The sequence below is a fragment of the Symphalangus syndactylus genome, chromosome 1, assembly GCF_028878055.3.
Source record: "Symphalangus syndactylus isolate Jambi chromosome 1, NHGRI_mSymSyn1-v2.1_pri, whole genome shotgun sequence".
NCBI lineage: Eukaryota > Metazoa > Chordata > Mammalia > Primates > Hylobatidae > Symphalangus > Symphalangus syndactylus.
In genome coordinates, this window is record NC_072423.2 from 4,311,659 (window position 1) to 4,383,747 (window position 72,089).

Consider the following 72,089-nt stretch of genomic DNA (forward strand, 5'->3'; position numbering starts at 1 on the left):
TAACTCTGTTAGCTTAATGAACATATCAGGAATAAGTTTCACACAATGCTTCTGTGTAGTTTTTATTTGTAGATATTATTTTTCCCAATAGAGGCCTCTTAGCGCTCAGAATGTCCAATTGCAGTTTCTACAGAAAGAGTGTTTCAGAAAGGCTCAATCAAAAGTAAGGTTCAACTCTGTTAGTTGAATGCACAGAACAGAAAGAAGTTTCATACAATGCTTCTGTGTAGTTTATATTTGAACATATTCTTTTTTCCACTATTACCCACTTAGCGCTACGAATGTCCAGTTGCATTTTCTTCAGACAGAGTGTTTCAAAACTGCTCAATCAAAAGTATGGTTTAACTCTGTTAGCTGAATGCTCAGATCAGAAAGAAGTTTCACAGAATGCTTCTGTGTAGTTTATATTTGAATATATTCCTTTTTCCACTACTACTCTCTTAGCGCTCCAAATGTCCAGTTGCATTTTCTACAGAAAGAGTGTTCAGATCTGCTCAATCAAAAGTATGGTTTAACTCTGTTAGCTGAATGCACAGATCAGAAAGAAGTTTCACAGAATGATTCTGTGTAGTTTATATTTGGAGACATTCCTTTTTCCACTATTACCCTCTTAGCGCTCCGAATCTCCACTTGCATTTTCTACAGAAAGAGTGTTTCAGAACGGCTCAATCAAAACTAAGGTTCAACTCTTTTAGTTGAATAAACAGATCAGAAATAAGTTTCACAGAATGCATCTGTGTAGTGTTTATTTGAAGATATTCTTTTTCCCAATGTAGGCCTCTTAGCGCTTAGCATGTCCAATTGCAGTTTCTACAGAAAGAGTGTTTCAGAACGGCTCAATCAAAAGTAAGGTTCAACTCTGTTAGTTGAATGCACAGAACAGAAAGAAGTTTCATACAATGCTTCTGTGTAGTTTATATTTGAACATATTCTTTTTTCCACTATTACCCACTTAGCGCTACGAATGTCCAGTTGCATTTTCTACAGACAGAGTGTTTCAAAACTGCTCAATCAAAAGTATGGTTTAACTCTGTCAGCTGAATGCTCAGATCAGAAAGAAGTTTCACAGAATGCTTCTGTGTAGTTTATATTTGAATATATTCCTTTTTCCACTACTACGCTCTTAGCGCTCCAAATGTCCAGTTGCATTTTCTACAGAAAGAATGTTCAGATCTGCTCAATCAAAAGTATGGTTTAACTCTGTTAGCTGAATGCACAGATCAGAAAGAAGTTTCACAGAATGATTCTGTGTAGTTTATATTTGGAGACATTCCTTTTTCCACTATTACCCTCTTAGCGCTCCGAATCTCCACTTGCATTTTCTACAGAAAGAGTGTTTCAGAACGGCTCAATCAAAACTAAGGTTCAACTCTTTTAGTTGAACAAACAGATCAGAAATAAGTTTCACAGAATGCATCTGTGTAGTTTTTATTTGAAGATATTCTTTTTCCCAATGTAGGACTCTTAGCGCTTAGCATGTCCATTTGCAGTTTCTACAGAAAGAGTGTTTCAGAACGAATCAATCAAAAGTAAGGTTCAACTCTGTTAGTTGAATGCACAGACAGAAAGAAGTTTCATAAAATGCTTCTGTGTAGTTTATATTTGAACATATTCTTTTTTCCACTATTACCCACTTAGCGCTACGAATGTCCAGTTGCATTTTCTACAGACAGAGTATTTCAAAACTGCTCAATCAAAAGTATGGTTTAACTCTGTTAGCTGAATGCTCAGATCAGAAAGAAGTTTCACAGAAAGCTTCTGTGTAGTTTATATTTGAATATATTCCTTTTTCCACTACTACGCTCTTAGCGCTCCAAATGTCCAGTTGCATTTTCTACAGAAAGAGTGTTCAGATCTGCTCAATCAAAAGTATGGTTTAACTCTTTTAGCTGAATGCACAGATCAGAAAGAAGTTTCACCGAATGATTCTGTGTAGTTTATATTTGAAGACATTCCTTTTTCCACTATTACCCTCTTAGCGCTCCGAATCTCCACTTGCATTTTCTACAAAAAGAGTGTTTCATAACTGCTCAATCAAAAATATGTTTTATCTCTGTTAACTGAATTTACAGATCAGAAATAAGTTTCACAGAATGCATCTGTGTAGTTTTTATTTGAAGATAGTCTTTTTCCCAATGTAGGCCTCTTAGCGCTTAGCATGTCCAATTGCAGTTTCTACAGAAAGAGTGTTTCAGAACGGCTCAATCAAAAGTAAGGTTCAACTCTGTTAGTTGAATGCACAGAACAGAAAGAATTTTCACAGAATGCTACTGTGTAGTTTATATTCGAATATATTCCTTTTTCCACTATTACCCTCTTAGCGCTCCGAATGTCCACTTGCATTTTCTACAGAAAGAGTGTTCAGAACTGCGCAATCAAAAGTATGGTTTAACTCTGTTAGCTTAATGAACATATCAGGAATAAGTTTCACACAATGCTTCTGTGTAGTTTTTATTTGAAGATATTATTTTTCCCAATAGAGGCCTCTTAGCGCTCAGAATGTCCAATTGCAGTTTCTACAGAAAGAGTGTTTCAGAAAGGCTCAATAAAAAGTAAGGTTCAACTCTGTTAGTTGAATGCACAGAACAGAAAGAAGTTTCATACAATGCTTCTGTGTAGTTTATATTTGAACATATTCTTTTTTCCACTATTACCCACTTAGCGCTACGAATGTCCAGTTGCATTTTCTACAGACAGAGTGTTTCAAAACTGCTCAATCAAAAGTATGGTTTAACTCTGTTAGCTGAATGCTCAGATCAGAAAGAAGTTTCACAGAATGCTTCTGTGTAGTTTATATATGAATATATTCCTTTTTCCACTACTACGCTCTTAGCGCTCCAAATGTCCAGTTGCATTTTCTACAGAAAGAGTGTTCAGATCTGCTCAATCAAAAGTATGGTTTAACTCTGTTAGCTGAATGCACAGATCAGAAAGAAGTTTCACAGAATGATTCTGTGTAGTTTATATTTGGAGACATTCCTTTTTCCACTATTACCCTTTTAGCGCTCCGAATCTCCACTTGCATTTTCTACAGAAAGAGTGTTTCAGAACGGCTCAATCAAAACTAAGGTTCAACTCTTTTAGTTGAACAAACAGATCAGAAATAAGTTTCGCAGAATGCATCTGTGTAGTTTTTATTTGAAGATATTCTTTTTCCCAATGTAGGCCTCTTAGCGCTTAGCATGTCCAATTGCAGTTTCTACAGAAAGAGTGTTTCAGAACGGCTCAATCAAAAGTAAGGTTCAACTCTGTTAGTTGAATGCACAGAACAGAAAGAAGTTTCATAGAATGCTTCTGTGTAGTTCATATTTGAACATATTCTTTTTTCCACTATTACCCACTTAGCGCTACGAATGTCCAGTTGCATTTTCTACAGACAGAGGGTTTCAAAACTGCTCAATCAAAAGTATGGTTTAACTCTGTTAGCTGAATGCTCAGATCAGAAAGAAGTTTCACAGAATGCTTCTGTGTAGTTTATATTTGAATATATTCCTTTTTCTACTACTACGCTCTTAGCGCTCCAAATGTCCAGTTGCATTTTATACAGAAAGAGTGTTCAGATCTGCTCAATCGAAAGTATGGTTTAACTCTGTTAGCTGAATGCACAGATCAGAAAGAAGTTTCACCGAATGATTCTGTGTAGTTTATATTTGAAGACATTCCTTTTTCCACTATTACCTTCTTAGCGCTCCGAAACTCCACTTGCATTTTCTACAAAAAGAGTGTTTCATAACTGCTCAATCAAAAATATGTTTTATCTCTGTTAACTGAATTTACAGATCAGAAATAAGTTTCACAGAATGCATCTGTGTATTTTTTATTTGAAGATATTCTTTTTCCCAATGTAGGCCTCTTAGCGCTTAGCATGTCCAATTGCAGTTTCTACAGAAAGAGTGTTTCAGAACGGCTCAATCAAAAGTAAGGTTCAACTCTGCTGGTTGAATGCACAGAACAGAAAGAATTTTCACAGAATGCAACTGTGTAGTTTATATTTGAATATATTCCTTTTTCCACTATTACCCTCTTAGCGCTCCGAATGTCCACTTGCATTTTCTACAGAAAGAGTGTTCAGAACTGCGCAATCAAAAGTATGGTTTAACTCTGTTAGCTTAATGAACATATCAGAAATAAGTTTCACACAATGCTTCTGTGTAGTTTTTATTTGAAGATATTATTTTTCCCAATAGAGGCCTCTTAGCGCTCAGAATGTCCAATTGCAGTTTCTACAGAAAGAGTGTTTCAGAAAGGCTCAATCAAAAGTAAGGTTCAACTCTGTTAGTTGAATGCACAGAACAGAAAGAAGTTTCATACAATGCTTCTGTGTAGTTTATATTTGAACATATTCTTTTTTCCACTATTACCCACTTAGCGCTACGAATGTCCAGTTGCATTTTCTACAGACAGAGTGTTTCAAAACTGCTCAATCAAAAGTATCGTGTAATTCTCTTAGCTGAATGCTCAGATCAGAAATAAGTTTCACAGAATGCTTCTGTGTGGTTTATATTTGAATATATTCCTTTTTCCACTACTACTCTCTTAGCGCTCCAAATGTCCAGTTGCATTTTCTACAGAAAGAGTGTTCAGATCTGCTCAATCAAAAGTATGGTTTAACTCTGTTAGCTGAATGCAGAGATCAGAAAGAAGTTTCACAGAATGATTCTGTGTAGTTTATATTTGGAGACATTCCTTTTTCCACTATTACCCTCTTAGCGCTCCGAATCTCCACTTGCATTTTCTACAGAAAGAGTGTTTCAGAACGGCTCAATCAAAACTAAGGTTCAACTCTTTTAGTTGAACAAACAGAACAGAAAGAAGTTTCACAGAATGCATCTGTGTAGTTTTTATTTGAAGATATTCTTTTTCCCAATATAGGCCTCTTAGCGCTTAGCATGTCCGATTGCAGTTTCTACAGAAAGAGTGTTTCAGAAAGGCTCAATCAAAAGTAAGGTTCAACTCTGTTAGTTGAATGCACAGAACAGAAGGAAGTTTCATACAATGCTTCTGTGTAGTTTATATTTGAACATATTCTTTTTTCCACTATTACCCACTTAGCGCTACGAATGTCCAGTTGCATTTTCTACAGACAGAGTGTTTCAAAACTGCTCAATCAAAAGTATGGTTTAACTCTGTTAGCTGAATGCTCAGATCAGAAAGAAGTTTCACAGAATGCTTCTGTGTAGTTTATATTTGAATATATTCCTTTTTCCACTACTACGCTCTTAGCGCTCCAAATGTCCAGTTGCATTTTCTACAGAAAGAGTGTTCAGATCTGCTCAATCAAAAGTATGGTTTAACTCTGTTAGCTGAATGCACAGATCAGAAACAAGTTTCACAGAATGATTCTGTGTAGTTTATATTTGGAGACATTCCTTTTTCCACTATTACCCCCTTAGCGCTCCGAATCTCCACTTGCATTTTCTACAGAAAGAGTGTTTCAGAACGGCTCAATCAAAACTAAGGTTCAACTCTTTTAGTTGAACAAACAGAACAGAAAGAAGTTTCACACAATTCTTCTGTGTAGTTTTTATTTGTAGACATTCTTTTTCCCAATATATTCCTCTTAGCGCTCAGAATGTCCAATTGCAGTTTCTACAGAAAGAGTGTTTCAGAACGGCTCAATCAAAAGTAAGGTTCAACTCTGTTAGTTGAATGCACAGAACAGAAAGAAGTTTCATACAATGCTTCTGTGTAGTTTATATTTGAACATATTCTTTTTTCCACTATTACCCACTTAGCGCTACGAATGTCCAGTTGCATTTTCTACAGACAGAGTGTTTCAAAACTGCTCAATCAAAAGTATGGTTTAACTCTGTTAGCTGAATGCTCAGATCAGAAAGAAGTTTCACAGAATGCTTCTGTGTAGTTTATATTTGAATATATTCCTTTTTCCACTACTACGCTCTTAGCGCTCCAAATGTCCAGTTGCATTTTCTACAGAAAGAGTGTTCAGATCTTCTCAATCAAAAGTATGGTTTAACTCTGTGAGCTGAATGCACAGATCAGAAAGAAGTTTCACCGAATGATTCTGTGTAGTTTATATTTGAAGACATTCCTTTTTCCACTATTACCCTCTTAGCGCTCCGAATCTCCACTTGCATTTTCTACAAAAAGAGTGTTTCATAACTGCTCAATCAAAACTCAGGTTCAACTCTTTTAGTTGAACTAACAGAACAGAAAGAAGTTTCACACAATTCTTCTGTGTAGTTTTTATTTGTAGACATTCGATTTCCCAATATAGGCCTCTTTGCGCTCAGAATGTCCAATTGCAGTTTCTCCAGAAAGAGTGTCTCAGAACGGCTCAATCAAAAGTAAGGTTCAACTCTGTTAGTTGAATGCACAGAACAGAAAGAAGTTTCATACAATGTTTCTGTGTAGTTTATATTTGAACATATTCTTTTTTCCACTATTACCCACTTAGCGCTACGAATGTCCAGTTGCATTTTCTACAGAGTGTTTCAAAACTGCTCAATCAAAAGTATGGTTTAACTCTGTTAGCTGAATGCTCAGATCAGAAAGAAGTTTCACAGAATGCTTCTGTGTAGTTTATATTTGAATATATTCCTTTTTCCACTACTACGCTCTTAGCGCTCCAAATGTCCAGTTGCATTTTCTACAGAAAGAGTGTTCAGATCTGCTCAATCAAAAGTATGGTTTAACTCTGTTAGCTGAATGCACAGATCAGAAAGAATTTTCACAGAATGATTCTGTGTAGTTTATATTTGAAGACATTCCTTTTTCCACTATTACCCTCTTAGCGCTCCGAATCTCCACTTGCATTTTCTACAAAAAGAGTGTTTCATAACTGCTCAATCAAAACTCAGGTTCAACTCTTTTAGTTGAACTAACAGAACAGAAAGAAGTTTCACTCATTTCTTCTGTGTAGTTTTTATTTGTAGACATTCGATTTCCCAATATAGGCCTCTTAGCGCTCAGAATGTCCAATTGCAGTTTCTACAGAAAGAGTGTCTCAGAACGGCTCAATCAAAAGTAAGGTTCAACTCTGTTAGTTGAATGCACAGAACAGAAAGAAGTTTCATACAATGTTTCTGTGTAGTTTATATTTGAACATATTCTTTTTTCCACTATTACCCACTTAGCGCTACGAATGTCCAGTTGCATTTTCTACAGACAGAGTGTTTCAAAACTGCTCAATCAAAAGTATGGTTTAAATCTGTTAACTGAATGCTCAGATCAGAAAGAAGTTTCACAGAATGCTTCTGTGTAGTTTATATTTGAATATATTCCTTTTTCCACTACTACGCTCTTAGCGCTCCAAATGTCCAGTTGCATTTTCTACAGAAAGAGTGTTCAGATCTGCTCAATCAAAAGTATGGTTTAACTCTGTTAGCTGAATGCACAGATCAGAAAGAAGTTTCACCGAATGATTCTGTGTAGTTTATATTTGAAGACATTCCTTTTTCCACTATTACCCTCTTAGCGCTCCGAATCTCCACTTGCATTTTCTACAAAAAGAGTGTTTCATAACTGCTCAATCAAAAATATGTTTGCATTTTCTACAGAAAGAGTGTTCAGAACTGCGCAATCAAAAGTATGGTTTAACTCTGTTAGCTTAATGAACATATCAGAAATAAGTTTCACACAATGCTTCTGTGTAGTTTTTATTTGAAGATATTATTTTTCCCAATATAGGCCTCTTAGCGCTCAGAATGTCCAATTGCAGTTTCTACAGAAAGAGTGTTTCAGAAAGGCTCAATCAAAAGTAAGGTTCAACTCTGTTAGTTGAATGCACAGAACAGAAAGAAGTTGCATACAATGTTTCTGTGTAGTTTATATTTGGACATATTATTTTTCCACTATTACCCACTTAGCGCTACGAATGTCCAGTTGCATTTTCTACAGACAGAGTGTTTCAAAACTGCTCAATCAAAAGTATGGTTTAACTCTGTTAGCTGAATGCTCAGATCAGAAAGAAGTTTCACAGAATGCTTCTGTTTAGTTTATATTTGAATATATTCCTTTTTCCACTACTACACTCTTAGCGCTCCAAATGTCCAGTTGCATTTTCTACAGAAAGAGTGTTCAGATCTGCTCAATCGAAAGTATGGTTTAACTCTGTTAGCTGAATGCACAGATCGGAAAGAAGTTTCACCGAATGATTCTGTGTAGTTTATATTTGAAGACTTTCCTTTTTCCAATATTACCCTCTTAGCGCTCCGAATCTCCACTTGCATTTTCTACAAAAAGAGTGTTTCATAACTGCTCAATCGAAAATATGTTTTATCTCTGTTAACTGAATTTACAGATCAGAAATAAGTTTCACAGAATGCATCTGTGTAGTTTATATTTGAAGATATTCTTTTTCCCAATGTAGGCCTCTTAGCGCTTAGCATGTCCAATTGCAGTTTCTACAGAAAGAGTGTTTCAGAACGGCTCAATCAAAAGTAAGGTTCAACTCTGTTAGTTGAATGCACAGAACAGAAAGAATTTTCACAGAATGCTACTGTGTAGTTTATATTTGAATATATTCCTTTTTCCACTATTACCCTCTTAGCGCTCCGAATGTCCACTTGCATTTTCTACAGAAAGAGTGTTCAGAACTGCGCAATCAAAAGTATGGTTTAACTCTGTTAGCTTAATGAACATATCAGAAATAAGATTCACACAATGCTTCTGTGTAGTTTTTATTTGAAGATATTATTTTTCCCAATAGAGGCCTCTTAGCGCTCAGAATGTCCAATTGCAGTTTCTACAGAAAGAGTGTTTCAGAAAGGCTCAATCAAAAGTAAGGTTCAACTCTGTTTGTTGAATGCACAGAACAGAAAGAAGTTTCATACAATGCTTCTGTGTAGTTTATATTTGAACATATTCTTTTTTCCACCATTACCCACTTAGCGCTACGAATGTCCAGTTGCATTTTCTACCGACAGAGTGTTTCAAAACTGCTCAATCAAAAGTATGGTTTAACTCTGTTAGCTGAATGCTCAGATCAGAAAGAAGTTTCACAGAATGCTTCTGTGTAGTTTATATTTGAATATATTCCTTTTTCCACTACTACTCTCTTAGCGCTCCAAATGTCCAGTTGCATTTTCTACAGAAAGAGTGTTCAGATCTGCTCAATCAAAAGTATGGTTTAACTCTGTTAGCTGAATGCACAGATCAGAAAGAAGTTTCACAGAATGATTCTGTGTAGTTTATATTTGGAGACATTCCTTTTTCCACTATTACCCTCTTAGCGCTCCGAATCTCCACTTGCATTTTCTACAGAAAGAGTGTTTCAGAACGGCTCAATCAAAACTAAGGTTCAACTCTTTTAGTTGAACAAACAGAACAGAAAGAAGTTTCACAGAATGCATCTGTGTAGTTTTTATTTGAAGATATTCTTTTTCCCAATATAGGCCTCTTAGCGCTTAGCATGTCCAATTGCAGTTTCTACAGAAAGAGTGTTTCAGAAAGGCTCAATCAAAAGTAAGGTTCAACTCTGTTAGTTGAATGCACAGAACAGAAAGAAGTTTCATACAATGCTTCTGTGTTGTTTATATTTGAACATATTCTTTTTTCCACTATTACCCACTTAGCGCTACGAATGTCCAGTTGCATTTTCTACAGACAGAGTGTTTCAAAACTGCTCAATCAAAAGTATGGTTTAACTCTGTTAGCTGAATGCTCAGATCAGAAAGAAGTTTCACAGAATGCTTCTGTGTAGTTTATATTTGAATATATTCCTTTTTCCACTACTACGCTCTTAGCGCTCCAAATGTCCAGTTGCATTTTCTACAGAAAGAGTGTTCAGATCTGCTCAATCAAAAGTATGGTTTAACTCTGTTAGCTGAATGCACAGATCAGAAACAAGTTTCACAGAATGATTCTGTGTAGTTTATATTTGGAGACATTCCTTTTTCCACTATTACCCTCTTAGCGCTCCGAATCTCCACTTGCATTTTCTACAGAAAGAGTGTTTCAGAACGGCTCAATCAAAACTAAGGTTCAACTCTTTTAGTTGAACAAACAGAACAGAAAGAAGTGTCACACAATTCTTCTGTGTAGTTTTTATTTGTAGACATTCTTTTTCCCAATATAGGCCTCTTAGCGCTCAGAATGTCCAATTGCAGTTTCTACAGAAAGAGTGTTTCAGAACGGCTCAATCAAAAGTAAGGTTCAACTCTGTTAGTTGAATGCACAGAACAGAAAGAAGTTTCATACAATGCTTCTGTGTAGTTTATATTTGAACATATTCTTTTTTCCACTATTACCCACTTAGCGCTACGAATGTCCAGTTGCATTTTCTACAGACAGAGTGTTTCAAAACTGCTCAATCAAAAGTATGGTTTAACTCTGTTAGCTGAATGCTCAGATCAGAAAGAAGTTTCACAGAATGCTTCTGTGTAGTTTATATTTGAATATATTCCTTTTTCCACTACTACGCTCTTTGCGCTCCAAATGTCCAGTTGCATTTTCTACAGAAAGAGTGTTCAGATCTGCTCAATCAAAAGTATGGTTTAACTCTGTTAGCTGAATGCACAGATCAGAAAGAAGTTTCACCAAATGATTCTGTGTAGTTTATATTTGAAGACATTCCTTTTTCCACTATTACCCTCTTAGCGCTCCGAATCTCCACTTGCATTTTCTACAAAAAGAGTGTTTCATAACTGCTCAATCAAAAATATGTTTTATCTCTGTTAACTGAATTTACAGATCAGAAATAAGTTTCACAGAATGCATCTGTGTAGTTTTTATTTGAAGATATTCTTTTTCCCAATGTAGGCCTCTTAGCGCTTAGCAGGTCCAATTGCAGTTTCTACAGAAAGAGTGTTTCAGAACGGCTCAATCAAAAGTAAGGTTCAACTCTGTTAGTTGAATGCACAGAACAGAAAGAATTTTCACAGAATGCTACTGTGTAGTTTATATTTGAATATATTCCTTTTTCCACTATTACCCTCTTAGCGCTCCGAATGTCCACTTGCATTTTCTACAGAAAGAGTGTTCAGAACTGCGCAATCAAAAGTATGGTTTAACTCTGTTAGCTTAATGAACATATCAGAAATAAGTTTCACACAATGCTTCTGTGTAGTTTTTATTTGAAGATATTATTTTTCCCAATAGAGGCCTCTTAGCGCTCAGAATGTCCAATTGCAGTTTCTACAGAAAGAGTGTTTCAGAAAGGCTCAATCAAAAGTAAGGTTCAACTCTGTTAGTTGAACGCACAGAACAGAAAGAAGTTTCATACAATGCTTCTGTGTAGTTTATATTTGAACATATTCTTTTTTCCACTATTACCCACTTAGCGCTACGAATGTCCAGTTGCATTTTCTACAGACAGAGTGTTTCAAAACTGCTCAATCAAAAGTATTTTTTAACTCTGTTAGCTGAATGCTCAGATCAGAAAGAAGTTTCACAGAATGCTTCTGTGTAGTTTATATTTGAATATATTCCTTTTTCCACTACTACTCTCTTAGCGCTCCAAATGTCCAGTTGCATTTTCTACAGAAAGAGTGTTCAGATCTGCTCAATCAAAAGTATGGTTTAACTCTGTTAGCTGAATGCACAGATCAGAAAGAAGTTTCACAGAATGATTCTGTGTAGTTTATATTTGGAGACATTCCTTTTTCCACTATTACCCTCTTAGCGCTCCGAATCTCCACTTGCATTTTCTACAGAAAGAGTGTTTCAGAACGGCTCAATCAAAACTAAGGTTCAACTCTTTTAGTTGAACAAACAGAACAGAAAGAAGTTTCACAGAATGCATCTGTGTAGTTTTTATTTGAAGATATTCTTTTTCCCAATATAGGCCTCTTAGCGCTTAGCATGTCCAATTGCAGTTTCTACAGAAAGAGTGTTTCAGAACGGCTCAATCAAAAGTAAGGTTCAACTCTGTTAGTTGAATGCACAGAACAGAAAGAAGTTTCATACAATGCTTCTGTGTAGTTTATATTTGAACATATTCTTTTATCCACTATTACCCACTTAGCGCTACGAATGTCCAGTTGCATTTTCTACAGACAGAGTGTTTCAAAACTGCTCAATCAAAAGTATGGTTTAACTCTGTTAGCTGAATGCTCAGATCAGAAAGAAGTTTCACAGAATGCTTCTGTGTAGTTTATATTTGAATATATTCCTTTTTCCACTACTACGCTCTTAGCGCTCCAAATGTCCAGTTGCATTTTCTACAGAAAGAGTGTTCAGATCTTCTCAATCAAAAGTATGGTTTAACTCTGTGAGCTGAATGCACAGATCAGAAAGAAGTTTCACCGAATGATTCTGTGTAGTTTATATTTGAAGACATTCCTTTTTCCACTATTACCCTCTTAGCGCTCCGAATCTCCACTTGCATTTTCTACAAAAAGAGTGTTTCATAACTGCTCAATCAAAACTCAGGTTCAACTCTTTTATTTGAACTAACAGAACAGAAAGAAGTTTCACACAATTCTTCTGTGTAGTTTTTATTTGTAGACATTCGATTTCCCAATATAGGCCTCTTTGCGCTCAGAATGTCCAATTGCAGTTTCTCCAGAAAGAGTGTCTCAGAACGGCTCAATCAAAAGTAAGGTTCAACTCTGTTAGTTGAATGCACAGAACAGAAAGAAGTTTCATACAATGTTTCTGTGTAGTTTTTATTTGAACATATTCTTTTTTCCACTATTACCCACTTAGCGCTACGAATGTCCAGTTGCATTTTCTACAGAGTGTTTCAAAACTGCTCAATCAAAAGTATGGTTTAACTCTGTTAGCTGAATGCTCAGATCAGAAAGAAGTTTCACAGAATGCTTCTGTGTAGTTTATATTTGAATATATTCCTTTTTCCACTACTACGCTCTTAGCGCTCCAAATGTCCAGTTGCATTTTCTACAGAAAGAGTGTTCAGATCTGCTCAATCAAAAGTATGGTTTAACTCTGTTAGCTGAATGCACAGATCAGAAAGAATTTTCACAGAATGATTCTGTGTAGTTTATATTTGAAGACATTCCTTTTTCCACTATTACCCTCTTAGCGCTCCGAATCTCCACTTGCATTTTCTACAAAAAGAGTGTTTCATAACTGCTCAATCAAAACTCAGGTTCAACTCTTTTAGTTGAACTAACAGAACAGAAAGAAGTTTCACTCATTTCTTCTGTGTAGTTTTTATTTGTAGACATTCGATTTCCCAATATAGGCCTCTTAGCGCTCAGAATGTCCAATTGCAGTTTCTACAGAAAGAGTGTCTCAGAACGGCTCAATCAAAAGTAAGGTTCAACTCTGTTAGTTGAATGCACAGAACAGAAAGAAGTTTCATACAATGTTTCTGTGTAGTTTATATTTGAACATATTATTTTTTCCACTATTACCCACTTAGCGCTACGAATGTCCAGTTGCATTTTCTACAGACAGAGTGTTTCAAAACTGCTCAATCAAAAGTATGGTTTAACTCTGTTAACTGAATGCTCAGATCAGAAAGAAGTTTCACAGAATGCTTCTGTGTAGTTTATATTTGAATATATTCCTTTTTCCACTACTACGCTCTTAGCGCTCCAAATGTCCAGTTGCATTTTCTACAGAAAGAGTGTTCAGATCTGCTCAATCAAAAGTATGGTTTAACTCTGTTAGCTGAATGCACAGATCAGAAAGAAGTTTCACCGAAGGATTCTGTGTAGTTTATATTTGAAGACATTCCTTTTTCCACTATTACCCTCTTAGCGCTCCGAATCTCCACTTGCATTTTCTACAAAAAGAGTGTTTCATAACTGCTCAATCAAAAATATGTTTGCATTTTCTACAGAAAGAGTGTTCAGAACTGCGCAATCAAAAGTATGGTTTAACTCTGTTAGCTTAATGAACATATCAGAAATAAGTTTCACACAATGCTTCTGTGTAGTTTTTATTTGAAGATATTATTTTTCCCAATACAGGCCTCTTAGCGCTCAGAATGTCCAATTGCAGTTTCTACAGAAAGAGTGTTTCAGAAAGGCTCAATCAAAAGTAAGGTTCAACTCTGTTAGTTGAATGCACAGAACAGAAAGAAGTTGCATACAATGTTTCTGTGTAGTTTATATTTGAACATATTCTTTTTTCCACTATTACCCACTTAGCGCTACGAATGTCCAGTTGCATTTTCTACAGACAGAGTGTTTCAAAACTGCTCAATCAAAAGTATGGTTTAACTCTGTTAGCTGAATGCTCAGATCAGAAAGAAGTTTCACAGAATGCTTCTGTTTAGTTTATATTTGAATATATTCCTTTTTCCACTACTACACTCTTAGCGCTCCAAATGTCCAGTTGCATTTTCTACAGAAAGAGTGTTCAGATCTGCTCAATCGAAAGTATGGTTTAACTCTGTTAGCTGAATGCACAGATCGGAAAGAAGTTTCACCGAATGATTCTGTGTAGTTTATATTTGAAGACTTTCCTTTTTCCAATATTACCCTCTTAGCGCTCCGAATCTCCACTTGCATTTTCTACAAAAAGAGTGTTTCATAACTGCTCAATCGAAAATATGTTTTATCTCTGTTAACTGAATTTACAGATCAGAAATAAGTTTCACAGAATGCATCTGTGTAGTTTATATTTGAAGATATTCTTTTTCCCAATGTAGGCCTCTTAGCGCTTAGCATGTCCAATTGCAGTTTCTACAGAAAGAGTGTTTCAGAACGGCTCAATCAAAAGTAAGGTTCAACTCTGTTAGTTGAATGCACAGAACAGAAAGAATTTTCACAGAATGCTACTGTGTAGTTTATATTTGAATATATTCCTTTTTCCACTATTACCCTCTTAGCGCTCCGAATGTCCACTTGCATTTTCTACAGAAAGAGTGTTCAGAACTGCGCAATCAAAAGTATGGTTTAACTCTGTTAGCTTAATGAACATATCAGAAATAAGATTCACACAATGCTTCTGTGTAGTTTTTATTTGAAGATATTTTTTTTCCCAATAGAGGCCTCTTAGCGCTCAGAATGTCCAATTGCAGTTTCTACAGAAAGAGTGTTTCAGAAAGGCTCAATCAAAAGTAAGGTTCAACTCTGTTAGTTGAATGCACAGAACAGAAAGAAGTTTCATACAATGCTTCTGTGTAGTTTATATTTGAACATATTCTTTTTTCCACCATTACCCACTTAGCGCTACGAATGTCCAGTTGCATTTTCTACCGACAGAGTGTTTCAAAACTGCTCAATCAAAAGTATGGTTTAACTCTGTTAGCTGAATGCTCAGATCAGAAAGAAGTTTCACAGAATGCTTCTGTGTAGTTTATATTTGAATATATTCCTTTTTCCACTACTACTCTCTTAGCGCTCCAAATGTCCAGTTGCATTTTCTACAGAAAGAGTGTTCAGATCTGCTCAATCAAAAGTATGGTTTAACTCTGTTAGCTGAATGCACAGATCAGAAAGAAGTTTCACAGAATGATTCTGTGTAGTTTATATTTGGAGACATTCCTTTTTCCACTATTACCCTCTTAGCGCTCCGAATCTCCACTTGCATTTTCTACAGAAAGAGTGTTTCAGAACGGCTCAATCAAAACTAAAGTTCAACTCTTTTAGTTGAACAAACAGAACAGAAAGAAGTTTCACAGAATGCATCTGTGTAGTTTTTATTTGAAGATATTCTTTTTCCCAATATAGGCCTCTTAGCGCTTAGCATGTCCAATTGCAGTTTCTACAGAAAGAGTGTTTCAGAAAGGCTCAATCAAAAGTAAGGTTCAACTCTGTTAGTTGAATGCACAGAACACAAAGAATTTTCACAGAATGCTACTGTGTAGTTTATATTTGAATATATTCCTTTTTCCACTATTACCCTCTTAGCACTCCGAATGTCCACTTTCATTTTCTACAGAAAGAGTGTTCAGAACTGCTTAATCCAAAGTATGGTTTAACTCTGTTAGCTTAATGAACATATCAGAAATAAGTTTCACAAAATGCTTCTGTGTAGTTTTTATTTGAAGATATTATTTTTCCCAATAGAGGCCTCTTAGCGCTCAGAATGTCCAATTGCAGTTTCTACAGAAAGAGTGTTTCAGAAAGGCTCAATCAATAGTAAGGTTCAACTCTGTTAGTTGAATGCACAGAACAGAAAGAAGTTTCATACAATGCTTCTGTGTAGTTTATATTTGAACATATTCTTTTTTCCACTATTACCAACTTAGCGCTACGAATGTCCAGTTGCATTTTCTACAGACAGAGTGTTTAAAAACTGCTCAATCAAAAGTATGGTTTAACTCTGTTAGCTGAATGCTCAGATCAGATAGAAGTTTCACAGAATGCTTCTGTGTAGTTCATATTTGAATATATTCCTTCTTCCACTACTACGCTCTTAGCGCTCCAAATGTCCAGTTGCATTTTCTACAGAAAGAGTGTTCAGATCTGCTCAATCAAAAGTATGGTTTAACTCTGTTAGCTGAATGCTCAGATCAGAAAGAAGTTTCGCAGAATGCTTCTGTGTAGTTTATATTTGAATATATTCCTTTTTCCACTACTACTCTCTTAGAGCTCCAAATGTCCAGTTGCATTTTCTACAGAAAGAGTGTTCAGATCTGCTCAATCAAAAGTATGGTTTAACTCTGTTAGATGAATGCACAGATGAGAAAGAAGTTTCACCGAATGATTCTGTGTAGTTTATATTTGAAGACATTCCTTTTTCCACTATTACCCTCTTAGCGCTCCGAATCTCCACTTGCATTTTCTACAAAAAGAGTGTTTCATAACTGCTCAATCAAAAATATGTTTTATCTCTGTTAACTGAATTTACAGATCAGAAATAAGTTTCACAGAATGCATCTGTGTAGTTTTTATTTGAAGATATTCTTTTTCCCAATGTAGGCCTCTTAGCGCTTAGCATGTCCAATTGCAGTTTCTACAGAAAGAGTGTTTCATAACGGCTCAATCAAAAGTAAGGTTCAACTCTGTTAGTTGAATGCACAGAACAGAAAGAATTTTCACAGAATGCTACTGTGTAGTTTATATTTGAAGACATTCCTTTTTCCACTATTACCCACTTAGCACTCCGAATCTCCACTTGCATTTTCTACAAAAAGAGTGTTTCATAACTGCTCAATCAAAAATATGTTTTATCTCTGTTAACTGAATTTACAGATCAGAAATAAGTTTCACAGAATGCATCTGTGTAGTTTTTATTTGAAGATATTCTTTTTCCCAATGTAGGCCTCTTAGCGCTTAGCATGTCCAATTGCAGTTTCTACAGAAAGAGTGTTTTAGAACGGCTCAATCAAAAGTAAGGTTCAACTCTGTTAGTTGAATGCACAGAACAGAAAGAAGTTTCATTCAATGCTTCTGTGTAGTTTATATTTGAACGTATTCTTTTTTCCAGTATTACCCACTTAGCGCTACGAATGTCCAGTTGCATTTCCTACAGACAGAGTTTTTCAAAACTGCTCAATCAAACGTATGGATTAACCCTGTTAGCTGAATGCTCAGATCAGAAAGAAGTTTCACAGAATGCTTCTGTGTAGTTTATATTTGAATATATTCCTTTTTCCACTACTACTCTCTTAGCACTCCAAATGTCCAGTTGCATTTTCTACAGAAAGAGTGTTCAGATCTGCTCAATCAAAAGTATGGTTTAACTCTGTTAGCTGAATGCACAGATCAGAAAGAAGTTTCACAGAATGATTCTGTGTAGTTTATATTTGGAGACATTCCTTTTTCCACTATTACCCTCTTAGGGCTCCGAATCTCCACTTGCATTTTCTACAGAAAGAGTGTTTCAGAACGGCTCAATCAAAACTAAGGTTCAACTCTTTTAGTTGAACAAACAGAACAGAAAGAAGTTTCACACAATTCGTCTGTGTAGTTTTTATTTGTAGACATTCTTTTTCCCAATATAGGCCTCTTAGCACTCAGAATGTCCAGTTGTAGTTTCTACAGAAAGAGTGTTTCAGAACGGCTCAATCAAAAGTAAGGTTCAACTCTGTTAGTTGAATGCACAGAACAGAAAGAAGTTTCATACAATGCTTCTGTGTAGTTTATATTTGAACATATTCTTTTTTCCACTATTACCCACTTAGCGCTACGAATGTCCAGTTGCATTTTCTACAGACAGAGTGTTTCAAAACTGCTCAATCAAAAGTATGGTTTAACTCTGTTATCTGAATGCTCAGATCAGAAAGAAGTTTCACAGAATGCTTCTGTGTAGTTTATATTTGAATATATTCCTTTTTCCACTACTACGCTCTTAACGCTCCAAATGTCCAGTTGCATTTTCTACAGAAAGAGTGTTCAGATCTGCTCAATCAAAAGTATGGTTTAACTCTGTTAGCTGAATGCACAGATCAGAAAGAAGTTTCACCGAATGATTCTGTGTAGTTTATATCTGAAAACATTCCTTTTTCCACTATTACCCTCTTAGCGCTCCGAATCTCCACTTGCATTTTCTACAAAAAGAGTGTTTCATAACTGCTCAATCAAAAATATGTTTTATCTCTGTTAACTGAATTTACAGATCAGAAATAAGTTTCACAGAATGCATCTGTGTAGTTTTTATTTGAAGATATTCTTTTTCCCAATGTAGGCCTCTTAGCGCTTAGCATGTCCAATTGCAGTTTCTACAGAAAGAGTGTTTCAGAACGGCTCAATCAAAAGTAAGGTTCAACACTGTTAGTTGAATGCACAGAACAGTAAGTATTTTCACAGAATGCTACTGTGTAGTTTATATTTGAATATATTCCTTTTTCCACCATTACCCTCTTAGCGCTCCGAATGTCCACTTGCATTTTCTACAGAAAGAGTGTTCAGAACTGCGCAATCAAAAGTATGGTTTAACTCTGTTAGCTTAATGAACATATCAGAAATAAGTTTCACACAATGCTTCTGTGTAGTTTTTATTTGAAGTTATTATTTTTCCCAATAGAGGCCTCTTAGCGCTCAGAATGTCCAATTGCAGTTTCTACAGAAAGAGTGTTTCAGAAAGGCTCAATCAAAAGTAAGGTTCAACTCTGTTAGTTGAATGCACAGAACAGAAAGAAGTTTCATACAATGCTTCTGTGTAGTTTATCTTTGAACATATTCTTTTTTCCACTATTACCCACTTAGCGCTACGAATGTCCAGTTGCATTTTCTACAGACAGAGTGTTTCAAAACTGCTCAATCAAAAGTATGGTTTAACTCTGTTAGCTGAATGCTCAGATCAGAAAGAAGTTTCACAGAATGCTTCTGTGTAGTTTATATTTGAATATATTCCTTTTTCCACTAGTACTCTCTTAGCGCTCCAAATGTCCAGTTGCATTTTCTACAGAAAGAGTGTTCAGATCTGCTCAATCAAAAGTATGGTTTAACTCTGTTAGCTGAATGCACAGATCAGAAAGAAGTTTCACAGAATGATTCTGTGTAGTTTATATTTGGAGACATTCCTTTTTCCACTATTACCCTCTTAGCGCTCCGAATCTCCACTTGCATTTTCTACAGAAAGAGTGTTTCAGAACGGCTCAATCAAAACTAAGGTTCAACACTTTTAGTTGGACAAACAGAACAGAAAGAAGTTTCACACAATTCTTCTGTGTAGTTTTTATTTGTAGACATTCTTTTTCCCAATATAGGCCTCTTAGCGCTCAGAATGTCCAATTGCAGTTTCTACAGAAAGAGTGTTTCAGAACGGCTCAATCAAAAGTAAGGTTCAACTCTGTTAGTTGAATGCACAGAACAGAAAGAAGTTTCATACAATGCTTCTGTGTAGTTTATATTTGAACATATTCTTTTTTCCACTATTACCCACTTAGCGCTACGAATGTCCAGTTGCATTTTCTACAGACAGAGTGTTTCAAAACTGCTCAATCAAAAGTATGGTTTAACTCTGTTAGCTGAATGCTCAGATCAGAAAGAAGTTTCACAGAATGCTTCTGTGTAGTTTATATTTGAATATATTCCTTTTTCCACTACTACGCAATTAGCGCTCCAAATGTCCAGTTGCATTTTCTACAGAAAAAGTGTTCAGATCTGCTCAATCAAAAGTATGGTTTAACTCTGTTTGCTGAATGCACAGATCAGAAAGAAGTTTCACCGAATGATTCTGTGTAGTTTATATTTGAAGACATTCCTTTTTCCACTATTACCCTCTTAGCGCTCCGAATCTCCACTTGCATTTTCTACAAAAAGAGTGTTTCATAACTGCTCAATCAAAAATATGTTTTATCTCTGTTAACTGAATTTACAGATCAGAAATAAGTTTCACAGAATGCATCTGTGTAGTTTTTATTTGAAGATATTCTTTTCCCAATGTAGGCCTCTTAGCGCTTAGCATGTCCAATTGCAGTTTCTACAGAAAGAGTGTTTCAGAACGGCTCAATCAAAAGTAAGGTTCAACTCTGTTAGTTGAATGCACAGAACAGAAAGAATTTTCACAGAGTGCTACTGTGTAGTTTATATTTGAATATATTCCTTTTTCCACTATTACCCTCTTAGGGCTCCGAATGTCCACTTGCATTTTCTACAGAAAGAGTGTTCAGAACTGCGCAATCAAAAGTATGGTTTAACTCCGTTAGCTTAATGAACATATCAGAAATAAGTTTCACACAATGCTTCTGTGTAGTTTTTATTTGAAGATATTATTTTTCCCAATATAGGCCTCTTAGCGCTCAGAATGTCCAATTGCAGTTTCTACAGAAAGAGTGTTTCAGAAAGGCTCAATCAAAAGTAAGGTTCAACTCTGTTAGTTGAATGCACAGAACAGAAAGAAGTTTCATACAATGCTTCTGTGTAGTTTATATTTGAACATATTTTTTTTTCCACTATTACCCACTTAGCGCTACGAATGTCCAGTTGCATTTTCTACAGACAGTGTGTTTCAAAACTGCTCAATCAAAAGTATGGTTCAACTCTGTTAGCTGAATGCTCAGATCAGAAAGAAGTTTCACAGAATGCTTCTGTGTAGTTTATATTTGAATATATTCCTTTTTCCACTACTACTCTCTTAGCGCTCGAAATGTCCAGTTGCATTTTCTACAGAAAGAGTGTTCAGATCTGCTCAATCAAAAGTATGGTTTAACTCTGTTAGCTGAATGCACAGATCAGAAAGAAGTTTCACCGAATGATTCTGTGTAGTTTATATTTGGAGACATTCCTTTTTCCACTATTACCCTCTTAGCGCTCGGAATCTCCACTTGCATTTTCTGCAGAAAGAGTGTTTCAGAACGGCTCAATCAAAACTAAGGTTCAACTCTTTTAGTTGAACAAACAGAACAGAAAGAAGTTTCACACAATTCTTCTGTGTAGTTTTTATTTGTAGACATTCTTTTTCCCAATATATGCCTCTTAGCGCTCAGAATGTCCAATTGCAGTTTCTACAGAAAGAGTGTTTCAGAACGGCTCAATCAAAAGTAAGGTTCAACTCTGTTAGTTGAATGCACAGAACAGAAAGAAGTTTCATACAATGCTTCTGTGTAGTTTATATTTGAACATATTCTTTTTTCCACTATTACCCACTTAGCGCTACGAATGTCCAGTTGCATTTACAACAGACAGAGTGTTTCAAAACTGCTCAATCCAAAGTATGGTTTAACTCTGTTAGCTGAATGCTCAGATCAGAAAGAAGTTTCACAGAATGCTTCTGTGTAGTTTATATCTGAATATATTCCTTTTTCCACTACTACGCTCTTAGCGCTCCAAATGTCCAGTTGCATTTTCTACAGAAAGAGTGTTCAGATCTGCTCAATCAAAAGTATGGTTTAACTCTGTTAGCTGAATGCACAGATCAGAAAGAAGTTTCACCGAATGATTCTGTGTAGTTTATATTTGAAGACATTCCTTTTTCCACAATTACCCTCTTAGCGCTCCGAATCTCCACTTGCATTTTCTACAAAAAGTGTGTTTCATAACTGCTCAATCAAAAATATGTTTTATCTCTGTTAACTGAATTTACAGATCAGAAATAAGTTTCACAGAATGCATCTGTGTAGTTTTTATTTGAAGATATTCTTTTTCCCAATGTAGGCCTCTTAGCGCTTAGCATGTCCAATTGCAGTTTCTACAGAAAGAGTGTTTCAGAACTGCTCAATCAAAAGTAAGGTTCAACTCTGTTAGTTGAATGCACAGAACAGAAAGAATTTTCACAGAGTGCTACTGTGTAGTTTATATTTGAATATATTCCTTTTTCCACTATTACCCTCTTAGCGCTCCGAATGTCCACTTGCATTTTCTACAGAAAGAGTGTTCAGAACTGCGCAATCAAAAGTATGGTTTAACTCCGTTAGCTTAATGAACATATCAGAAATAAGTTTCACACAATGCTTCTGTGTAGTTTTTATTTGAAGATATTATTTTTCCCAATAGAGGCCTCTTAGCGCTCAGAATGTCCAATTGCAGTTTCTACAGAAAGAGTGTTTCAGAAAGGCTCAATCAAAAGTAAGGTTCAACTCTGTTAGTTGAATGCACAGAACAGAAAGAAGTTTCATACAATGCTTCTGTGTAGTTTATATTTGAACATATTCTTTTTTCCACTATTACCCACTTAGCGCTACGAATGTCCAGTTGCATTTTCTACAGACAGAGTGTTTCAAAACTGCTCAATCAAAAGTATGGTTTAACTCTGTTAGCTGAATGCTCAGATCAGAAAGAAGTTTCACAGAATGCTTCTGTGTAGTTTATATTTGAATATATTCCTTTTTCCACTACTACTCTCTTAGCGCTCCAAATGTCCAGTTGCATTTTCTACAGAAAGAGTGTTCAGATCTGCTCAATCAAAAGTATGGTTTAAATCTGTTAGCTGAAAGCACAGATCAGAAAAAAGTTTCACAGAATGATTCTGTGTAGTTTATATTTGGAGACATTCCTTTTTCCACTATTACCCTCTTAGCGCTCCGAATCTCCACTTGCATTTTCTGCAGAAAGGGTGTTTCAGAACGGCTCAATCAAAACTAAGGTTCAACACTTTTAGTTGAACAAACAGAACAGAAAGAAGTTTCACACAATTCTTCTGTGTAGTTTTTATTTGTAGACATTCTTTTTCCCAATATATGCCTCTTAGCGCTCAGAATGTCCAATTGCAGTTTCTACAGAAAGAGTGTTTCAGAACGGCTCAATCAAAAGTAAGGTTCAACTCTGTTAGTTGAATGCACAGAACAGAAAGAAGTTTCATACAATGCTTCTGTGTAGTTTATATTTGAATATATTCTTTTTTCCACTATTACCCACTTAGCGCTACGAATGTCCAGTTGCATTTTCTACAGACAGAGTGTTTCAAAACTGCTCAATCAAAAGTATGGTTTAACTCTGTTAGCTGAATGCTCAGATCAGAAAGAAGTTTCACAGAATGCTTCTGTGTAGTTTATATCTGAATATATTCCTTTTTCCACTACTACGCTCTTAGCGCTCCAAATGTCCAGTTGCATTTTCTACAGAAAGAGTGTTCAGATCTGCTCAATCAAAAGTATGGTTTAATTCTGTTAGCTGAATGCACAGATCAGAAAGAAGTTTCACCGAATGATTCTGTGTAGTTTATATCTGAAAACATTCCTTTTTCCACTATTACCCTCTTAGCGCTCCGAATCTCCACTTGCATTTTCTACAAAAAGAGTGTTTCATAACTGCTCAATCAAAAATATGTTTTATCTCTGTTAACTGAATTTACAGATCAGAAATAAGTTTCACAGAATGCATCTGTGTAGTTTTTATTTGAAGATATTCTTTTTCCCAATGTAGGCCTCTTAGCGCTTAGCATGTCCAATTGCAGTTTCTACAGAAAGAGTGTTTCAGAACGGCTCAATCAAAAGTAAGGTTCAACACTGTTAGTTGAATGCACAGAACAGTAAGTATTTTCACAGAATGCTACTGTGTAGTTTATATTTGAATATATTCCTTTTTCCACTATTACCCTCTTTGCGCTCCGAATGTCCACTTGCATTTTCTACAGAAAGAGTGTTCAGAACTGCGCAATCAAAAGTATGGTTTAACTCTGTTAGCTTAATGAACATATCAGAAATAAGTTTCACACAATGCTTCTGTGTAGTTTTTATTTGAAGTTATTATTTTTCCCAATAGAGGCCTCTTAGCGCTCAGAATGTCCAATTGCAGTTTCTACAGAAGGAGTGTATCAGAAAGGCTCAATCAAAAGTAAGGTTCAACTCTGTTAGTTGAATGCACAGAACAGAAAGAAGTTTCATAAAATGCTTCTGTGTAGTTTATCTTTGAACATATTCTTTTTTCCACTATTACCCACTTAGCGCTACGAATGTCCAGTTGCATTTTCTACAGACAGAGTGTTTCAAAACTGCTCAATCAAAAGTATGGTTTAACTCTGTTAGCTGAATGCTCAGATCAGAAAGAAGTTTCACAGAATGCTTCTGTGTAGTTTATATTTGAATATATTCCTTTTTCCACTACTACTCTCTTAGCGCTCCAAATGTCCAGTTGCATTTTCTACAGAAAGAGTGTTCAGATCTGCTCAATCAAAAGTATGGTTTAACTCTGTTAGCTGAATGCACAGATCAGAAAGAAGTTTCACAGAATGATTCTGTGTAGTTTATATTTGGAGACATTCCTTTTTCCACTATTACCCTCTTAGCGCTCCGAATCTCCACTTGCATTTTCTACAGAAAGAGTGTTTCAGAACGGCTCAATCAAAACTAAGGTTCAACACTTTTAGTTGGACAAACAGAACAGAAAGAAGTTTCACACAATTCTTCTGTGTAGTTTTTATTTGTAGACATTCTTTTTCCCAATATAGGCCTCTTAGCGCTCAGAATGTCCAATTGCAGTTTCTACAGAAAGAGTGTTTCAGAACGGCTCAATCAAAAGTAAGGTTCAACTCTGTTAGTTGAATGCACAGAACAGAAAGAAGTTTCATACAATGCTTCTGTGTAGTTTATATTTGAACATATTCTTTTTTCCACTATTACCCACTTAGCGCTACGAATGTCCAGTTGCATTTTCTACAGACAGAGTGTTTCAAAACTGCTCAATCAAAAGTATGGTTTAACTCTGTTAGCTGAATGCTCAGATCAGAAAGAAGTTTCACAGAATGCTTCTGTGTAGTTTATATTTGAATATATTCCTTTTTCCACTACTACGCTCTTAGCGCTCCAAATGTCCAGTTGCATTTTCTACAGAAAGAGTGTTCAGATCTGCTCAATCAAAAGTATGTTTTAACTCTGTTAGCTGAATGCACAGATCAGAAAGAAGTTTCACCGAATGATTCTGTGTAGTTTATATTTGAAGACATTCCTTTTTCCACAATTACCCTCTTAGCGCTCCGAATCTCCACTTGCATTTTCTACAAAAAGTGTGTTTCATAACTGCTCAATCAAAAATATGTTTTATCTCTGTTAACTGAATTTACAGATCAGAAATAAGTTTCACAGAATGCATCTGTGTAGTTTTTATTTGAAGATATTCTTTTTCCCAATGTAGGCCTCTTAGCGCTTAGCATGTCCAATTGCAGTTTCTACAGAAAGAGTGTTTCAGAACTGCTCAATCAAAAGTAAGGTTCAACTCTGTTAGTTGAATGCACAGAACAGAAAGAATTTTCACAGAGTGCTACTGTGTAGTTTATATTTGAATATATTCCTTTTTCCACTATTACCCTCTTAGCGCTCCGAATGTCCACTTGCATTTTCTACAGAAAGAGTGTTCAGAACTGCGCAATCAAAAGTATGGTTTAACTCCGTTAGCTTAATGAACATATCAGAAATAAGTTTCACACAATGCTTCTGTGTAGTTTTTATTTGAAGATATTATTTTTCCCAATAGAGGCCTCTTAGCGCTCAGAATGTCCAATTGCAGTTTCTACAGAAAGAGTGTTTCAGAAAGGCTCAATCAAAAGTAAGGTTCAACTCTGTTAGTTGAATGCACAGAACAGAAAGAAGTTTCATACAATGCTTCTGTGTAGTTTATATTTGAACATATTCTTTTTTCCACTATTACCCACTTAGCGCTACGAATGTCCAGTTGCATTTTCTACAGACAGAGTGTTTCAAAACTGCTCAATCAAAAGTATGGTTTAACTCTGTTAGCTGAATGCTCAGATCAGAAAGAAGTTTCACAGAATGCTTCTGTGTAGTTTATATTTGAATATATTCCTTTTTCCACTACTACTCTCTTAGCGCTCCAAATGTCCAGTTGCATTTTCTACAGAAAGAGTGTTCAGATCTGCTCAATCAAAAGTATGGTTTAAATCTGTTAGCTGAAAGCACAGATCAGAAAAAAGTTTCACAGAATGATTCTGTGTAGTTTATATTTGGAGACATTCCTTTTTCCACTATTACCCTCTTAGCGCTCCGAATCTCCACTTGCATTTTCTGCAGAAAGGGTGTTTCAGAACGGCTAAATCAAAACTAAGGTTCAACACTTTTAGTTGAACAAACAGAACAGAAAGAAGTTTCACACAATTCTTCTGTGTAGTTTTTATTTGTAGACATTCTTTTTCCCAATATATGCCTCTTAGCGCTCAGAATGTCCAATTGCAGTTTCTACAGAAAGAGTGTTTCAGAACGGCTCAATCAAAAGTAAGGTTCAACTCTGTTAGTTGAATGCACAGAACAGAAAGAAGTTTCATACAATGCTTCTGTGTAGTTTATATTTGAATATATTCTTTTTTCCACTATTACCCACTTAGCGCTACGAATGTCCAGTTGCATTTTCTACAGACAGAGTGTTTCAAAACTGCTCAATCAAAAGTATGGTTTAACTCTGTTAGCTGAATGCTCAGATCAGAAAGAAGTTTCACAGAATGCTTCTGTGTAGTTTATATCTGAATATATTCCTTTTTCCACTACTACGCTCTTAGCGCTCCAAATGTCCAGTTGCATTTTCTACAGAAAGAGTGTTCAGATCTGCTCAATCAAAAGTATGGTTTAACTCTGTTAGCTGAATGCACAGATCAGAAAGAAGTTTCACCGAATGATTCTGTGTAGTTTATATTTGAAGACATTCCTTTTTCCACTATTACCCTCTTAGCGCTCCGAATCTCCACTTGCATTTTCTACAAAAAGAGTGTTTCATAACTGCTCAATCAAAAATATGTTTTATCTCTGTTAACTGAATTTACAGATCAGAAATAAGTTTCACAGAATGCATCTGTGTAGTTTTTATTTGAAGATATTCTTTTTCCCAATGTAGGCCTCTTAGCGCTTAGCATGTCCAATTGCAGTTTCTACAGAAAGAGTGTTTCAGAACGGCTCAATCAAAAGTAAGGTTCAACTCTGTTAGTTGAATGCACAGAACAGAAAGAATTTTCACAGAGTGCTACTGTGTAGTTTATATTTGAATATATTCCTTTTTCCACTATAACCCTCTTAGCGCTCCGAATCTCCACTTGCATTTTCTACAGAAAGAGTGTTCAGAACTGCGCAATCAAATGTATGGTTTAACTCCGTTAGCTTAATGAACATATCAGAAATAAGTTTCACACAATGCTTCTGTGTAGTTTTTATTTGAAGATATTATTTTTCCCAATAGAGGCCTCTTAGCGCTCAGAATGTCCAATTGCAGTTTCTACAGAAAGAGTGTTTCAGAAAGGCTCAATCAAAAGTAAGGTTCAACTCTGTTAGTTGAATGCACAGAACAGAAAGAAGTTTCATACAATGCTTCTGTGTAGTTTATCTTTGAACATATTCTTTTTTCCACTATTACCCACTTAGCGCTACGAATGTCCAGTTGCATTTTCTACAGACAGAGTGTTTCAAAACTGCTCAATCAAAAGTATGGTTTAACTCTGTTAGCTGAATGCTCAGATCAGAAAGAAGTTTCACAGAATGCTTCTGTGTAGTTTATATTTGAATATATTCCTTTTTCCACTACTACTCTCTTAGCGCTCCAAATGTCCAGTTGCATTTTCTACAGAAAGAGTGTTCAGATCTGCTCAATCAAAAGTATGGTTTAACTCTGTTAGCTGAATGCACAGATCAGAAAGAAGTTTCACCGAATGATTCTGTGTAGTTTATATTTGGAGACATTCCTTTTTCCACTATTACCCTCTTAGCGCTCGGAATCTCCACTTGCATTTTCTGCAGAAAGAGTGTTTCAGAACGGCTCAATCAAAACTAAGGTTCAACTCTTTTAGTTGAACAAACAGAACAGAAAGAAGTTTCACACAATTCTTCTGTGTAGTTTTTATTTGTAGACATTCTTTTTCCCAATATATGCCTCTTAGCGCTCAGAATGTCCAATTGCAGTTTCTACAGAAAGAGTGTTTCAGAACGGCTCAATCAAAAGTAAGGTTCAACTCTGTTAGTTGAATGCACAGAACAGAAAGAAGTTTCATACAATGCTTCTGTGTAGTTTATATTTGAACATATTCTTTTTTCCACTATTACCCACTTAGCGCTACGAATGTCCAGTTGCATTTACAACAGACAGAGTGTTTCAAAACTGCTCAATCCAAAGTATGGTTTAACTCTGTTAGCTGAATGCTCAGATCAGAAAGAAGTTTCACAGAATGCTTCTGTGTAGTTTATATCTGAATATATTCCTTTTTCCACTACTAAGCTCTTAGCGCTCCAAATGTCCAGTTGCATTTTCTACAGAAAGAGTGTTCAGATCTGCTCAATCAAAAGTATGTTTTAACTCTGTTAGCTGAATGCACAGATCAGAAAGAAGTTTCACCGAATGATTCTGTGTAGTTTATATTTGAAGACATTCCTTTTTCCACAATTACCCTCTTAGCGCTCCGAATCTCCACTTGCATTTTCTACAAAAAGTGTGTTTCATAACTGCTCAATCAAAAATATGTTTTATCTCTGTTAACTGAATTTACAGATCAGAAATAAGTTTCACAGAATGCATCTGTGTAGTTTTTATTTGAAGATATTCTTTTTCCCAATGTAGGCCTCTTAGCGCTTAGCATGTCCAATTGCAGTTTCTACAGAAAGAGTGTTTCAGAACTGCTCAATCAAAAGTAAGGTTCAACTCTGTTAGTTGAATGCACAGAACAGAAAGAATTTTCACAGAGTGCTACTGTGTAGTTTATATTTGAATATATTCCTTTTTCCACTATTACCCTCTTAGCGCTCCGAATGTCCACTTGCATTTTCTACAGAAAGAGTGTTCAGAACTGCGCAATCAAAAGTATGGTTTAACTCCGTTAGCTTAATGAACATATCAGAAATAAGTTTCACACAATGCTTCTGTGTAGTTTTTATTTGAAGATATTATTTTTCCCAATAGAGGCCTCTTAGCGCTCAGAATGTCCAATTGCAGTTTCTACAGAAAGAGTGTTTCAGAAAGGCTCAATCAAAAGTAAGGTTCAACTCTGTTAGTTGAATGCACAGAACAGAAAGAAGTTTCATACAATGCTTCTGTGTAGTTTATATTTGAACATATTCTTTTTTCCACTATTACCCACTTAGCGCTACGAATGTCCAGTTGCATTTTCTACAGACAGAGTGTTTCAAAACTGCTCAATCAAAAGTATGGTTTAACTCTGTTAGCTGAATGCTCAGATCAGAAAGAAGTTTCACAGAATGCTTCTGTGTAGTTTATATTTGAATATATTCCTTTTTCCACTACTACTCTCTTAGCGCTCCAAATGTCCAGTTGCATTTTCTACAGAAAGAGTGTTCAGATCTGCTCAATCAAAAGTATGGTTTAAATATGTTAGCTGAAAGCACAGATCAGAAAAAAGTTTCACAGAATGATTCTGTGTAGTTTATATTTGGAGACATTCCTTTTTCCACTATTACCCTCTTAGCGCTCCGAATCTCCACTTGCATTTTCTGCAGAAAGGGTGTTTCAGAACGGCTAAATCAAAACTAAGGTTCAACACTTTTAGTTGAACAAACAGAACAGAAAGAAGTTTCACACAATTCTTCTGTGTAGTTTTTATTTGTAGACATTCTTTTTCCCAATATATGCCTCTTAGCGCTCAGAATGTCCAATTGCAGTTTCTACAGAAAGAGTGTTTCAGAACGGCTCAATCAAAAGTAAGGTTCAACTCTGTTAGTTGAATGCACAGAACAGAAAGAAGTTTCATACAATGCTTCTGTGTAGTTTATATTTGAATATATTCTTTTTTCCACTATTACCCACTTAGCGCTACGAATGTCCAGTTGCATTTTCTACAGACAGAGTGTTTCAAAACTGCTCAATCAAAAGTATGGTTTAACTCTGTTAGCTGAATGCTCAGATCAGAAAGAAGTTTCACAGAATGCTTCTGTGTAGTTTATATCTGAATATATTCCTTTTTCCACTACTACGCTCTTAGCGCTCCAAATGTCCAGTTGCATTTTCTACAGAAAGAGTGTTCAGATCTGCTCAATCAAAAGTATGGTTTAACTCTGTTAGCTGAATGCACAGATCAGAAAGAAGTTTCACCGAATGATTCTGTGTAGTTTATATTTGAAGACATTCCTTTTTCCACTATTACCCTCTTAGCGCTCCGAATCTCCACTTGCATTTTCTACAAAAAGAGTGTTTCATAACTGCTCAATCAAAAATATGTTTTATCTCTGTTAACTGAATTTACAGATCAGAAATAAGTTTCACAGAATGCATCTGTGTAGTTTTTATTTGAAGATATTCTTTTTCCCAATGTAGGCCTCTTAGCGCTTAGCATGTCCAATTGCAGTTTCTACAGAAAGAGTGTTTCAGAACGGCTCAATCAAAAGTAAGGTTCAACTCTGTTAGTTGAATGCACAGAACAGAAAGAATTTTCACAGAGTGCTACTGTGTAGTTTATATTTGAATATATTCCTTTTTCCACTATAACCCTCTTAGCGCTCCGAATCTCCACTTGCATTTTCTACAGAAAGAGTGTTCAGAACTGCGCAATCAAATGTATGGTTTAACTCCGTTAGCTTAATGAACATATCAGAAATAAGTTTCACACAATGCTTCTGTGTAGTTTTTATTTGAAGATATTATTTTTCCCAATAGAGGCCTCTTAGCGCTCAGAATGTCCAATTGCAGTTTCTACAGAAAGAGTGTTTCAGAAAGGCTCAATCAAAAGTAAGGTTCAACTCTGTTAGTTGAATGCACAGAACAGAAAGAAGTTTCATACAATGCTTCTGTGTAGTTTATCTTTGAACATATTCTTTTTTCCACTATTACCCACTTAGCGCTACGAATGTCCAGTTGCATTTTCTACAGACAGAGTGTTTCAAAACTGCTCAATCAAAAGTATGGTTTAACTCTGTTAGCTGAATGCTCAGATCAGAAAGAAGTTTCACAGAATGCTTCTGTGTAGTTTATATTTGAATATATTCCTTTTTCCACTACTACTCTCTTAGCGCTCCAAATGTCCAGTTGCATTTTCTACAGAAAGAGTGTTCAGATCTGCTCAATCAAAAGTATGGTTTAACTCTGTTAGCTGAATGCACAGATCAGAAAGAAGTTTCACAGAATGATTCTGTGTAGTTTATATTTGGAGACATTCCTTTTTCCACTATTACCCTCTTAGCGCTCGGAATCTCCACTTGCATTTTCTGCAGAAAGAGTGTTTCAGAATGGCTCAATCAAAACTAAGGTTCAACTCTTTTAGTTGAACAAACAGAACAGAAAGAAGTTTCACACAATTCTTCTGTGTAGTTTTTATTTGTAGACATTCTTTTTCCCAATATATGCCTCTTAGCGCTCAGAATGTCCAATTGCAGTTTCTACAGAAAGAGTGTTTCAGAACGGCTCAATCAAAAGTAAGGTTCAACTCTGTTAGTTGAATGCACAGAACAGAAAGAAGTTTCATACAATGCTTCTGTGTAGTTTATATTTGAACATATTCTTTTTTCCACTATTACCCACTTAGCGCTACGAATGTCCAGTTGCATTTACAACAGACAGAGTGTTTCAAAACTGCTCAATCAAAATTATGGTTTAACTCTGTTAGCTGAATGCTCAGATCAGAAAGAAGTTTCACAGAATGCTTCTGTGTAGTTTATATCTGAATATATTAATTTTTCCACTACTACGCTCTTAGCACTCCAAATGTCCAGTTGCATTTTCTACAGAAAGAGTGTTCAGATCTGCTCAATCAAAAGTATGGTTTAACTCTGTTAGCTGAATGCACAGATCAGAATGAAGTTTCACCGAATGATTCTGTGTAGTTTATATTTGAAGACATTCCTTTTTCCACTATTACCCTCTTAGCGCTCCGAATCTCCACTTGCATTTTCTACAAAAAGAGTGTTTCATAACTGCTCAATCAAAAATATGTTTTATCTCTGTTAACTGAATTTACAGATCAGAAATAAGTTTCACAGAATGCATCTGTGTAGTTTTTATTTGAAGATATTCTTTTTCCCAATGTAGGCCTCTTAGCGCTTAGCATGTCCAATTGCAGTTTCTACAGAAAGAGTGTTTCAGAACGGCTCAATCAAAAGTAAGGTTCAACTCTGTTAGTTGAATGCACAGAACAGAAAGAATTTTCACAGAGTGCAACTGTGTAGTTTATATTTGAATATATTCCTTTTTCCACTATTACCCTCTTAGCGCTCCGAATGTCCACTTGCATTTTCTACAGAAAGAGTGTTCAGAACTGCGCAATCAAAAGTATGGTTTAACTCGGTTAGCTTAATGAACATATCAGAAATAAGTTTCACACAATGCTTCTGTGTAGTTTTTATTTGAAGATATTCTTTTTCCCAATATATGCCTCTTAACGCTCACAATGTCCAATTGCAGTTTCTACAGAAAGAGTGTTTCAGAACGGCTCAATCAAAAGTAAGGTTCAACTCTGTTAGTTGAATGCACAGAACAGAAAGAAGTTTCATACAATGCTTCTGTGTAGTTTATATTTGAACATATTATTTTTTCCACTATTACCCACTTAGCGCTACGAATGTCCAGTTGCATTTACAACAGACAGAGTGTTTCAAAACTGCTCAATCGAAAGTATGGTTTAATTCTGTTAGCTGAATGCTCAGATCAGAAAGAAGTTTCACAGAATGCTTCTGTGTAGTTTATATCTGAATATATTCCTTTTTCCACTACTACGCTCTTAGCGCTCCAAATGTCCAGTTGCATTTTCTACAGAAAGATTGTTCAGATCTGCTCAATCAAAAGTATGGTTTAACTCTGTTAGCTGAATGCACAGATCAGAAAGAAGTTTCACAGAATGATTCTGTGTATTTTATATTTGGAGACATTCCTTTTTCCACTATTACCCTCTTAGCGCTCAGAATCTCCACTTGCATTTTCTGCAGAAAGAGTGTTTCAGAACGGCTCAATCAAAACTAAGGTTCAACTCTTTTAGTTGAACAAACAGAACAGAAAGAAGTTTCACACAATTCTTCTGTGTAGTTTTTATTTGTAGACATTCTTTTTCCCAATATATGCCTCTTAGCGCTCAGAATGTCCAATTTCAGTTTCTACAGAAAGAGTGTTTCAGAATGGCTCAATCAAAAGTAAGGTTCAACTCTTAATTGAATGCACAGAACAGAAAGAAGTTTCATACAATGCTTCTGTGTAGTTTATATTTGAACATATTCTTTTTTCCACTATTACCCACTTAGCGCTACGAATGTCCAGTTGCATTTACAACAGACAGAGTGTTTCAAAACTGCTCAATCGAAAGTATGGTTTAACTCTGTTAGCTGAACGCTCAGATCAGAAAGAAGTTTCACAGAATGCTTCTGTGTAGTTTATATCTGAATATATTCCTTTTTCCAGTACTACGCTCTTAGCGCTCCAAATGTCCAGTTGCATTTTCTACAGAAAGAGTGTTCAGATCTGCTCAATCAAAAGTATGGTTTAACTAATGTTCGCTGAATGCACAGATCAGAAAGAAGTTTCACCGAATGATTCTGTGTAGTTTATATTTGAAGACATTCCTTTTTCCACTATTACCCTCTTAGCGCTCCGAATCTCCACTTGCATTTTCTACAAAAAGAGTGTTTCATAACTGCTCAATCAAAAATATGTTTTATCTCTGTTAACTGAATTTACAGATCAGAAATAAGTTTCACAGAATGCATCTGGGTAGTTTTTATTTGAAGATATTCTTTTTCCCAATGTAGGCCTCTTAGCGCTTAGCATGTCCAATTGCAGTTTCTACAGAAAGAGTGTTTCAGAACGGCTCAATCAAAAGTAAGGTTCAACTCTGTTAGTTGAATGCACAGAACAGAAAGAATTTTCACAGAGTGCTACTGTGTAGTTTATATTTGAATATATTCCTTTTTCCACTATTACCCTCTTAGCGCTCCGAATGTCCACTTGCATTTTCTACAGAAAGAGTGTTCAGAACTGCGCAATCAAAAGTATGGTTTAACTCCGTTAGCTTAATGAACATATCAGAAATAAGTTTCACACAATGCTTCTGTGTAGTTTTTATTTGAAGATATTATTTTTCCCAATAGAGGCCTCTTAGCGCTCAGAATGTCCAATTGCAGTTTCTACAGAAAGAGTGTTTCAGAAAGGCTCAATCAAAAGTAAGGTTCAACTCTGTTAGTTGAATGCACAGAACAGAAAGAAGTTTCATACAATGCTTCTGTGTAGTTTATATTTGAACATATTCTTTTTTCCACTATTACCCACTTAGCGCTACGAATGTCCAGTTGCATTTTCTACAGACAGAGTGTTTCAAAACTGCTCAATCAAAAGTATGGTTTAACTCTGTTAGCTGAATGCTCAGATCAGAAAGAAGTTTCACAGAATGCTTCTGTGTAGTTTATATTTGAATATATTCCTTTTTCCACTACTACTCTCTTAGCGCTCCAAATGTCCAGTTGCATTTTCTACAGAAAGAGTGTTCAGATCTGCTCAATCAAAAGTATGGTTTAAATCTGTTAGCTGAAAGCACAGATCAGAAAAAAGTTTCACAGAATGATTCTGTGTAGTTTATATTTGGAGACATTCCTTTTTCCACTATTACCCTCTTAGCGCTCCGAATCTCCACTTGCATTTTCTGCAGAAAGGGTGTTTCAGAACGGCTAAATCAAAACTAAGGTTCAACACTTTTAGTTGAACAAACAGAACAGAAAGAAGTTTCACACAATTCTTCTGTGTAGTTTTTATTTGTAGACATTCTTTTTCCCAATATATGCCTCTTAGCGCTCAGAATGTCCAATTGCAGTTTCTACAGAAAGAGTGTTTCAGAACGGCTCAATCAAAAGTAAGGTTCAACTCTGTTAGTTGAATGCACAGAACAGAAAGAAGTTTCATACAATGCTTCTGTGTAGTTTATATTTGAATATATTCTTTTTTCCACTATTACCCACTTAGCGCTACGAATGTCCAGTTGCATTTTCTACAGACAGAGTGTTTCAAAACTGCTCAATCAAAAGTATGGTTTAACTCTGTTAGCTGAATGCTCAGATCAGAAAGAAGTTTCACAGAATGCTTCTGTGTAGTTTATATCTGAATATATTCCTTTTTCCACTACTACGCTCTTAGCGCTCCAAATGTCCAGTTGCATTTTCTACAGAAAGAGTGTTCAGATCTGCTCAATCAAAAGTATGGTTTAACTCTGTTAGCTGAATGCACAGATCAGAAAGAAGTTTCACCGAATGATTCTGTGTAGTTTATATTTGAAGACATTCCTTTTTCCACTATTACCCTCTTAGCGCTCCGAATCTCCACTTGCATTTTCTACAAAAAGAGTGTTTCATAACTGCTCAATCAAAAATATGTTTTATCTCTGTTAACTGAATTTACAGATCAGAAATAAGTTTCACAGAATGCATCTGTGTAGTTTTTATTTGAAGATATTCTTTTTCCCAATGTAGGCCTCTTAGCGCTTAGCATGTCCAATTGCAGTTTCTACAGAAAGAGTGTTTCAGAACGGCTCAATCAAAAGTAAGGTTCAACTCTGTTAGTTGAATGCACAGAACAGAAAGAATTTTCACAGAGTGCTACTGTGTAGTTTATATTTGAATATATTCCTTTTTCCACTATAACCCTCTTAGCGCTCCGAATCTCCACTTGCATTTTCTACAGAAAGAGTGTTCAGAACTGCGCAATCAAATGTATGGTTTAACTCCGTTAGCTTAATGAACATATCAGAAATAAGTTTCACACAATGCTTCTGTGTAGTTTTTATTTGAAGATATTATTTTTCCCAATAGAGGCCTCTTAGCGCTCAGAATGTCCAATTGCAGTTTCTACAGAAAGAGTGTTTCAGAAAGGCTCAATCAAAAGTAAGGTTCAACTCTGTTAGTTGAATGCACAGAACAGAAAGAAGTTTCATACAATGCTTCTGTGTAGTTTATCTTTGAACATATTCTTTTTTCCACTATTACCCACTTAGCGCTACGAATGTCCAGTTGCATTTTCTACAGACAGAGTGTTTCAAAACTGCTCAATCAAAAGTATGGTTTAACTCTGTTAGCTGAATGCTCAGATCAGAAAGAAGTTTCACAGAATGCTTCTGTGTAGTTTATATTTGAATATATTCCTTTTTCCACTACTACTCTCTTAGCGCTCCAAATGTCCAGTTGCATTTTCTACAGAAAGAGTGTTCAGATCTGCTCAATCAAAAGTATGGTTTAACTCTGTTAGCTGAATGCACAGATCAGAAAGAAGTTTCACCGAATGATTCTGTGTAGTTTATATTTGGAGACATTCCTTTTTCCACTATTACCCTCTTAGCGCTCGGAATCTCCACTTGCATTTTCTGCAGAAAGAGTGTTTCAGAACGGCTCAATCAAAACTAAGGTTCAACTCTTTTAGTTGAACAAACAGAACAGAAAGAAGTTTCACACAATTCTTCTGTGTAGTTTTTATTTGTAGACATTCTTTTTCCCAATATATGCCTCTTAGCGCTCAGAATGTCCAATTGCAGTTTCTACAGAAAGAGTGTTTCAGAACGGCTCAATCAAAAGTAAGGTTCAACTCTGTTAGTTGAATGCACAGAACAGAAAGAAGTTTCATACAATGCTTCTGTGTAGTTTATATTTGAACATATTCTTTTTTCCACTATTACCCACTTAGCGCTACGAATGTCCAGTTGCATTTACAACAGACAGAGTGTTTCAAAACTGCTCAATCCAAAGTATGGTTTAACTCTGTTAGCTGAATGCTCAGATCAGAAAGAAGTTTCACAGAATGCTTCTGTGTAGTTTATATCTGAATATATTCCTTTTTCCACTACTACGCTCTTAGCGCTCCAAATGTCCAGTTGCATTTTCTACAGAAAGAGTGTTCAGATCTGCTCAATCAAAAGTATGTTTTAACTCTGTTAGCTGAATGCACAGATCAGAAAGAAGTTTCACCGAATGATTCTGTGTAGTTTATATTTGAAGACATTCCTTTTTCCACAATTACCCTCTTAGCGCTCCGAATCTCCACTTGCATTTTCTACAAAAAGTGTGTTTCATAACTGCTCAATCAAAAATATGTTTTATCTCTGTTAACTGAATTTACAGATCAGAAATAAGTTTCACAGAATGCATCTGTGTAGTTTTTATTTGAAGATATTCTTTTTCCCAATGTAGGCCTCTTAGCGCTTAGCATGTCCAATTGCAGTTTCTACAGAAAGAGTGTTTCAGAACTGCTCAATCAAAAGTAAGGTTCAACTCTGTTAGTTGAATGCACAGAACAGAAAGAATTTTCACAGAGTGCTACTGTGTAGTTTATATTTGAATATATTCCTTTTTCCACTATTACCCTCTTAGCGCTCCGAATGTCCACTTGCATTTTCTACAGAAAGAGTGTTCAGAACTGCGCAATCAAAAGTATGGTTTAACTCCGTTAGCTTAATGAACATATCAGAAATAAGTTTCACACAATGCTTCTGTGTAGTTTTTATTTGAAGATATTATTTTTCCCAATAGAGGCCTCTTAGCGCTCAGAATGTCCAATTGCAGTTTCTACAGAAAGAGTGTTTCAGAAAGGCTCAATCAAAAGTAAGGTTCAACTCTGTTAGTTGAATGCACAGAACAGAAAGAAGTTTCATACAATGCTTCTGTGTAGTTTATATTTGAACATATTCTTTTTTCCACTATTACCCACTTAGCGCTACGAATGTCCAGTTGCATTTTCTACAGACAGAGTGTTTCAAAACTGCTCAATCAAAAGTATGGTTTAACTCTGTTAGCTGAATGCTCAGATCAGAAAGAAGTTTCACAGAATGCTTCTGTGTAGTTTATATTTGAATATATTCCTTTTTCCACTACTACTCTCTTAGCGCTCCAAATGTCCAGTTGCATTTTCTACAGAAAGAGTGTTCAGATCTGCTCAATCAAAAGTATGGTTTAAATCTGTTAGCTGAAAGCACAGATCAGAAAAAAGTTTCACAGAATGATTCTGTGTAGTTTATATTTGGAGACATTCCTTTTTCCACTATTACCCTCTTAGCGCTCCGAATCTCCACTTGCATTTTCTGCAGAAAGGGTGTTTCAGAACGGCTAAATCAAAACTAAGGTTCAACACTTTTAGTTGAACAAACAGAACAGAAAGAAGTTTCACACAATTCTTCTGTGTAGTTTTTATTTGTAGACATTCTTTTTCCCAATATATGCCTCTTAGCGCTCAGAATGTCCAATTGCAGTTTCTACAGAAAGAGTGTTTCAGAACGGCTCAATCAAAAGTAAGGTTCAACTCTGTTAGTTGAATGCACAGAACAGAAAGAAGTTTCATACAATGCTTCTGTGTAGTTTATATTTGAATATATTCTTTTTTCCACTATTACCCACTTAGCGCTACGAATGTCCAGTTGCATTTTCTACAGACAGAGTGTTTCAAAACTGCTCAATCAAAAGTATGGTTTAACTCTGTTAGCTGAATGCTCAGATCAGAAAGAAGTTTCACAGAATGCTTCTGTGTAGTTTATATCTGAATATATTCCTTTTTCCACTACTACGCTCTTAGCGCTCCAAATGTCCAGTTGCATTTTCTACAGAAAGAGTGTTCAGATCTGCTCAATCAAAAGTATGGTTTAACTCTGTTAGCTGAATGCACAGATCAGAAAGAAGTTTCACCGAATGATTCTGTGTAGTTTATATTTGAAGACATTCCTTTTTCCACTATTACCCTCTTAGCGCTCCGAATCTCCACTTGCATTTTCTACAAAAAGAGTGTTTCATAACTGCTCAATCAAAAATATGTTTTATCTCTGTTAACTGAATTTACAGATCAGAAATAAGTTTCACAGAATGCATCTGTGTAGTTTTTATTTGAAGATATTCTTTTTCCCAATGTAGGCCTCTTAGCGCTTAGCATGTCCAATTGCAGTTTCTACAGAAAGAGTGTTTCAGAACGGCTCAATCAAAAGTAAGGTTCAACTCTGTTAGTTGAATGCACAGAACAGAAAGAATTTTCACAGAGTGCTACTGTGTAGTTTATATTTGAATATATTCCTTTTTCCACTATAACCCTCTTAGCGCTCCGAATCTCCACTTGCATTTTCTACAGAAAGAGTGTTCAGAACTGCGCAATCAAATGTATGGTTTAACTCCGTTAGCTTAATGAACATATCAGAAATAAGTTTCACACAATGCTTCTGTGTAGTTTTTATTTGAAGATATTATTTTTCCCAATAGAGGCCTCTTAGCGCTCAGAATGTCCAATTGCAGTTTCTACAGAAAGAGTGTTTCAGAAAGGCTCAATCAAAAGTAAGGTTCAACTCTGTTAGTTGAATGCACAGAACAGAAAGAAGTTTCATACAATGCTTCTGTGTAGTTTATCTTTGAACATATTCTTTTTTCCACTATTACCCACTTAGCGCTACGAATGTCCAGTTGCATTTTCTACAGACAGAGTGTTTCAAAACTGCTCAATCAAAAGTATGGTTTAACTCTGTTAGCTGAATGCTCAGATCAGAAAGAAGTTTCACAGAATGCTTCTGTGTAGTTTATATTTGAATATATTCCTTTTTCCACTACTACTCTCTTAGCGCTCCAAATGTCCAGTTGCATTTTCTACAGAAAGAGTGTTCAGATCTGCTCAATCAAAAGTATGGTTTAACTCTGTTAGCTGAATGCACAGATCAGAAAGAAGTTTCACAGAATGATTCTGTGTAGTTTATATTTGGAGACATTCCTTTTTCCACTATTACCCTCTTAGCGCTCGGAATCTCCACTTGCATTTTCTGCAGAAAGAGTGTTTCAGAATGGCTCAATCAAAACTAAGGTTCAACTCTTTTAGTTGAACAAACAGAACAGAAAGAAGTTTCACACAATTCTTCTGTGTAGTTTTTATTTGTAGACATTCTTTTTCCCAATATATGCCTCTTAGCGCTCAGAATGTCCAATTGCAGTTTCTACAGAAAGAGTGTTTCAGAACGGCTCAATCAAAAGTAAGGTTCAACTCTGTTAGTTGAATGCACAGAACAGAAAGAAGTTTCATACAATGCTTCTGTGTAGTTTATATTTGAACATATTCTTTTTTCCACTATTACCCACTTAGCGCTACGAATGTCCAGTTGCATTTACAACAGACAGAGTGTTTCAAAACTGCTCAATCAAAATTATGGTTTAACTCTGTTAGCTGAATGCTCAGATCAGAAAGAAGTTTCACAGAATGCTTCTGTGTAGTTTATATCTGAATATATTAATTTTTCCACTACTACGCTCTTAGCACTCCAAATGTCCAGTTGCATTTTCTACAGAAAGAGTGTTCAGATCTGCTCAATCAAAAGTATGGTTTAACTCTGTTAGCTGAATGCACAGATCAGAATGAAGTTTCACCGAATGATTCTGTGTAGTTTATATTTGAAGACATTCCTTTTTCCACTATTACCCTCTTAGCGCTCCGAATCTCCACTTGCATTTTCTACAAAAAGAGTGTTTCATAACTGCTCAATCAAAAATATGTTTTATCTCTGTTAACTGAATTTACAGATCAGAAATAAGTTTCACAGAATGCATCTGTGTAGTTTTTATTTGAAGATATTCTTTTTCCCAATGTAGGCCTCTTAGCGCTTAGCATGTCCAATTGCAGTTTCTACAGAAAGAGTGTTTCAGAACGGCTCAATCAAAAGTAAGGTTCAACTCTGTTAGTTGAATGCACAGAACAGAAAGAATTTTCACAGAGTGCAACTGTGTAGTTTATATTTGAATATATTCCTTTTTCCACTATAACCCTCTTAGCGCTCCGAATGTCCACTTGCATTTTCTACAGAAAGAGTGTTCAGAACTGCGCAATCAAAAGTATGGTTTAACTCGGTTAGCTTAATGAACATATCAGAAATAAGTTTCACACAATGCTTCTGTGTAGTTTTTATTTGAAGATATTCTTTTTCCCAATATATGCCTCTTAACGCTCACAATGTCCAATTGCAGTTTCTACAGAAAGAGTGTTTCAGAACGGCTCAATCAAAAGTAAGGTTCAACTCTGTTAGTTGAATGCACAGAACAGAAAGAAGTTTCATACAATGCTTCTGTGTAGTTTATATTTGAACATATTATTTTTTCCACTATTACCCACTTAGCGCTACGAATGTCCAGTTGCATTTACAACAGACAGAGTGTTTCAAAACTGCTCAATCGAAAGTATGGTTTAATTCTGTTAGCTGAATGCTCAGATCAGAAAGAAGTTTCACAGAATGCTTCTGTGTAGTTTATATCTGAATATATTCCTTTTTCCACTACTACGCTCTTAGCGCTCCAAATGTCCAGTTGCATTTTCTACAGAAAGATTGTTCAGATCTGCTCAATCAAAAGTATGGTTTAACTCTGTTAGCTGAATGCACAGATCAGAAAGAAGTTTCACAGAATGATTCTGTGTATTTTATATTTGGAGACATTCCTTTTTCCACTATTACCCTCTTAGCGCTCAGAATCTCCACTTGCATTTTCTGCAGAAAGAGTGTTTCAGAACGGCTCAATCAAAACTAAGGTTCAACTCTTTTAGTTGAACAAACAGAACAGAAAGAAGTTTCACACAATTCTTCTGTGTAGTTTTTATTTGTAGACATTCTTTTTCCCAATATATGCCTCTTAGCGCTCAGAATGTCCAATTTCAGTTTCTACAGAAAGAGTGTTTCAGAATGGCTCAATCAAAAGTAAGGTTCAACTCTTAATTGAATGCACAGAACAGAAAGAAGTTTCATACAATGCTTCTGTGTAGTTTATATTTGAACATATTCTTTTTTCCACTATTACCCACTTAGCGCTACGAATGTCCAGTTGCATTTACAACAGACAGAGTGTTTCAAAACTGCTCAATCGAAAGTATGGTTTAACTCTGTTAGCTGAACGCTCAGATCAGAAAGAAGTTTCACAGAATGCTTCTGTGTAGTTTATATCTGAATATATTCCTTTTTCCAGTACTACGCTCTTAGCGCTCCAAATGTCCAGTTGCATTTTCTACAGAAAGAGTGTTCAGATCTGCTCAATCAAAAGTATGGTTTAACTAATGTTCGCTGAATGCACAGATCAGAAAGAAGTTTCACCGAATGATTCTGTGTAGTTTATATTTGAAGACATTCCTTTTTCCACTATTACCCTCTTAGCGCTCCGAATCTCCACTTGCATTTTCTACAAAAAGAGTGTTTCATAACTGCTCAATCAAAAATATGTTTTATCTCTGTTAACTGAATTTACAGATCAGAAATAAGTTTCACAGAATGCATCTGGGTAGTTTTTATTTGAAGATATTCTTTTTCCCAATGTAGGCCTCTTAGCGCTTAGCATGTCCAATTGCAGTTTCTACAGAAAGAGTGTTTCAGAACGGCTCAATCAAAAGTAAGGTTCAACTCTGTTAGTTGAATGCACAGAACAGAAAGAATTTTCACAGAATGCTACTGTGTAGTTTATATTTGAATATATTCCTTTTTCCACTATTACCCTCTTAGCGCTCCGAATGCCCACTTGCATTTTCTACAGAAAGAGTGTTCAGAACTGCGCAATCAAAAGTATGGTTTAACTCTGTTAGCTTAATGAACATATCAGAAATAAGTTTCACACAATGCTTCTGTGTAGTTTTTATTTGAAGATATTATTTTTCCCAATAGAGGCCTCTTAGCGCTCAGAATGTCCAATTGCAGTTTCTACAGAAAGAGTGTTTCAGAAAGGCTCAATCAAATGTAAGGTTCAACTCTGTTAGTTGAATGCACAGAACAGAAAGAAGTTTCATACAATGCTTCTGTGTAGTTTATATTTGAACATATTCTTTTTTCCACTATTACCCATTTAGCGCTACGAATGTCCAGTTGCATTTTCAACAGACAGAGTGTTTCAAAACTGCTCAATCCAAAGTATGGTTTAACTCTGTTAGCTGAATGCTCAGATCAGAGAGAAGTTTCACAGAATGCTTCTGTGTAGTTTATATCTGAATATATTCCTTTTTCCACTACTACGCTCTTAGCGCTCCAAATGTCCAGTTGCATTTTCTACAGAAAGAGTGTTCAGATCTGCTCAATCAAAAGTATGTTTTAACTCTGTTAGCTGAATGCACAGATCAGAAAGAAGTTTCACCGAATGATTCTGTGTAGTTTATATTTGAAGACATTCCTTTTTCCACAATTACCCTCTTAGCGCTCCGAATCTCCACTTGCATTTTCTACAAAAAGTGTGTTTCATAACTGCTCAATCAAAAATATGTTTTATCTCTGTTAACTGAATTTACAGATCAGAAATAAGTTTCACAGAATGCATCTGTGTAGTTTTTATTTGAAGATATTCTTTTTCCCAATGTAGGCCTCTTAGCGCTTAGCATGTCCAATTGCAGTTTCTACAGAAAGAGTGTTTCAGAACTGCTCAATCAAAAGTAAGGTTCAACTCTGTTAGTTGAATGCACAGAACAGAAAGAATTTTCACAGAGTGCTACTGTGTAGTTTATATTTGAATATATTCCTTTTTCCACTATTACCCTCTTAGCGCTCCGAATGTCCACTTGCATTTTCTACAGAAAGAGTGTTCAGAACTGCGCAATCAAAAGTATGGTTTAACTCCGTTAGCTTAATGAACATATCAGAAATAAGTTTCACACAATGCTTCTGTGTAGTTTTTATTTGAAGATATTATTTTTCCCAATAGAGGCCTCTTAGCGCTCAGAATGTCCAATTGCAGTTTCTACAGAAAGAGTGTTTCAGAAAGGCTCAATCAAAAGTAAGGTTCAACTCTGTTAGTTGAATGCACAGAACAGAAAGAAGTTTCATACAATGCTTCTGTGTAGTTTATATTTGAACATATTCTTTTTTCCACTATTACCCACTTAGCGCTACGAATGTCCAGTTGCATTTTCTACAGACAGAGTGTTTCAAAACTGCTCAATCAAAAGTATGGTTTAACTCTGTTAGCTGAATGCTCAGATCAGAAAGAAGTTTCACAGAATGCTTCTGTGTAGTTTATATTTGAATATATTCCTTTTTCCACTACTACTCTCTTAGCGCTCCAAATGTCCAGTTGCATTTTCTACAGAAAGAGTGTTCAGATCTGCTCAATCAAAAGTATGGTTTAAATCTGTTAGCTGAAAGCACAGATCAGAAAAAAGTTTCACAGAATGATTCTGTGTAGTTTATATTTGGAGACATTCCTTTTTCCACTATTACCCTCTTAGCGCTCCGAATCTCCACTTGCATTTTCTGCAGAAAGGGTGTTTCAGAACGGCTCAATCAAAACTAAGGTTCAACACTTTTAGTTGAACAAACAGAACAGAAAGAAGTTTCACACAATTCTTCTGTGTAGTTTTTATTTGTAGACATTCTTTTTCCCAATATATGCCTCTTAGCGCTCAGAATGTCCAATTGCAGTTTCTACAGAAAGAGTGTTTCAGAACGGCTCAATCAAAAGTAAGGTTCAACTCTGTTAGTTGAATGCACAGAACAGAAAGAAGTTTCATACAATGCTTCTGTGTAGTTTATATTTGAATATATTCTTTTTTCCACTATTACCCACTTAGCGCTACGAATGTCCAGTTGCATTTTCTACAGACAGAGTGTTTCAAAACTGCTCAATCAAAAGTATGGTTTAACTCTGTTAGCTGAATGCTCAGATCAGAAAGAAGTTTCACAGAATGCTTCTGTGTAGTTTATATCTGAATATATTCCTTTTTCCACTACTACGCTCTTAGCGCTCCAAATGTCCAGTTGCATTTTCTACAGAAAGAGTGTTCAGATCTGCTCAATCAAAAGTATGGTTTAACTCTGTTAGCTGAATGCACAGATCAGAAAGAAGTTTCACCGAATGATTCTGTGTAGTTTATATTTGAAGACATTCCTTTTTCCACTATTACCCTCTTAGCGCTCCGAATCTCCACTTGCATTTTCTACAAAAAGAGTGTTTCATAACTGCTCAATCAAAAATATGTTTTATCTCTGTTAACTGAATTTACAGATCAGAAATAAGTTTCACAGAATGCATCTGTGTAGTTTTTATTTGAAGATATTCTTTTTCCCAATGTAGGCCTCTTAGCGCTTAGCATGTCCAATTGCAGTTTCTACAGAAAGAGTGTTTCAGAACGGCTCAATCAAAAGTAAGGTTCAACTCTGTTAGTTGAATGCACAGAACAGAAAGAATTTTCACAGAGTGCTACTGTGTAGTTTATATTTGAATATATTCCTTTTTCCACTATAACCCTCTTAGCGCTCCGAATCTCCACTTGCATTTTCTACAGAAAGAGTGTTCAGAACTGCGCAATCAAATGTATGGTTTAACTCCGTTAGCTTAATGAACATATCAGAAATAAGTTTCACACAATGCTTCTGTGTAGTTTTTATTTGAAGATATTATTTTTCCCAATAGAGGCCTCTTAGCGCTCAGAATGTCCAATTGCAGTTTCTACAGAAAGAGTGTTTCAGAAAGGCTCAATCAAAAGTAAGGTTCAACTCTGTTAGTTGAATGCACAGAACAGAAAGAAGTTTCATACAATGCTTCTGTGTAGTTTATCTTTGAACATATTCTTTTTTCCACTATTACCCACTTAGCGCTACGAATGTCCAGTTGCATTTTCTACAGACAGAGTGTTTCAAAACTGCTCAATCAAAAGTATGGTTTAACTCTGTTAGCTGAATGCTCAGATCAGAAAGAAGTTTCACAGAATGCTTCTGTGTAGTTTATATTTGAATATATTCCTTTTTCCACTACTACTCTCTTAGCGCTCCAAATGTCCAGTTGCATTTTCTACAGAAAGAGTGTTCAGATCTGCTCAATCAAAAGTATGGTTTAACTCTGTTAGCTGAATGCACAGATCAGAAAGAAGTTTCACAGAATGATTCTGTGTAGTTTATATTTGGAGACATTCCTTTTTCCACTATTACCCTCTTAGCGCTCGGAATCTCCACTTGCATTTTCTGCAGAAAGAGTGTTTCAGAATGGCTCAATCAAAACTAAGGTTCAACTCTTTTAGTTGAACAAACAGAACAGAAAGAAGTTTCACACAATTCTTCTGTGTAGTTTTTATTTGTAGACATTCTTTTTCCCAATATATGCCTCTTAGCGCTCAGAATGTCCAATTGCAGTTTCTACAGAAAGAGTGTTTCAGAACGGCTCAATCAAAAGTAAGGTTCAACTCTGTTAGTTGAATGCACAGAACAGAAAGAAGTTTCATACAATGCTTCTGTGTAGTTTATATTTGAACATATTCTTTTTTCCACTATTACCCACTTAGCGCTACGAATGTCCAGTTGCATTTACAACAGACAGAGTGTTTCAAAACTGCTCAATCAAAATTATGGTTTAACTCTGTTAGCTGAATGCTCAGATCAGAAAGAAGTTTCACAGAATGCTTCTGTGTAGTTTATATCTGAATATATTAATTTTTCCACTACTACGCTCTTAGCACTCAAAATGTCCAGTTGCATTTTCTACAGAAAGAGTGTTCAGATCTGCTCAATCAAAAGTATGGTTTAACTCTGTTAGCTGAATGCACAGATCAGAATGAAGTTTCACCGAATGATTCTGTGTAGTTTATATTTGAAGACATTCCTTTTTCCACTATTACCCTCTTAGCGCTCCGAATCTCCACTTGCATTTTCTACAAAAAGAGTGTTTCATAACTGCTCAATCAAAAATATGTTTTATCTCTGTTAACTGAATTTACAGATCAGAAATAAGTTTCACAGAATGCATCTGTGTAGTTTTTATTTGAAGATATTCTTTTTCCCAATGTAGGCCTCTTAGCGCTTAGCATGTCCAATTGCAGTTTCTACAGAAAGAGTGTTTCAGAACGGCTCAATCAAAAGTAAGGTTCAACTCTGTTAGTTGAATGCACAGAACAGAAAGAATTTTCACAGAGTGCAACTGTGTAGTTTATATTTGAATATATTCCTTTTTCCACTATTACCCTCTTAGCGCTCCGAATGTCCACTTGCATTTTCTACAGAAAGAGTGTTCAGAACTGCGCAATCAAAAGTATGGTTTAACTCGGTTAGCTTAATGAACATATCAGAAATAAGTTTCACACAATGCTTCTGTGTAGTTTTTATTTGAAGATATTCTTTTTCCCAATATATGCCTCTTAACGCTCACAATGTCCAATTGCAGTTTCTACAGAAAGAGTGTTTCAGAACGGCTCAATCAAAAGTAAGGTTCAACTCTGTTAGTTGAATGCACAGAACAGAAAGAAGTTTCATACAATGCTTCTGTGTAGTTTATATTTGAACATATTATTTTTTCCACTATTACCCACTTAGCGCTACGAATGTCCAGTTGCATTTACAACAGACAGAGTGTTTCAAAACTGCTCAATCGAAAGTATGGTTTAATTCTGTTAGCTGAATGCTCAGATCAGAAAGAAGTTTCACAGAATGCTTCTGTGTAGTTTATATCTGAATATATTCCTTTTTCCACTACTACGCTCTTAGCGCTCCAAATGTCCAGTTGCATTTTCTACAGAAAGATTGTTCAGATCTGCTCAATCAAAAGTATGGTTTAACTCTGTTAGCTGAATGCACAGATCAGAAAGAAGTTTCACAGAATGATTCTGTGTATTTTATATTTGGAGACATTCCTTTTTCCACTATTACCCTCTTAGCGCTCAGAATCTCCACTTGCATTTTCTGCAGAAAGAGTGTTTCAGAACGGCTCAATCAAAACTAAGGTTCAACTCTTTTAGTTGAACAAACAGAACAGAAAGAAGTTTCACACAATTCTTCTGTGTAGTTTTTATTTGTAGACATTCTTTTTCCCAATATATGCCTCTTAGCGCTCAGAATGTCCAATTTCAGTTTCTACAGAAAGAGTGTTTCAGAACGGCTCAATCAAAAGTAAGGTTCAACTCTGTTAGTTGAATGCACAGAACAGAAAGAAGTTTCATACAATGCTTCTGTGTAGTTTATATTTGAACATATTCTTTTTTCCACTATTACCCACTTAGCGCTACGAATGTCCAGTTGCATTTACAACAGACAGAGTGTTTCAAAACTGCTCAATCGAAAGTATGGTTTAACTCTGTTAGCTGAATGCTCAGATCAGAAAGAAGTTTCACAGAATGCTTCTGTGTAGTTTATATCTGAATATATTCCTTTTTCCACTACTACGCTCTTAGCGCTCCAAATGTCCAGTTGCATTTTCTACAGAAAGAGTGTTCAGATCTGCTCAATCAAAAGTATGGTTTAACTAATGTTCGCTGAATGCACAGATCAGAAAGAAGTTTCACCGAATGATTCTGTGTAGTTTATATTTGAAGACATTCCTTTTTGCACTATTACCCTCTTAGCGCTCCGAATCTCCACTTGCATTTTCTACAAAAAGAGTGTTTCATAACTGCTCAATCAAAAATATGTTTTATCTCTGTTAACTGAATTTACAGATCAGAAATAAGTTTCACAGAATGCATCTGGGTAGTTTTTATTTGAAGATATTCTTTTTCCCAATGTAGGCCTCTTAGCGCTTAGCATGTCCAATTGCAGTTTCTACAGAAAGAGTGTTTCAGAACGGCTCAATCAAAAGTAAGGTTCAACTCTGTTAGTTGAATGCACAGAACAGAAAGAATTTTCACAGAATGCTACTGTGTAGTTTATATTTGAATATATTCCTTTTTCCACTATTACCCTCTTAGCGCTCCGAATGCCCACTTGCATTTTCTACAGAAAGAGTGTTCAGAACTGCGCAATCAAAAGTATGGTTTAACTCTGTTAGCTTAATGAACATATCAGAAATAAGTTTCACACAATGCTTCTGTGTAGTTTTTATTTGAAGATATTATTTTTCCCAATAGAGGCCTCTTAGCGCTCAGAATGTCCAATTGCAGTTTCTACAGAAAGAGTGTTTCAGAAAGGCTCAATCAAATGTAAGGTTCAACTCTGTTAGTTGAATGCACAGAACAGAAAGAAGTTTCATACAATGCTTCTGTGTAGTTTATATTTGAACATATTCTTTTTTCCACTATTACCCATTTAGCGCTACGAATGTCCAGTTGCATTTTCAACAGACAGAGTGTTTCAAAACTGCTCAATCAAAAGTATGGTTTAACTCTGTTAGCTGAATGCTCAGATCAGAAAGAAGTTTCACAGAATGCTTCTGTGTAGTTTATATTTGAATATATTCCTTTTTCCACTATTACTCTCTTAGCGCTCCAAATGTCCAGTTGCATTTTCTACAGAAAGAGTGTTCAGATCTGCTCAATCAAAAGTATGGTTTAACTCTGTTAGCTGAATGCACAGATCAGAAAGAAGTTTCACAGAATGATTCTGTGTAGTTTATATTTGGAGACATTCCTTTTTCCACTATTACCCTCTTATCGCTCCGAATCTCCACTTGCATTTTCTGCAGAAAGAGTGTTTCAGAACGGCTCAATCAAAACTAAGGTTCAACTCTTTTAGTTGAACAAACAGAACAGAAAGAAGTTTCACACAATTCTTCTGTGTAGTTTTTATTTGTAGACATTCTTTTTCCCAATATATGCCTCTTAGCGCTCAGAATGTCCAATTGCAGTTTCTACAGAAAGAGTGTTTCAGAACGGCTCAATCAAAAGTAAGGTTCAACTCTGTTAGTTGAATGCACAGAACAGAAAGAAGTTTCATACAATGCTTCTGTGTAGTTTATATTTGAACATATTCTTTTTTCCACTATTACCCACTTAGCGCTACGAATGTCCAGTTGCATTTACAACAGACAGAGTGTTTCAAAACTGCTCAATCGAAAGTATGGTTTAACTCTGTTAGCTGAATGCTCAGATCAGAAAGAAGTTTCACCGAATGCTTCTGTGTAGTTTATATCTGAATATATTCCTTTTTCCACTACTACGCTCTTAGCGCTCCAAATGTCCAGTTGCATTTTCTACAGAAAGAGTGTTCAGATCTGCTCAATCAAAAGTATGGTTTAACTTTGTTAGCTGAATGCACAGATCAGAATGAAGTTTCACCGAATGATTCTGTGTAGTTTATATTTGAAGACATTCCTTTTTCCACTATTACCCTCTTAGCGCTCCGAATCTCCACTTGCATTTTCTACAAAAAGAGTGTTTCATAACTGCTCAATCAAAAATATGTTTTATCTCTGTTAACTGAATTTACAGATCAGAAATAAGTTTCACAGAATGCATCTGTGTAGTTTTTATTTGAAGATATTCTTTTTCCCAATGTAGGCCTCTTAGCGCTTAGCATGTCCAATTGCAGTTTCTACAGAAAGAGTGTTTCAGAACGGCTCAATCAAAAGTAAGGTTCAACTCTGTTAGTTGAATGCACAGAACAGAAAGAATTTTCACAGAGTGCAACTGTGTAGTTTATATTTGAATATATTCCTTTTTCCACTATTACCCTCTTAGCGCTCCGAATGTCCACTTGCATTTTCTACAGAAAGAGTGTTCAGAACTGCGCAATCAAAAGTATGGTTTAACTCGGTTAGCTTAATGAACATATCAGAAATAAGTTTCACACAATGCTTCTGTGTAGTTTTTATTTGAAGATATTCTTTTTCCCAATATATGCCTCTTAACGCTCACAATGTCCAATTGCAGTTTCTACAGAAAGAGTGTTTCAGAACGGCTCAATCAAAAGTAAGGTTCAACTCTGTTAGTTGAATGCACAGAACAGAAAGAAGTTTCATACAATGCTTCTGTGTAGTTTATATTTGAACATATTATTTTTTCCACTATTACCCACTTAGCGCTACGAATGTCCAGTTGCATTTACAACAGACAGAGTGTTTCAAAACTGCTCAATCGAAAGTATGGTTTAATTCTGTTAGCTGAATGCTCAGATCAGAAAGAAGTTTCACAGAATGCTTCTGTGTAGTTTATATCTGAATATATTCCTTTTTCCACTACTACGCTCTTAGCGCTCCAAATGTCCAGTTGCATTTTCTACAGAAAGATTGTTCAGATCTGCTCAATCAAAAGTATGGTTTAACTCTGTTAGCTGAATGCACAGATCAGAAAGAAGTTTCACAGAATGATTCTGTGTAGTTTATATTTGGAGACATTCCTTTTTCCACTATTACCCTCTTAGCGCTCAGAATCTCCACTTGCATTTTCTGCAGAAAGAGTGTTTCAGAACGGCTCAATCAAAACTAAGGTTCAACTCTTTTAGTTGAACAAACAGAACAGAAAGAAGTTTCACACAATTCTTCTGTGTAGTTTTTATTTGTAGACATTCTTTTTCCCAATATATGCCTCTTAGCGCCCAGAATGTCCAATTTCAGTTTCTACAGAAAGAGTGTTTCAGAACGGCTCAATCAAAAGTAAGGTTCAACTCTTAATTGAATGCACAGAACAGAAAGAAGTTTCATACAATGCTTCTGTGTAGTTTATATTTGAACATATTCTTTTTTCCACTATTACCCACTTAGCGCTACGAATGTCCAGTTGCATTTACAACAGACAGAGTGTTTCAAAACTGCTCAATCGAAAGTATGGTTTAACTCTGTTAGCTGAATGCTCAGATCAGAAAGAAGTTTCACAGAATGCTTCTGTGTAGTTTGTATCTGAATATATTCCTTTTTCCACTACTACGCTCTTAGCGCTCCATATGTCCAGTTGCATTTTCTACAGAAAGAGTGTTCAGATCTGCTCAATCAAAAGTATGGTTTAACTAATGTTCGCTGAATGCACAGATCAGAAAGAAGTTTCACCGAATGATTCTGTGTAGTTTATATTTGAAGACATTCCTTTTTCCACTATTACCCTCTTAGCGCTCCGAATCTCCACTTGCATTTTCTACAAAAAGAGTGTTTCATAACTGCTCAATCAAAAATATGTTTTATCTCTGTTAACTGAATTTACAGATCAGAAATAAGTTTCACAGAATGCATCTGGGTAGTTTTTATTTGAAGATATTCTTTTTCCCAATGTAGGCCTCTTAGCGCTTAGCATGTCCAATTGCAGTTTCTACAGAAAGAGTGTTTCAGAACGGCTCAATCAAAAGTAAGGTTCAACTCTGTTAGTTGAATGCACAGAACAGAAAGAATTTTCACAGAATGCTACTGTGTAGTTTATATTTGAATATATTCCTTTTTCCACTATTACCCTCTTAGCGCTCCGAATGCCCACTTGCATTTTCTACAGAAAGAGTGTTCAGAACTGCGCAATCAAAAGTATGGTTTAACTCTGTTAGCTTAATGAACATATCAGAAATAAGTTTCACACAATGCTTCTGTGTAGTTTTTATTTGAAGATATTATTTTTCCCAATAGAGGCCTCTTAGCGCTCAGAATGTCCAATTGCAGTTTCTACAGAAAGAGTGTTTCAGAACGGCTCAATCAAAAGTAAGGTTCAACTCTGTTAGTTGAATGCACAGAACAGAAAGAAGTTTCATACAATGCTTCTGTGTAGTTTATATTTGAACATATTCTTTTTTCCACTATTACCCACTTAGCGCTACGAATGTCCAGTTGCATTTACAACAGACAGAGTGTTTCAAAACTGCTCAATCGAAAGTATGGTTTAACTCTGTTAGCTGAATGCTCAGATCAGAAAGAAGTTTCACCGAATGCTTCTGTGTAGTTTATATCTGAATATATTCCTTTTTCCACTACTACGCTCTTAGCGCTCCAAATGTCCAGTTGCATTTTCTACAGAAAGAGTGTTCAGATCTGCTCAATCAAAAGTATGGTTTAACTCTGTTAGCTGAATGCACAGATCAGAAAGAAGTTTCACCGAATGATTCTGTGTAGTTTATATTTGAAGACATTCCTTTTTCCACTATTACCCTCTTAGCGCTCCGAATCTCCACTTGCATTTTCTACAAAAAGAGTGTTTCATAACTGCTCAATCAAAAATATGTTTTATCTCTGTTAACTGAATTTACAGATCAGAAATAAGTTTCACAGAATGCATCTGTGTAGTTTTTATTTGAAGATATTCTTTTTCCCAATGTAGGCCTCTTAGCGCTTAGCATGTCCAATTGCAGTTTCTACAGAAAGAGTGTTTCAGAACGGCTCAATCAAAAGTAAGGTTCAACTCTGTTAGTTGAATGCACAGAACAGAAAGAATTTTCACAGAGTGCTACTGTGTAGTTTATATTTGAATATATTCCTTTTTCCAATATTACCCTCTTAGCGCTCCGAATGTCCACTTGCATTTTCTACAGAAAGAGTGTTCAGAACTGCGCAATCAAAAGTATGGTTTAACTCTGTTAGCTTAATGAACATATCAGAAATAAGTTTCACACAATGCTTCTGTGTAGTTTTTATTTGAAGATATTATTTTTCCCAATAGAGGCCTCTTAGCGCTCAGAATGTCCAATTGCAGTTTCTACAGAAAGAGTGTTTCAGAAAGGCTCAATCAAAAGTAAGGTTCAACTCTGTTAGTTGAATGCACAGAACAGAAAGAAGTTTCATACAATGCTTCTGTGTAGTTTATATTTGAACATATTCTTTTTTCCACTATTACCCACTTAGCGCTACGAATGTCCAGTTGCATTTTCAACAGACAGAGTGTTTCAAAACTGCTCAATCAAAAGTATGGTTTAACTCTGTTAGCTGAATGCTCAGATCAGAAAGAAGTTTCACAGAATGCTTCTGTGTAGTTTATATCTGAATATATTCCTTTTTCCACTACTACGCTCTTAGCGCTCCAAATGTCCAGTTGCATTTTCTACAGAAAGAGTGTTCAGATCTGCTCAATCAAAAGTATGGTTTAAGTAATTTTCGCTGAATGCACAGATCAGAAAGAAGTTTCACCGAATGATTCTGTGTAGTTTATATTTGAAGACATTCCTTTTTCCACTATTACCCTCTTAGCGCTCCGAATCTCCACTTGCATTTTCTACAAAAAGAGTGTTTCATAACTGCTCAATCAAAAATATGTTTTATCTCTGTTAACTGAATTTACAGATCAGAAATAAGTTTCACAGAATGCATATGTGTAGTTTTTATTTGAAGATATTCTTTTTCCCAATGTAGGCCTCTTAGCGCTTAGCATGTCCAATTGCAGTTTCTACAGAAAGAGTGTTTCAGAACGGCTCAATCAAAAGTAAGGTTCAACTCTGTTAGTTGAATGCACAGAACAGAAAGAATTTTCACAGAATGCTACTGTGTAGTTTATATTTGAATATATTCCTTTTTCCACTATTACCCTCTTAGCGCTCCGAATGCCCACTTGCATTTTCTACAGAAAGAGTGTTCAGAACTGCGCAATCAAAAGTATGGTTTAACTCTGTTAGCTTAATGAACATATCAGAAATAAGTTTCACACAATGCTTCTGTGTAGTTTTTATTTGAAGATATTATTTTTCCCAATAGAGGCCTCTTAGCGCTCAGAATGTACAATTGCAGTTTCTACAGAAAGAGTGTTTCAGAAAGGCTCAATCAAAAGTAAGGTTCAACTCTGTTAGTTGAATGCACAGAACAGAAAGAAGTTTCATACAATGCTTCTGTGTAGTTTATATTTGAACATATTCTTTTTTCCACTATTACCCATTTAGCGCTACGAATGTCCAGTTGCATTTTCAACAGACAGAGTGTTTCAAAACTGCTCAATCAAAAGTATGGTTTAACTCTGTTAGCTGAATGCTCAGATCAGAAAGAAGTTTCACAGAATGCTTCTGTGTAGTTTATATTTGAATATATTCCTTTTTCCACTATTACTCTCTTAGCGCTCCAAATGTCCAGTTGCATTTTCTACAGAAAGAGTGTTCAGATCTGCTCAATCAAAAGTATGGTTTAACTCTGTTAGCTGAATGCACAGATCAGAAAGAAGTTTCACAGAATGATTCTGTGTAGTTTATATTTGGAGACATTCCTTTTTCCACTATTACCCTCTTAGCGCTCCGAATCTCCACTTGCATTTTCTGCAGAAAGAGTGTTTCAGAACGGCTCAATCAAAACTAAGGTTCAACTCTTTTAGTTGAACAAACAGAACAGAAAGAAGTTTCACACAATTCTTCTGTGTAGTTTTTATTTGTAGACATTCTTTTTCCCAATATATGCCTCTTAGCGCTCAGAATGTCCAATTGCAGTTTCTACAGAAAGAGTGTTTCAGAACGGCTCAATCAAAAGTAAGGTTCAACTCTGTTAGTTGAATGCACAGAACAGAAAGAAGTTTCATACAATGCTTCTGTGTAGTTTATATTTGAACATATTCTTTTTTCCACTATTACCCACTTAGCGCTACGAATGTCCAGTTGCATTTACAACAGACAGAGTGTTTCAAAACTGCTCAATCGAAAGTATGGTTTAACTCTGTTAGCTGAATGCTCAGATCAGAAAGAAGTTTCACCGAATGCTTCTGTGTAGTTTATATCTGAATATATTCCTTTTTCCACTACTACGCTCTTAGCGCTCCAAATGTCCAGTTGCATTTTCTACAGAAAGAGTGTTCAGATCTGCTCAATCAAAAGTATGGTTTAACTCTGTTAGCTGAATGCACAGATCAGAAAGAAGTTTCACCGAATGATTCTGTGTAGTTTATATTTGAAGACATTCCTTTTTCCACTATTACCCTCTTAGCGCTCCGAATCTCCACTTGCATTTTCTACAAAAAGAGTGTTTCATAACTGCTCAATCAAAAATATGTTTTATCTCTGTTAACTGAATTTACAGATCAGAAATAAGTTTCACAGAATGCATCTGTGTAGTTTTTATTTGAAGATATTCTTTTTCCCAATGTAGGCCTCTTAGCGCTTAGCATGTCCAATTGCAGTTTCTACAGAAAGAGTGTTTCAGAACGGCTCAATCAAAAGTAAGGTTCAACTCTGTTAGTTGAATGCACAGAACAGAAAGAATTTTCACAGAGTGCTACTGTGTAGTTTATATTTGAATATATTCCTTTTTCCACTATTACCCTCTTAGCGCTCCGAATGTCCACTTGCATTTTCTACAGAAAGAGTGTTCAGAACTGCGCAATCAAAAGTATGGTTTAACTCTGTTAGCTTAATGAACATATCAGAAATAAGTTTCACACAATGCTTCTGTGTAGTTTTTATTTGAAGATATTATTTTTCCCAATAGAGGCCTCTTAGCGCTCAGAATGTCCAATTGCAGTTTCTACAGAAAGAGTGTTTCAGAAAGGCTCAATCAAAAGTATGGTTCAACTCTGTTAGTTGAATGCACAGAACAGAAAGAAGTTTCATACAATGCTTCTGTGTAGTTTATATTTGAACATATTCTTTTTTCCACTATTACCCATTTAGCGCTACGAATGTCCAGTTGCATTTTCAACAGACAGAATGTTTCAAAACTGCTCAATCAAAAGTATGGTTTAACTCTGTTAGCTGAATGCTCAGATCAGAAAGAAGTTTCACAGAATGCTTCTGTGTAGTTTATATTTGAATATATTCCTTTTTCCACTATTACTCTCTTAGCGCTCCAAATTTCCAGTTGCATTTTCTACAGAAAGAGTGTTCAGATCTGCTCAATCAAAAGTATGGTTTAACTCTGTTAGCTGAATGCACAGATCAGAAAGAAGTTTCACAGAATGATTCTGTGTAGTTTATATTTGGAGACATTCCTTTTTCCACTATTAACCTCTTAGCGCTCCGAATCTCCACTTGCATTTTCTGCAGAAAGAGTGTTTCAGAACGGCTCAATCAAAACTAAGGTTCAACTCTTTTAGTTGAACAAACAGAACAGAAAGAAGTTTCACACAATTCTTCTGTGTAGTTTTTATTTGTAGACATTCTTTTTCCCAATATATGCCTCTTAGCGCTCAGAATGTCCAATTGCAGTTTCTACAGAAAGAGTGTTTCAGAACGGCTCAATCAAAAGTAAGGTTCAACTCTGTTAGTTGAATGCACAGAACAGAAAGAAGTTTCATACAATGCTTCTGTGTAGTTTATATTTGAACATATTCTTTTTTCCACTATTACCCACTTAGCGCTACGAATGTCCAGTTGCATTTACAACAGACAGAGTGTTTCAAAACTGCTCAATCGAAAGTATGGTTTAACTCTGTTAGCTGAATGCTCAGATCAGAAAGAAGTTTCACCGAATGCTTCTGTGTAGTTTATATCTGAATATATTCCTTTTTCCACTACTACGCTCTTAGCGCTCCAAATGTCCAGTTGCATTTTCTACAGAAAGAGTGTTCAGATCTGCTCAATCAAAAGTATGTTTTAACTCTGTTAGCTGAATGCACAGATCAGAAAGAAGTTTCAGCGAATGATTCTGTGTAGTTTATATTTGAAGACATTCCTTTTTCCACTATTACCCTCTTAGCGCTCCGAATCTCCACTTGCATTTTCTACAAAAAGAGTGTTTCATAACTGCTCAATCAAAAATATGTTTTATCTCTGTTAACTGAACTTACAGATCAGAAATAAGTTTCACAGAATGCATCTGTGTAGTTTTTATTTGAAGATATTCTTTTTCCCAATGTAGGCCTCTTAGCGCTTAGCATGTCCAATTGCAGTTTCTACAGAAAGAGTGTTTCAGAACGGCTCAATCAAAAGTAAGGTTCAACTCTGTTAGTTGAATGCACAGAACAGAAAGAATTTTCACAGAGTGCTACTGTGTAGTTTATATTTGAATATATTCCTTTTTCCACTATTACCCTCTTAGCGCTCCGAATGTCCACTTGCATTTTCTACAGAAAGAGTGTTCAGAACTGCGCAATCAAAAGTATGGTTTAACTCCGTTAGCTTAATGAACATATCAGAAATAAGTTTCACACAATGCATCTGTGTAGTTTTTATTTGAAGATATTATTTTCCCCAATATAGGCCTCTTAGCGCTCAGAATGTCCAATTGCAGTTTCTACAGAAAGAGTGTTTCAGAAAGGCTCAATCAAAAGTAAGGTTCAACTCTGTTAGTTGAATGCACAGAACAGAAAGAATTTTCACAGAGTGCTACTGTGTAGTTTATATTTGAATATATTCCTTTTTCCACTATTACCCTCTTAGCGCTCCGAATGTCCACTTGCATTTTCTACAGAAAGAGTGTTCAGAACTGCGCAATCAAGAGTATGGTTTAACTCTGTTAGCTTAATGAACATATCAGAAATAAGTTTCACACAATGCTTCTGTGTAGTTTTTATTTGAAGATATTATTTTTCCCAATATAGGCCTCTTAGCGCTCAGAATGTCCAATTGCAGTTTCTACAGAAAGAGTGTTTCAGAAAGGCTGAATCAAAAGTAAGGTTCAACTCTGTTAGTTGAATGCACAGAACAGAAAGTAGTTTCATACAATGCTTCTGTGTAGTTTATATTTGAACATATTCTTTTTTCCACTATTACCCACTTAGTGCTACGAATGTCCAGTTGAATTTTCTACAGACAGAGTGTTTCAAAACTGCTCAATCAAAAGTATGGTTTAACTCTGTTAGCTGAATGCTCAGATCAGAAAGAAGTTTCACAGAATGCTTCTGTGTAGTTTATATTTGAATATATTCCTTTTTCCACTATTACTCTCTTAGCGCTCCAAATGTCCAGTTGCATTATCTACAGAAACAGTGTTCAGATCTGCTCAATCAAAATTATGGTTTAACTCTGTTAGCTGAATGCACAGATCAGAAAGAAGTTTCACAGAATGATTCTGTGTAGTTTATATTTGGAGACATTCCTTTTTCCACTATTACCCTCTTAGCGCTCCGAATCTCCACTTGCATTTTCTGCAGAAATAGTGTTTCAGAGCGGCTCAATCAAAACTAAGGTTCAACTCTTTTAGTTGAACAAACAGAACAGAAAGAAGTTTCACACAATTCTTCTGTGTAGTTTTTATTTGTAGACATTCTTTTTCCCAATATATGCCTCTTAGCGCTCAGAATGTCCAATTGCAGTTTCTACAGAAAGAGTGTTTCAGAACGGCTCAATCAAAAGTAACGTTCAACTCTGTTAGTTGAATGCACAGAACAGAAAGAATTTTACCAGAGTGCTACTGTGTAGTTTATATTTGAATATATTCCTTTTTCCACTATTACCCTCTTAGCGCTCCGAATGTCCACTTGCATTTTCTACAGAAAGAGTGTTCAGAACTGCGCAATCAAAAGTATGGTTTAACTCTGTTAGCTTAATTAACATATCAGAAATAAGTTTCACACAATGCTTCTGTGTAGTTTTTATTTGAAGATATTATTTTTCCCAATATAGGCCTCTTAGCGCTCAGAATGTCCAATTGCAGTTTCTACAGAAAGAGTGTTTCAGAAGGCTCAATCAAAAGTAAGGTTCAACTCTGTTAGTTGAATGCAGAGAACAGAAAGAAGTTTCATACAATGCTTCTGTGTAGTTTATATTTGAATATATTCTTTTTTCCACTATTACCCACTTAGCGCTACGAATGTCCAGTTGCTATTTCTACAGACAGAGTGTTTCAAAACTGCTCAATCAAAAGTATGGTTTAACTCTGTTAGCTGAATGCTCAGATCAGAAAGAAGTTTCACAGAATGCTTCTGTGTAGTTTATATTTGAATATATTCCTTTTTCCACTACTACGCTCTTAGCGCTCCAAGTGTCCAGTTGCATTTTCTACAGAAAGAGTGTTCAGATCTGCTCAATCAAAAGTATGGTTTAACTCTGTTAGCTGAATGCACAGATCAGAAAGAAGTTTCACCGAATGATTCTGTGTAGTTTATATTTGTAGATATTCCTTTTTCCACTATTACCCTCTTAGCGCTCCGAATCTCCACTTGCATTTTCTACAAAAAGAGTGTTTCATAACTGCTCAATCAAAAATATGTTTTATCAATGTTAACTGAATTTACAGATCAGAAATAAGTTTCACAGAATGCATCTGTGTAGTTTTTATTTGAAGATATTCTTTTTCCCAATGTAGGCCTCTTAGCGCTTAGCATGTCCAATTGCAGTTTCTACAGAAAGAGTGTTTCAGAACGGCTCAATCAAAAGTAAGGTTCAACTCTGTTAGTTGAATGCACAGAACAGAAAGAATTTTCACAGAGTGCTACTGTGTAGTTTATATTTGAATATATTCCTTTTTCCAATATTACCCTCTTAGCGCTCCGAATGTCCACTTGCATTTTCTACAGAAAGAGTGTTCAGAACTGCGCAATCAAAAGTATGGTTTAACTCTGTTAGCTTAATGAACATATCAGAAATAAGTTTCACACAATGCTTCTGTGTAGTTTTTATTTGAAGATATTATTTTTCCCAATAGAGGCCTCTTAGCGCTCAGAATGTCCAATTGCAGTTTCTACAGAAAGAGTGTTTCAGAAAGGCTCAATCAAAAGTAAGGTTCAACTCTGTTAGTTGAATGCACAGAACAGAAAGAAGTTTCATACAATGCTTCTGTGTAGTTTATATTTGAACATATTCTTTTTTCCACTATTACCCACTTAGCGCTACGAATGTCCAGTTGCATTTTCAACAGACAGAGTGTTTCAAAACTGCTCAATCAAAAGTATGGTTTAACTCTGTTAGCTGAATGCTCAGATCAGAAAGAAGTTTCACAGAATGCTTCTGTGTAGTTTATATCTGAATATATTCCTTTTTCCACTACTACGCTCTTAGCGCTCCAAATGTCCAGTTGCATTTTCTACAGAAAGAGTGTTCAGATCTGCTCAATCAAAAGTATGGTTTAAGTAATTTTCGCTGAATGCACAGATCAGAAAGAAGTTTCACCGAATGATTCTGTGTAGTTTATATTTGAAGACATTCCTTTTTCCACTATTACCCTCTTAGCGCTCCGAATCTCCACTTGCATTTTCTACAAAAAGAGTGTTTCATAACTGCTCAATCAAAAATATGTTTTATCTCTGTTAACTGAATTTACAGATCAGAAATAAGTTTCACAGAATGCATATGTGTAGTTTTTATTTGAAGATATTCTTTTTCCCAATGTAGGCCTCTTAGCGCTTAGCATGTCCAATTGCAGTTTCTACAGAAAGAGTGTTTCAGAACGGCTCAATCAAAAGTAAGGTTCAACTCTGTTAGTTGAATGCACAGAACAGAAAGAATTTTCACAGAATGCTACTGTGTAGTTTATATTTGAATATATTCCTTTTTCCACTATTACCCTCTTAGCGCTCCGAATGCCCACTTGCATTTTCTACAGAAAGAGTGTTCAGAACTGCGCAATCAAAAGTATGGTTTAACTCTGTTAGCTTAATGAACATATCAGAAATAAGTTTCACACAATGCTTCTGTGTAGTTTTTATTTGAAGATATTATTTTTCCCAATAGAGGCCTCTTAGCGCTCAGAATGTACAATTGCAGTTTCTACAGAAAGAGTGTTTCAGAAAGGCTCAATCAAAAGTAAGGTTCAACTCTGTTAGTTGAATGCACAGAACAGAAAGAAGTTTCATACAATGCTTCTGTGTAGTTTATATTTGAACATATTCTTTTTTCCACTATTACCCATTTAGCGCTACGAATGTCCAGTTGCATTTTCAACAGACAGAGTGTTTCAAAACTGCTCAATCAAAAGTATGGTTTAACTCTGTTAGCTGAATGCTCAGATCAGAAAGAAGTTTCACAGAATGCTTCTGTGTAGTTTATATTTGAATATATTCCTTTTTCCACTATTACTCTCTTAGCGCTCCAAATGTCCAGTTGCATTTTCTACAGAAAGAGTGTTCAGATCTGCTCAATCAAAAGTATGGTTTAACTCTGTTAGCTGAATGCACAGATCAGAAAGAAGTTTCACAGAATGATTCTGTGTAGTTTATATTTGGAGACATTCCTTTTTCCACTATTACCCTCTTAGCGCTCCGAATCTCCACTTGCATTTTCTGCAGAAAGAGTGTTTCAGAACGGCTCAATCAAAACTAAGGTTCAACTCTTTTAGTTGAACAAACAGAACAGAAAGAAGTTTCACACAATTCTTCTGTGTAGTTTTTATTTGTAGACATTCTTTTTCCCAATATATGCCTCTTAGCGCTCAGAATGTCCAATTGCAGTTTCTACAGAAAGAGTGTTTCAGAACGGCTCAATCAAAAGTAAGGTTCAACTCTGTTAGTTGAATGCACAGAACAGAAAGAAGTTTCATACAATGCTTCTGTGTAGTTTATATTTGAACATATTCTTTTTTCCACTATTACCCACTTAGCGCTACGAATGTCCAGTTGCATTTACAACAGACAGAGTGTTTCAAAACTGCTCAATCGAAAGTATGGTTTAACTCTGTTAGCTGAATGCTCAGATCAGAAAGAAGTTTCACCGAATGCTTCTGTGTAGTTTATATCTGAATATATTCCTTTTTCCACTACTACGCTCTTAGCGCTCCAAATGTCCAGTTGCATTTTCTACAGAAAGAGTGTTCAGATCTGCTCAATCAAAAGTATGGTTTAACTCTGTTAGCTGAATGCACAGATCAGAAAGAAGTTTCACCGAATGATTCTGTGTAGTTTATATTTGAAGACATTCCTTTTTCCACTATTACCCTCTTAGCGCTCCGAATCTCCACTTGCATTTTCTACAAAAAGAGTGTTTCATAACTGCTCAATCAAAAATATGTTTTATCTCTGTTAACTGAATTTACAGATCAGAAATAAGTTTCACAGAATGCATCTGTGTAGTTTTTATTTGAAGATATTCTTTTTCCCAATGTAGGCCTCTTAGCGCTTAGCATGTCCAATTGCAGTTTCTACAGAAAGAGTGTTTCAGAACGGCTCAATCAAAAGTAAGGTTCAACTCTGTTAGTTGAATGCACAGAACAGAAAGAATTTTCACAGAGTGCTACTGTGTAGTTTATATTTGAATATATTCCTTTTTCCACTATTACCCTCTTAGCGCTCCGAATGTCCACTTGCATTTTCTACAGAAAGAGTGTTCAGAACTGCGCAATCAAAAGTATGGTTTAACTCTGTTAGCTTAATGAACATATCAGAAATAAGTTTCACACAATGCTTCTGTGTAGTTTTTATTTGAAGATATTATTTTTCCCAATAGAGGCCTCTTAGCGCTCAGAATGTCCAATTGCAGTTTCTACAGAAAGAGTGTTTCAGAAAGGCTCAATCAAAAGTATGGTTCAACTCTGTTAGTTGAATGCACAGAACAGAAAGAAGTTTCATACAATGCTTCTGTGTAGTTTATATTTGAACATATTCTTTTTTCCACTATTACCCATTTAGCGCTACGAATGTCCAGTTGCATTTTCAACAGACAGAATGTTTCAAAACTGCTCAATCAAAAGTATGGTTTAACTCTGTTAGCTGAATGCTCAGATCAGAAAGAAGTTTCACAGAATGCTTCTGTGTAGTTTATATTTGAATATATTCCTTTTTCCACTATTACTCTCTTAGCGCTCCAAATTTCCAGTTGCATTTTCTACAGAAAGAGTGTTCAGATCTGCTCAATCAAAAGTATGGTTTAACTCTGTTAGCTGAATGCACAGATCAGAAAGAAGTTTCACAGAATGATTCTGTGTAGTTTATATTTGGAGACATTCCTTTTTCCACTATTAACCTCTTAGCGCTCCGAATCTCCACTTGCATTTTCTGCAGAAAGAGTGTTTCAGAACGGCTCAATCAAAACTAAGGTTCAACTCTTTTAGTTGAACAAACAGAACAGAAAGAAGTTTCACACAATTCTTCTGTGTAGTTTTTATTTGTAGACATTCTTTTTCCCAATATATGCCTCTTAGCGCTCAGAATGTCCAATTGCAGTTTCTACAGAAAGAGTGTTTCAGAACGGCTCAATCAAAAGTAAGGTTCAACTCTGTTAGTTGAATGCACAGAACAGAAAGAAGTTTCATACAATGCTTCTGTGTAGTTTATATTTGAACATATTCTTTTTTCCACTATTACCCACTTAGCGCTACGAATGTCCAGTTGCATTTACAACAGACAGAGTGTTTCAAAACTGCTCAATCGAAAGTATGGTTTAACTCTGTTAGCTGAATGCTCAGATCAGAAAGAAGTTTCACCGAATGCTTCTGTGTAGTTTATATCTGAATATATTCCTTTTTCCACTACTACGCTCTTAGCGCTCCAAATGTCCAGTTGCATTTTCTACAGAAAGAGTGTTCAGATCTGCTCAATCAAAAGTATGTTTTAACTCTGTTAGCTGAATGCACAGATCAGAAAGAAGTTTCAGCGAATGATTCTGTGTAGTTTATATTTGAAGACATTCCTTTTTCCACTATTACCCTCTTAGCGCTCCGAATCTCCACTTGCATTTTCTACAAAAAGAGTGTTTCATAACTGCTCAATCAAAAATATGTTTTATCTCTGTTAACTGAACTTACAGATCAGAAATAAGTTTCACAGAATGCATCTGTGTAGTTTTTATTTGAAGATATTCTTTTTCCCAATGTAGGCCTCTTAGCGCTTAGCATGTCCAATTGCAGTTTCTACAGAAAGAGTGTTTCAGAACGGCTCAATCAAAAGTAAGGTTCAACTCTGTTAGTTGAATGCACAGAACAGAAAGAATTTTCACAGAGTGCTACTGTGTAGTTTATATTTGAATATATTCCTTTTTCCACTATTACCCTCTTAGCGCTCCGAATGTCCACTTGCATTTTCTACAGAAAGAGTGTTCAGAACTGCGCAATCAAAAGTATGGTTTAACTCCGTTAGCTTAATGAACATATCAGAAATAAGTTTCACACAATGCATCTGTGTAGTTTTTATTTGAAGATATTATTTTCCCCAATATAGGCCTCTTAGCGCTCAGAATGTCCAATTGCAGTTTCTACAGAAAGAGTGTTTCAGAAAGGCTCAATCAAAAGTAAGGTTCAACTCTGTTAGTTGAATGCACAGAACAGAAAGAATTTTCACAGAGTGCTACTGTGTAGTTTATATTTGAATATATTCCTTTTTCCACTATTACCCTCTTAGCGCTCCGAATGTCCACTTGCATTTTCTACAGAAAGAGTGTTCAGAACTGCGCAATCAAGAGTATGGTTTAACTCTGTTAGCTTAATGAACATATCAGAAATAAGTTTCACACAATGCTTCTGTGTAGTTTTTATTTGAAGATATTATTTTTCCCAATATAGGCCTCTTAGCGCTCAGAATGTCCAATTGCAGTTTCTACAGAAAGAGTGTTTCAGAAAGGCTCAATCAAAAGTAAGGTTCAACTCTGTTAGTTGAATGCACAGAACAGAAAGTAGTTTCATACAATGCTTCTGTGTAGTTTATATTTGAACATATTCTTTTTTCCACTATTACCCACTTAGTGCTACGAATGTCCAGTTGAATTTTCTACAGACAGAGTGTTTCAAAACTGCTCAATCAAAAGTATGGTTTAACTCTGTTAGCTGAATGCTCAGATCAGAAAGAAGTTTCACAGAATGCTTCTGTGTAGTTTATATTTGAATATATTCCTTTTTCCACTATTACTCTCTTAGCGCTCCAAATGTCCAGTTGCATTTTCTACAGAAAGAGTGTTCAGATCTGCTCAATCAAAATTATGGTTTAACTCTGTTAGCTGAATGCACAGATCAGAAAGAAGTTTCACAGAATGATTCTGTGTAGTTTATATTTGGAGACATTCCTTTTTCCACTATTACCCTCTTAGCGCTCCGAATCTCCACTTGCATTTTCTGCAGAAATAGTGTTTCAGAGCGGCTCAATCAAAACTAAGGTTCAACTCTTTTAGTTGAACAAACAGAACAGAAAGAAGTTTCACACAATTCTTCTGTGTAGTTTTTATTTGTAGACATTCTTTTTCCCAATATATGCCTCTTAGCGCTCAGAATGTCCAATTGCAGTTTCTACAGAAAGAGTGTTTCAGAACGGCTCAATCAAAAGTAACGTTCAACTCTGTTAGTTGAATGCACAGAACAGAAAGAATTTTACCAGAGTGCTACTGTGTAGTTTATATTTGAATATATTCCTTTTTCCACTATTACCCTCTTAGCGCTCCGAATGTCCACTTGCATTTTCTACAGAAAGAGTGTTCAGAACTGCGCAATCAAAAGTATGGTTTAACTCTGTTAGCTTAATTAACATATCAGAAATAAGTTTCACACAATGCTTCTGTGTAGTTTTTATTTGAAGATATTATTTTTCCCAATATAGGCCTCTTAGCGCTCAGAATGTCCAATTGCAGTTTCTACAGAAAGAGTGTTTCAGAAGGCTCAATCAAAAGTAAGGTTCAACTCTGTTAGTTGAATGCAGAGAACAGAAAGAAGTTTCATACAATGCTTCTGTGTAGTTTATATTTGAATATATTCTTTTTTCCACTATTACCCACTTAGCGCTACGAATGTCCAGTTGCTATTTCTACAGACAGAGTGTTTCAAAACTGCTCAATCAAAAGTATGGTTTAACTCTGTTAGCTGAATGCTCAGATCAGAAAGAAGTTTCACAGAATGCTTCTGTGTAGTTTATATTTGAATATATTCCTTTTTCCACTACTACGCTCTTAGCGCTCCAAGTGTCCAGTTGCATTTTCTACAGAAAGAGTGTTCAGATCTGCTCAATCAAAAGTATGGTTTAACTCTGTTAGCTGAATGCACAGATCAGAAAGAAGTTTCACCGAATGATTCTGTGTAGTTTATATTTGTAGATATTCCTTTTTCCACTATTACCCTCTTAGCGCTCCGAATCTCCACTTGCATTTTCTACAAAAAGAGTGTTTCATAACTGCTCAATCAAAAATATGTTTTATCAATGTTAACTGAATTTACAGATCAGAAATAAGTTTCACAGAATGCATCTGTGTAGTTTTTATTTGAAGATATTCTTTTTCCCAATGTAGGCCTCTTAGCGCTTAGCATGTCCAATTGCAGTTTCTACAGAAAGAGTGTTTCAGAACGGCTCAATCAAAAGTAAGGTTCAACTCTGTTAGTTGAATGCACTGAGCAGAAAGAATTTTCACAGAGTGCTACTGTGTAGTTTATATTTGAATATATTCCTTTTTCCACTATTACCCTCTTAGCGCTCCGAATGTCCACTTGCATTTTCTACAGAAAGAGTGTTCAGAACTGCGCAATCAAAAGTATGGTTTAACTCTGTTAGCTTAATGAACATATCAGAAATAAGTTTCACACAATGCTTCTGTGTAGTTTTTATTTGAAGATATTATTTTTCCCAATATAGGCCTCTTAGCGCTCAGAATGTCCAATTGCAGTTTCTACAGAAAGAGTGTTTCAGAAAGGCTCAATCAAAAGTAAGGTTCAACTCTGTTAGTTGAATGCACAGAACAGAAAGAAGTTTCATACAATGCTTCTGTGTAGTTTATATTTGAACATATTCTTTTTTCCACTATTACCCACTTAGTGCTACGAATGTCCAGTTGCATTTTCTACAGACAGAGTGTTTCAAAACTGCTCAATCAAAAGTATGGTTTAACTCTGTTAGCTGAATGCTCAGATCAGAAAGAAGTTTCACAGAATGCTTCTGTGTAGTTTATATTTGAATATATTCCTTTTTCCACTATTACTCTCTTAGCGCTCCAAATGTCCAGTTGCATTTTCTACAGAAAGAGTGTTCAGATCTGCTCAATCAAAAGTATGGTTTAACTCTGTTAGCTGAATGCACAGATCAGAAAGAAGTTTCACAGAATGATTCTGTGTAGTTTATATTTGGAGACATTCCTTTTTCCACTATTACCCTCTTAGCTCTCCGAATCTCCACTTGCATTTTCTGCAGAAATAGTGTTTCAGAGCGGCTCAATCAAAACTAAGGTTCAACTCTTTTAGTTGAACAAACAAAACAGAAAGAAGTTTCACACAATTCTTCTGTGTAGTTTTTATTTGTAGACATTCTTTTTCCCAATATATGCCTCTTAGCGCTCAGAATGTCCAATTGCAGTTTCTACAGAAAGAGTGTTTCAGAACGGCTCAATCAAAAGTAAGGTTCAACTCTGTTAGTTGAATGCACAGAACAGAAAGAATTTTCACAGAGTGCTACTGTGTAGTTTATATTTGAATATATTCCTTTTTCCACTATTACCCTCTTAGCGCTCCGAATGTCCACTTGCATTTTCTACAGAAAGAGTGTTCAGAACTGCGCAATCAAAAGTATGGTTTAACGCTGTTAGCTTAATGAACATATCAGAAATAAGTTTCACACAATGCTTCTGTGTAGTTTTTATTTGAAGATATTATTTTTCCCAATATAGGCCTCTTAGCGCTCAGAATGTCCAATTGCAGTTTCTACAGAAAGAGTGTTTCAGAAGGCTCAATCAAAAGTAAGGTTCAACTCTGTTAGTTGAATGCACAGAACAGAAAGAAGTTTCATACAATGCTTCTGTGTAGTTTATATTTGAACATATTCTTTTTTCCACTATTACCCACTTAGCACTACGAATGTCCAGTTGCTATTTCTACAGACAGAGTGTTTCAAAACTGCTCAATCAAAAGTATGGTTTAACTCTGTTAGCTGAATGCTCAGATCAGAAAGTAGTTTCACAGAATGCTTCTGTGTAGTTTATATTTGAATATATTCCTTTTTCCACTACTACGCTCTTAGCGCTCCAAATGTCCAGTTGCATTTTCTACAGAAAGAGTGTTCAGATCTGCTCAATCAAAAGTATGGTTTAACTCTGTTAGCTGAATGCACAGATCAGAAAGAAGTTTCACCGAATGATTCTGTGTAGTTTATATTTGTAGATATTCCTTTTTCCACTATTACCCTCTTAGCGCTCCGAATCTCCACTTGCATTTTCTACAAAAAGAGTGTTTCATAACTGCTCAATCAAAAATATGTTTTATCAATGTTAACTGAATTTACAGATCAGAAATAATTTTCACAGAATGCATCAGTGTAGTTTTTATTTGAAGATATTCTTTTTCCCAATGTAGGCCTCTTAGCGCTTAGCATGTCCAATTGCAGTTTCTACAGAAAGAGTGTTTCAGAACGGCTCAATCAAAAGTAAGGTTCAACTCTGTTAGTTGAATGCACTGAGCAGAAAGAATTTTCACAGAGTGCTACTGTGTAGTTTATATTTGAATATATTCCTTTTTCCACTATTACCCTCTTAGCGCTCCGAATGTCCACTTGCATTTTCTACAGAAAGAGTGTTCAGAACTGCGCAATCAAAAGTATGGTTTAACTCTGTTAGCTTAATGAACATATCAGAAATAAGTTTCACACAATGCTTCTGTGTAGTTTTTATTTGAAGATATTATTTTTCCCAATATAGGCCTCTTAGCGCTCAGAATGTCCAATTGCAGTTTCTACAGAAAGAGTGTTTCAGAAAGGCTCAATCAAAAGTAAGGTTCAACTCTGTTAGTTGAATGCACAGAACAGAAAGAAGTTTCATACAATGCTTCTGTGTAGTTTATATTTGAACATATTCTTTTTTCCACTATTTCCCACTTAGCGCTACGAATGTCCAGTTCCATTTTCTACAGACAGAGTGTTTCAAAACTGCTCAATCAAAAGTATGGTTTAAATCTGTTAGCTGAATGCTCAGATCAGAAAGAAGTTTCACAGAATGCTTCTGTGTAGTTTATATTTGAATATATTCCTTTTTCCACTACTACTCTCTTAGCGCTCCAAATGTCCAGTTGCATATTCTACAGAAAGAGTGTTCAGATCTGCTCAATCAAAAGTATGGTTTAACTCTGTTAGCTGAATGCACAGATCAGAAAGAAGTTTCACAGAATGATTCTGTGTAGTTTATATTTGGAGACATTCCTTTTTCCACTATTACCCTCTTAGCGCTCCGAATCTCCACTTGCATTTTCTACAGAAAGAGTGTTTCAGAACGGCTCAATCAAAACTAAGGTTCAACTCTTTTAGTTGAACAAACAGAACAGAAAGAAGTTTCACACAATTCTTCTGTGTAGTTTTTATTTGTAGACATTCTTTTTCCCAATATAGGCTTCTTAGCGCTCAGAATGTCCAATTGCAGTTTCTACAGAAAGAGTGTTTCAGAAAGGCTCAATCAAAAGTAAGGTTCAACTCTGTTAGTTGAATGCACAGAACAGAAAGAAGTTTCATACAATGCTTCTGTGTAGTTTATATTTGAACATATTCTTTTTTCCACTATTACCCACTTAGCGCTACGAATGTCCAGTTGCATTTTCTACAGACAGAGTGTTTCAAAACTGCTCAATCAAAAGTATGGTTTAACTCTGTTAGCTGAATGCTCAGATCAGAAAGAAGTTTCACAGAATGCTTCTGTGTAGTTTATATTTGAATATATTCCTTTTTCCACTACTACGCTCTTAGCGCTCCAAATGTCCAGTTGCATTTTCTACAGAAAGAGTGTTCAGATCTGCTCAATCAAAAGTATGGTTTAACTCTGTTAGCTGAATGCACAGATCAGAAAGAAGTTTCACCGAATGATTCTGTGTAGTTTATATTTGAAGACATTCCTTTTTCCACTATTACCCTCTTAGCGCTCCGAATCTCCACTTGCATTTTCTACAAAAAGAGTGTTTCATAACTGCTCAATCAAAAATATGTTTTATCTCTGTTAACTGAATTTACAGATCAGAAATAAGTTTCACAGAATGCATCTGTGTAGTTTTTATTTGAAGATATTCTTTTTCCCAATGTAGGCCTCTTAGCGCTTAGCATGTCCAATTGCAGTTTCTACAGAAAGAGTGTTTCAGAACGGCTCAATCAAAAGTAAGGTTCAACTCTGTTAGTTGAATGCACAGAACAGAAAGAATTTTCACAGAATGCTACTGTGTAGTTTATATTTGAATATATTCCTTTTTCCACTATTACCCTCTTAGCGCTCCGAATCTCCACTTGCATTTTCTACAGAAAGAGTGTTTCAGAACGGCTCAATCAAAACTAAGGTTCAACTCTTTTAGTTGAACAAACAGAACAGAAAGAAGTTTCACACAATTCTTCTGTGTAGTTTTTATTTGTAGACATTCTTTTTCCCAATATAGGCCTCTTAGCGCTCAGAATGTCCAATTGCAGTTTCTACAGAAAGAGTGTTTCAGAACGGCTCAATCAAAAGTAAGGTTCAACTCTGTTAGTTGAATGCACAGAACAGAAAGAAGTTTCATACAATGCTTCTGTGTAGTTTATATTTGAACATATTCTTTTTTCCACTATTACCCACTTAGCGCTACGAATGTCCAGTTGCATTTTCTACAGACAGAGTGTTTCAAAACTGCTCAATCAAACGTATGGTTTAACTCTGTTAGCTGAATGCTCAGATCAGAAAGAAGTTTCACAGAATGCTTCCGTGTAGTTTATATTTGAATATATTCCTTTTTCCACTACTACGCTCTTAGCGCTCCAAATGTCCAGTTGCATTTTCTACAGAAAGAGTGTTCAGATCTGCTCAATCAAAAGTATGGTTTAACTCTGTTAGCTGAATGCACAGATCAGAAAGAAGTTTCACCGAATGATTCTGTGTAGTTTATATTTGAAGACATTCCTTTTTCCACTATTACCCTAGTAGCGCTCCGAATCTCCACTTGCATTTTCTACAAAAAGAGTGTTTCATAACTGCTCAATCAAAAATATGTTTTATCTCTGTTAACTGAATTTACAGATCAGAAATAAGTTTCACAGAATGCATCTGTGTAGTTTTTATTTGAAGATATTCTTTTTCCCAATGTAGGCCTCTTAGCGCTTAGCATGTCCAATTGCAGTTTCTACAGAAAGAGTGTTTCAGAACGGCTCAATCAAAAGTAAGGTTCAACTCTGTTAGTTGAATGCACAGAACAGAAAGAATTTTCACAGAATGCTACTGTGTAGTTTATATTTGAATATATTCCTTTTTCCACTATTACCCTCTTAGCGCTCCGAATGTCCACTTGCATTTTCTACAGAAAGAGTGTTCAGAACTGCGCAATCAAAAGTATGGTTTAACTCTGTTAGCTTAATGAACATATCAGAAATAAGTTTCACACAATGCTTCTGTGTAGTTTTTATTTGAAGATATTATTTTTCCCAATAGAGGCCTCTTAGCGCTCAGAATGTCCAATTGCACTTTCTACAGAAAGAGTGTTTCAGAAAGGCTCAATCAAAAGTAAGGTTCAACTCTGTTAGTTGAATGCACAGAACAGAAAGTAGTTTCATACAATGCTTCTGTGTAGTTTATATTTGAACATATTCTTTTTTCCACTATTACCCACTTAGCGCTACGAATGTCCAGTTGCATTTTCTACAGACAGAGTGTTTCAAAACTGCTCAATCAAAAGTATGGTTTAACTCTGTTAGCTGAATGCTCAGATCAGAAAGAAGTTTCACAGAATGCTTCTGTGTAGTTTATATTTGAATATATTCCTTTTTCCACTACTACTCTCTTAGCGCTCCAAATGTCCAGTTGCATTTTCTACAGAAAGA